At 32.0% G+C, this 72,089-nt stretch overlaps 4 protein-coding genes across 6 annotated transcripts; 2 read left to right on the top strand and 2 right to left on the bottom strand.

The window, feature by feature from the left end:
- Window positions 1-14,107: 14,107 nt before the first annotated feature.
- LOC107495303 (uncharacterized) lies at window positions 14,108-17,603 on the top strand. The gene is made up of 4 exons (XM_016116412.3): window positions 14,108-14,299; window positions 15,113-16,188; window positions 17,014-17,050; window positions 17,133-17,603. The coding sequence occupies exons 2-3, from the start codon at window positions 15,302-15,304 to the stop codon at window positions 17,048-17,050; spliced, it is 924 nt and encodes a 307-aa protein (XP_015971898.1). The 5' UTR covers window positions 14,108-14,299; window positions 15,113-15,301; the 3' UTR covers window positions 17,133-17,603.
- Window positions 17,604-19,276: 1,673 nt separating this feature from the next.
- LOC107495302 (probable UDP-3-O-acyl-N-acetylglucosamine deacetylase 1, mitochondrial) lies at window positions 19,277-23,197 on the bottom strand. 3 transcript variants are annotated; one of them, XM_016116410.3, is made up of 7 exons: window positions 23,074-23,197; window positions 22,622-22,930; window positions 22,199-22,408; window positions 21,905-22,006; window positions 20,612-20,676; window positions 19,625-19,769; window positions 19,277-19,399 (listed from the first exon to the last, which is right to left on the bottom strand). In XM_016116410.3, exons 1-7 carry the CDS (start codon window positions 23,122-23,124, stop codon window positions 19,349-19,351), a joined length of 933 nt encoding a protein of 310 aa, XP_015971896.1. In that variant the 5' UTR covers window positions 23,125-23,197; the 3' UTR covers window positions 19,277-19,348. The 3 variants fall into 3 exon arrangements, with proteins under 3 accessions (XP_015971896.1, XP_020980986.1, XP_015971897.1); XM_021125327.2 differs by having other exon boundaries at window positions 19,625-19,763; XM_016116411.3 differs by having other exon boundaries at window positions 22,199-22,405.
- A 284-nt stretch (window positions 23,198-23,481) lies between these two features.
- Window positions 23,482-26,888, top strand: LOC107495306 (mediator of RNA polymerase II transcription subunit 6). Its single transcript, XM_016116413.3, has 6 exons — window positions 23,482-23,644; window positions 23,825-24,109; window positions 24,484-24,658; window positions 25,037-25,106; window positions 25,635-25,744; window positions 26,303-26,888. The coding sequence occupies exons 2-6, from the start codon at window positions 23,859-23,861 to the stop codon at window positions 26,465-26,467; spliced, it is 771 nt and encodes a 256-aa protein (XP_015971899.1). The 5' UTR covers window positions 23,482-23,644; window positions 23,825-23,858; the 3' UTR covers window positions 26,468-26,888.
- A 2,380-nt stretch (window positions 26,889-29,268) lies between these two features.
- Window positions 29,269-32,225, bottom strand: LOC107495353 (cytoplasmic 60S subunit biogenesis factor REI1 homolog 1). The gene is made up of 5 exons (XM_016116480.3): window positions 31,851-32,225; window positions 30,321-30,899; window positions 30,070-30,239; window positions 29,751-29,963; window positions 29,269-29,634 (listed from the first exon to the last, which is right to left on the bottom strand). Exons 1-5 carry the CDS (start codon window positions 31,953-31,955, stop codon window positions 29,475-29,477), a joined length of 1,227 nt encoding a protein of 408 aa, XP_015971966.1. The 5' UTR covers window positions 31,956-32,225; the 3' UTR covers window positions 29,269-29,474.
- Between the last annotated feature and the right edge of the window lie 39,864 nt (window positions 32,226-72,089).

The following is a 72,089-nucleotide window of genomic DNA, read 5'->3' as shown; positions in this document are numbered from 1 at the left end:
TATAATAGAAATATATGTAAATTATGGTGCAAAATTACTAATGATAATAATTAGAAATTAATAGTGTCTAACTAAATTTATAATTTACACGTACATTGAATTCATATTCCTATATTTATTATATCTTACCGTTATAATAATACAATAAATTTACAATCTTAATAATTAATTTATTAATTTCTATAAATAACTCATTAAATGTAATAAACATCCATATTACAAATGTCATAATAATATTATTAATCTTAATAAATTTTACGTTACAAATATTCAAAATCCATACTATTTGAACTATTTATAAGTCTCTTATCCCTATTTTCTTTTCGAATTACACAACATCTCAAACTTATTCAATGAAGCATCATTCTTTGGACAATATCACCAAATAAATCGACAATTGGTTTATCAAAATTTTTGTAGTTCGTCTATGAAAAACATTAACACCCACAAATGAACCTCTTTGCTTAAAAATAATTATATTAGATGACAATTTACAAAACAAATATATTTATTGTATTTTTAAATTGAATTTACGAACAAAATACTTTAATTATTTTTGCTTTTTATACTTTTTATATTATTTTATAATACTTTATATATAATTGTAATTTAATATTGTTAAAATTATACTTTTTTCAATTTTGTGTCTCTGTCCATCAATGTCTTGTCCTGTCTTGTTCTCAGTTTCTTAGTTTCTTGTTTTGTCCTGTTCTCAGAAACAAACGCAGCAGAGATTAAGGAGAAAGAAAATCATACAAATTCAAGATACATCTTCGAAAAAAAGAAGAAAGCAACAACTCAAACAACAACCAATATAAAAAAGGAGGACGAGCGCCACATAAAAAGACTAAGTCCATAAACTAAAACAAATGCAAAAATCAAACTACCAAATAAAAATGTTACTTTGTATAACTCCATCATTCAAATCTTTTGTACTATAAATTATTTTAAATAAAATACTTTTTAAACTTAACTTTAGTTTATACATATTTAATTTAATTCTACAAAATATAACAATTTTTAATATTTATTATATATTATCATTAATTTACTATCCCGCACATCAGTCTTATTCTAGTTTATAATGGTTATCGTTGTTGATTTTTTTTCCCATTTTTTCAGCCTTTTTTCTTGTTGGTTTTGGTGGATTCCCATGTACCATTATATTTCATTATTTCTGATTAAGATTTTAGGAATGTGTGGGCGTGTGGCTTTGGCAAGATTCAGGTACGCAATCAAGTGTGTAAAATCAATGCTAGCTTCCCGTCTAATATGCAAGTTATTCACATAATGCTTGTCATATTTCCTGTGATGTGTACCACTACCACCACCCAAGTATGGCGGCAGAAAATAGTATCCTACGTAGGTCTTTTTTATATTTTTATTTTTAAGAAAATTGAAACTTAAAAGCACAGCCATATTATTTTAGTTGACGACCAAGCGGTGGGACAAAATTACGAGAAAGACAGGGTAAGTCGCATCTTGGTGTCTCATTGCACTGTATGTTGTTGCTCTTGACTTCTTTGCATTCACACTTCACACCGAGTCACTGACACAATAATTTTTGGTGAAGTGTTAATTTCACTCTCTTTTTTATGATGTCACTCTAAAGAATTTTTTTATATTGTATGTTTGTATAAATTTATTAAAAAAAGATGACATTATCAAAATAGAAGTGGTAATATCCATTTCCTAATTTTTACTTCTACTACTACAAGTGCTTGTTCAACTATGTTTGGAAACATGGTATTATGATAGACATGATTTTACCTACATGATATATCTGGATTGGTAATTTTTATTTCTTCCATTGATTGTAATGATGTTTGAACTTAAGATTTTGTGCTTAATGAGATTTGAATTGAGGGTCTTATATGTGTTAATCAAATCTCTTACCAACGAACCACTCGTACTATCAGGATGTTTAGAAATCTCTTATATTGAATTCAATTCTAGTATTTAAAACAAAAACAATTAAATTAGTTTAGATAAAATTTAATTTAATTCCATGATTGTTTTTTCTTAAAATCAATTCCAACCTAAATATATTCGATTTAGAATTCTACTTTATTAGAATTTTATTTAAAATTTAAAATATTTATAATATTTTTATAATTTAATTACTTCTTTTTAATTTTTTTTCACTCATTTTCTTTCAACGTCTTTTACCTTTTAACTCATTCTTTTTTTTTCATCACCTTTATTTTGTTTCTTTTCTTTTAACTCACTTAATATAATATATACCTATTTTTTTAAAATCTACCGTGTAGATCTAAAAAAATATTTACACGTATAAATTTTATGTATTTAACTTAGATTAATGACACTAAATGTTTGCCAGTCTATTATGTCTAAATATTTTAATGAAGTTGTGTCAATCATAATACTGGCAAAAGTGGCATGATTTTGTTCTATTTTAATATATTAATTAGTTGCTATAATTTGTTGTTAATAACTATTTTTTTTTTACTTATTATGTTATTAGACTATTCAACAAATTGGTTTTTAATAGTTCATGTTTGTTTTTTGTTGTTGATTTGTCTTTAAAATCAACCATGAAGAACTATTTAATTTTTTTAATTAATACAATATTTTTAAATTTAATATTTTTAGACTAATCCTATTTTTGTTTTTCTTAAAAAAAGTTAACACATTTTAGTTGAAAAAAATTTTAGTTAAAAAAGAATAAAGTTGTTCACTATAAAACTTTAATTTATTTGATAAATATTTCAAACACTGAATTTAATTTAATTCTATAGTTTTATTAATTTATTCTAATTACTAGAATTCAATTCAATTTTAACTGAAATTTAATTCTTAATAAAATTTAATTTAATTTTATACCATTAAAAGTTTTTAAACAGATAAAGATAAATGTATTTTTCGATTTCTAACCATTTGTTTGAACAATAAAATGCGCTTTTATAATTCAAAATTTTTTAATTTGTTCATCTAACTAATTGGTCTAAGCGGCCATTTAACCAGTTGCTAATCAGTAATCTGCTAATGCTAATGTGTTGGGTAATAGGTATGGATGTCACATGGTGTCACCTGGGAATAGTTTTGAAAAATAGGTACTGAAATAAGCTCTTTAAGAGATTTTCTCTTTTACATAATGTTTCGCTCCTATTATTAATAGTTAATAATAAAAAAATGGTATATAAATCAACAAATTATTAATTTGTATACGGCGTTAGACGCGCTTTCACGTTTAGCGATTTCTTTGATGAAAACACTTGCGCTAAAGGCTTTAGTATTTTCACTATTAGATGCATTTTCCTGTTTAGTATTTTCCATGTAAAAGGTGCTATCCCCTTTAAGGTGCCATCATAATAAATAGTTTGAAAAAGGTGTTATTTTGGTCTAAATTTAACATTTGTTAAGGCTTTTATTTATTAATAGCATAGAAAATAATACTATTACTTTTAATATATAAATATTAAACTCTTATACCTGAGATTTTCTTTTTTTTTTCCGCCGATAATCTTAAGATATAAATATTAAGTTATTTTCAATCGTTTAAAAATTTTGAATTTCAGCTCTCCAACACAATTATTTCAAGAGACAGAATTTGTGGCCCAAATATAGGCTTATCTTTGAGTACACCTTAAGGAACATTGTATTTTTGTTAATTAAATAAATTTTAATTATTAATTTATTATATTTTTATATTAATAGTTTAAATTTATAATTTAAGATTTAGAATATTTTATTTTATATTTTATATTTTTATTTGTAGTAACAAGTTAAATTTTAGGAATAAGTTCTTTATATTTTTTTAGAGTGCATTAAGGGGCTCAATTTTATGGAAATGGAAGGCATATGTGTGCTATTCTTTAATATGGATTCATGGAGACTAAACATAAATGTGGGACAGCTTTTTGGCAGTGTGAGGTAGAAGAACTCGGATCGTGCGAGTTTTTTGGTTTTAAACTTTTCCATAACAAATCACATGGTTCGATTTGTATGGTAAGAGAAATTAAATTTCGAAAAGTTTAAATCGAACCCTCCGTGTTGCTTGAGTTGGGTTTTTTAATATAAAATGGAACATCAAATCGTATGGTCCAAGTTGCATGTTGAGAATTTGAATTTGGGAAGATTAAACTCGGACCCTCCGTTTTGCTTGAGCTTGGCAATTTTTTATATGAACTGGAACATGAAATCGCATGATCCGATTTCATTTTTTAATATTTTTTTAATCAAGTTAACCTAGTCGAAGGGTCCGAGTTGATTATAGAGACCTATATAATAGAGTGTAGTGAACTGGTGGTAGCTTACCCGCGTCTTCTTCCCCTTCTTCAACGACTGCTTCTTCTGTTTCTTCTTTCTGGGTTTTTTCATTGCTTGTTTTGAACCAGAAAATTTAGTAGCTAAGGTTATGCTCCTTTTTTGGTGATTGAGAGAAATGAGTGACAAAGTGTTACTAAAAGTGTATTGTTTTGGTCAGATATTGTTACAAACGTCTGAAGGAGTAAAATTTATTTGTGAAAATCTGCTAGATGTTGTTATTTCTTTTATCATCTCATTTGAAGAGCTCAAAGGTGTGATATGTGAAAAGATTGATTCCGAGAGGGCAAGAAAAATATCATGTATTCTATACAGATATCCCATACCGGTGTTTGGTGGATTCGTCCAATTTCAAACCAAGTATGTGACGGACGAAGCGAGCATGCAAGAGATGTTTTTAATGTATATTGAAAACCGGGTTCAGATCCCGTTCATCGAGTTGTATGTTGAGTTTGAACAATCTGAGACCGACCGGAATATTCTGTGGGAAGATTATAATAGTGACAGTGAAGAAGAGTTCGAAGCAACTACGAATTTGTTGGTCCAGATGGAGATGAAGATCAAGGTGACAAAACTATGGCTCCAGATGTGACAGAGGTGGCAAATGCACTCGCAAACGAAGTGCCATTTGAGGAGCCATCATTCATGCGAGTTTTGGACTTCGAAGCCATGCATGTTTCGAAGTTTCCAGAATATATGACTGTAGGTACGTAATTTGTCGTATTAGTTTTTTAGTTAGTTATTGATTTAGTTATGAATAAATTAGTATTTATTAACCATTATTTAATCATGCGTTGATATCATAGTTGTCCGGGTCGAAACGGTGATCGAACGGTTCAGGTGACTGGGTCACTGGTTCAATTACTGGGTTGGTTGAACCAGTTGACCTGGTCATATGTAAATAAAAAATAAAAAATAGTAAGAAGTTTAAAAAATAAACTTCAAAATATATGTGTTTACTAACATTTTAAAAATATCAAGTTATTTTAAACCAATATGGAACATGAACAATAAATATTTTATTATTTTTACTGTTATATACTACAAGTATTTATTAAAAAATAATATTAAAATTCTCTACAATATGATTATTAAAAAATACGTGAGTTTGTAATTATTATTCGCACTGGTTCGATGCCTTGTACGGTTCATTTAAAGAACCAGACCGGTTAGGGTCCAGCTCATTGGGTTTGACGGTCGAATCGGCCGGTCCGATCCCATTTTTACATCTGATGCTGATGTTCTTATTTTGTTTAGAGTGACATAATAACATGATGTAAGGTTTGGATTTATATAATACTTGATGCAGTGAATATTGATTTACCTTTATTATCGGTTTTGAAATATCTGTGTATTAATTTAATTTTTTCTATGGGGGTTGTCCCGCCAGAAATTCCTATTGTCGCAGATGGTGAATTTGCCGTTGGTATGGAGTTCAGTTCCAGGGAAGCTGTTATTAAAGCGATAGTTTGATCAGCAGGAAGTACTGTTGGGTTATAAGGAGGTATAATGATAGTCACACCTGTACCAGAGCCATCATTTCACAGGATCATTCGAAGCTGGATTCTATCACAATTGCAGAAGCAATAAAGCCATTGGTTGAGACTGACCCCTCCTTAAAGGTAAAATCGGTTATAGCAGAAGTACAATCGAAGTTCAACTACACCATTAGTTATCGGAAAGCATGGTTGGCTAAGCAAAGGGCAGTAGAAAAAATATTTGGAAGTTGAAAAGCATCGTACGAAGCGTTGCCTATATGGTTTGAGGCCATGTGTCATAAGGAGCCATCAGCTGTTGTCCATTTTGAGACTATGCCTGCATATCAAGGTGATGACTTGGTGGGTGATATTCGGGTATTGCATCGAGTATTTTTGAGTTATTACCCCTGCATCAGGGCATTCAGACATTGTAAGCCAGTTGTCCAGGTGGATGAGACTCATTTGTACGGAAAGTATAAGGGTTGTCTACTAGTCGCAGTTTCACAGGATGGCAACAACAATATTGTCCCAATTGCATTTGCTATTGTCGAGGGAGAGACTTCTGATGCATGACACTTTTTCCTTAGTAACCTGCATCAACATGTTGTCACTCGGGATGGTGTGGGACTAATATCCGACCGACACGAATCCATCAATGCAGATGTGGAACGCAGTAATGGAGCTTAGTCACCTCCTAGAGCTTTTCATATATTTTGCATCAGGCATATAGAGTCAAATTTTCTGAAAAAGTTCAAGGCACCGTACCTGCAAAAATTGGTCGTCAATATTGGTAACCTTTAAGTAAATTTAAGTAAGTTATTAACAGAGTGACCTTCAAAAGTTGTGTTAACCTCTGTTTTTTTTTCTTTTTTATGTTGTTATTGTCCAGGATATCCGAGGATGGTGCGGGAGTACGAAGTGCGTTACCAGTGTTTACGGGAACGGGACAATGCGTATACAAACTAGTTAAACCGAATTCCTCGCGAACAGTACGCATTGGCATTTGATGGTGGCTACCGATGGGGTCACATGACGACGAATCTAGTGGAATGCATCAATTCAGTATTGAAGGGTGCACGCAATCTCTCCATTACTGCTCTTGTGAAGGCAACATTCTACAAGCATAACGAGTTATTCACCTGAAAAAGAGTGGAGGCGGAAGCCCGGATTAATTCTGGCCATGTGTTTTCTGATGTCGTGACATCAAAGTTGCATGCAAGCCAACTTGCATCAGGAAACATTCAGGTTAGTTGCTTTGACCCGCAAAATGAGGTATTTGAGGTGCGTGAGATGCCAAGTGGACTGGAGTTTGCAGTCGACCTACGTGGCCTTCGATGTGACTGTGTTGAGTTCCAGGTGGACCGGATCCCCTGTAGACATGTGTTCGCATGTTGTGCCAGCCAGCAATTAGATTGGCAAGTGTATGTGCATGATGTGTATAAGATGGACCAAGTTCGACAGGTGTACCGAACAAGGTTTAGGTCACTAGGTAATCCTACTACATGGCCTGCTTACAACGGACCTTGGTTCGCACCGAATTCGTACCTGACATGTGTCACGAAAGGTCGCCCCAGGATGACGCGCTTATTGAATGAGATGGACACGCGAATGTTACGTCGTCCTAGGCGCTATAGGCTATGTGGGGCTGAGGGACACAGTCATAGCAGATGTCGTCAGTCAACTGGTGCAAATGCCGACAGAGATGCTCAATAGATTCACAGTCTAAGATGATATTATATATGTAGCATTATATAGTATGGCATGAGCTGTCCATTTGAGTTAACAACGTATGATATATGTAACATTGTATAATATGACATGAATTCTCATATTGAGTTAACATGACCTGATATATGTAGCATTATAAATTATGACAATCTAGTATTATAAGATATCTGTAGCATTATATAATATGACATCAATTGTCCAAATGAGTTAATTTGATATGATATCTGTAGCAATATATTAAGTTCATTAATACATAAATACTCTAAACATACAACGTAATCTTACCATAGTCCAGGTCATTAATACATAATATCCAACACATACAAAGAACTCTAAATATAGTCCACATGTTTAATACGTAAATAAGTTTATTACACCACAACTACTTTCTCATTGCCCACTTTACATCATTCACAAAGTTCTTGCATTTCTTGGTGGCCTTTTTGAAGACAGATGAAGTGTAGTGATTAGCGCTACGACGTGGCGGATCAATTCTCAGATTGTAACCTTTGGCTTTGTCATTCGGGGTGCGTGCCTGACCTGTATACAATTTAATAAAAACAATTAAATATAGCACATTAGGTAATCAAACCAACATAGATACCACATATCATTTAGGAAAAACCAAACAGAGATACCATTTATGAACACAAAATAAATAACTAATCGAACATGTAAAGCAAAATACACAACATAATACCATCATTACGGGATTCTTTGTCCTCATCGAACTCCTCTATTTCATCCTCCTCATCATCGTCCTCGTCATTCGGGTTATCTACTAGATACGCATCGGTCTCTTGCTCGAGTGTGTTAGCATTTTCTTCAATGAGTCCCATGGAAATACGGTTAGGATTTTGACTATTAAGAACTCCGTGTCCACCATCACTCCTACTAGAGTCAACAGATACGAACCCTCCAGAAGCCACCGATGAGGTATGGCACGGATGCCTCACATCCAACGAATACCTACCTGACATGAACTCAGTCTGATGGCCATATTGTGATTGTCCTGCAACTCCAGCCATGAATCCAAGCAACTGGCTAAAAGAACCTCCTTCTCATGGGTCAAACTGTGACATATCCCAATATTGTTGATGCATTAGAAATGATGGGGTGAACTGTGTCTGAGGTACATATTGGCTTGAGGACTGAGGTTGTTCTTGTGGAAGCGGATTTGGAGGTGATATCTGCGGCAAATGTGGCTCCTATTCTTCATTGTCATCATCCATATCCTGACTACCCTCATCGATATCCTGATTACCCTCATCCATATCCTGATTACCCTCATCATTCTCTTGACCCACAAGATTCGACAAGTTCAAGCGGTCTCCAAATTTTAATCGGTACCAGTACATGTAAGTATCTAATGGATGCTGTGAAGGCATGTGAAGCTCAGAAAGAACGTGGTTATACCTGTTTGTCCAATGCATCACCCAAAATGAATGACTCGGTGCCGTGGCCCAGTTAATATTTTTAGGATCAGTCAGGACTTCTCCATGCGCCTTGTCTAGATTTCGCTCCTGATGAGGTACTCCCTGAACCAAACCGAAGTTCGGTAGCATGCCACTCAATACATTCGAATGACACCAACGGCACTGTAGCGCTCTAGACAACTGACTGCATGTAGATTTCAGCAGGAATTATATTCGGATCCACGCGATCCACATCATAAGCAACCCACACAAACTGAAAAAAATAAAGGAAACTCATGATTACAACCCACAATACCAATAACAATAACAATGCTTCATAATTTTGTCCCAGACCCTAAACCCGAAACTAATACTTCTTTAATTAAAACACACTTGGCCTTCCTGAAGTTCATCAAAGACCTTCCTAAAGTGAGCTAGATTCAGATATCTATATCGTCGGTCATCACGCTCCCAGTTACGCCACCTAATATGATATATTCAATTAGCTCAACTGAATCCTAAATATCAAGATACGGATACATTGTAACATAATATTATCTGTTTGCTAGCGAAAAACTGCAGGGTTCCCTAGGAAGCGGCGATAGATATAGCAGTCGGATCCAAGCCCAACCGAGCAGAAGTGTTAGTGGACTATCGATTTTCTTACAGTCAAACCGAGATGCCCTGCATAACGTCTTGTAGAGGTGTGCTAGGCATGCCGATCTCCAACTGTACTGTCCAATACTGCCAAAATCACGAAGTAAGGGTAGAAACTTCCAGTGCATACCTGCCCCAGATTTATCCCCAAACAAGATCCTCCCGATCAGCAACATAATGTGGCACCTCACATACCTCTGTATATTGATTTCATCAGTCAACTCTAAATTTTCTTTTAGATCCCGCAATCAGGTCAGTTTTATGCAGCTACCTCTATAGTCCGACTTACGCGGTGCAACTCTAAATTTAAGCAAACACTCCTCCTCCAAGGTTTCAAAACTACTCATTGTCATCCCTGTTACTGGAAGACCGTCCGTCAGGAAACCAAAAATTAGAGCCACATCTTCAAGAGTCACGGCACATTCACCAATGGGAAGGTGAAACGTATGTGTGTCTGGGTGCCAACGTTCGATTAGAGCATTCACCAGTGCTTTCTGACATTGAACTACCCCAATCTGAGATGCATGATAAAAACCAGTAAGTCGTAAATGCTCCTCCACCCTATCATTGTACCGATCCGGAGGAACTGGATGGTCACATGTCAACATTCTTAATTTCTACAAAAAATATAACAAATTATTAGTCAACTCGTTAATAATTACTAACTTACTATCATAAATTATTTTACTCAATCCTTATAAAACTAATTATTCTAACTTCTAACATTATTCATAACTAATTACTAATAAAAGTAATTACTAATACATATATTCCTAATCAAAATTCTCAACAATATTACAACAAGAATAATATCTAATATTAATTACTCATTTACTATCATTTAAACATTTTTTCCTCAATTATAAAAAATATTAATAAATCAGTATATGCCATCATTCATTTTCTAACAACATTAATAACAATTAACTTGCTAATAATGATAATTACAATTAAAAAAATTTAAATATTCTCTAATAAAACCTAATGTGCTTTAACAAAAATAATACTATTAATCATTCAGTACTAACAATTTCTCACAATAACAATAACATTTAACTTCATCCATAACAGTTATAGTTAATAATTTTAAAAGGATTTAAAAAAATTAACGTTCTTTTCCAACATAATTATAATAAAAAATAATTAAAAAATAATAAAAAATTACATTCTTTATAAAAAAATCCCTATCATTCTGTTTACATTTTAAAATTCAAAAACTCACAAGAATAATAATAACTAATTTTCTAATAATAATATTATAATTAAAAATTAGTAAAAAAATTTCAAAAAAATCTAACAAATATTCAAAAATACTAATAATCATTCTATTTATGTTTCTAAATTGCATTTCTAACAACAATCATAATAATAATTAAATTTCTAATAATAATAATTATAAACATAAAAGATTTTAAAAATTCAAAAACAAAACTTATATAATCAGGATGACTGAGATAATGAATAATATAAAATTCAGCAATATCTTTAATTTTATGTTTTTTGGCATGATTTTTTTTCTTCCAACATGCAAAGCTTCACTCAGAAACGGAGAAAGGAAGAAGAAAAAGGTGGGAGTGAAGTTGAAAGTGAAATCTGAAAGTGATTGTAATAGAATGGTGAGAGAGGGTTGCATGGGTCTTTGTTTGGTTTCAGGGCACTGTTCGGAGAGAAACTGGTGTGCGACGCGTGTCTAGGCTGCATCAAATCGGATCATGCGTTTGGTGAAACGCAACTCGGACGGTCTGTGTGGGGAACGGAAACTCACAGGGTCCGAGTTGTGGTTCCACTGATACCATAAAATTGTGAAGCACCTCCCTCCCCCATATCAGAGTCCAACACCACTCATGCATCCATATGCAAATTAAAAAGCGGCATTAAGGTGCACTGTAATTCTATAAGAAAAAGTACTATTTTGTTCATCAATGTTTGAGGGATACTGTGAAAAACAAATTTTTTTTATGTGTGTTCAATATTATCCTACCGTTAAATTGATACGACTAGTGACATAAATGTTACTAGTTAAGTTCTATCTATTTTCATGTGTTAAAAAAATAACTAAAATTTTATTGTAATATTTCTTTTCTCCGATCTTTTTTTTTTTACAAAATCTCAAATTCTAACAATCAATTATCAACCTCTAAAATAAAAAAAAACTTTTATATCGGCGATCATTATTGACTCTTCAATATGCAAATTATTTGTGTCAAATTTAACGGTGGGACTATATTAAACTCGCTTGAAACTTTTTTAAAATTGAAATAAGACGTTTGAAAATTTTTAAGATTAAAATAAAACGTTTAAAATATTAAGTACCAAATTAGAATTTAATTCAAATGTTGGAAACAAAAAATAATACTTTATCTACACCATAATATATCTTTTTCTTTAAATAATTGTTATTTTAAAGTTTTGTTATATTATTATTAATATACTATAATTTTAAAATACTTGATATCTTAAAATTTAAGAAATATGAATAAGCATAATATTTTATATTATTGCATGGACAATTAATCCATCTTAAAATTCATATTAATAGAGCTAATTTAAAAATGAAAAGCAGGTTGAGGGGTTGGCTACTGAATGTAGACTTTTGAGTCACGTAATGAACTTTCACAAACTTGATGCTTTTATTCCACAAAAGTTATCTTTGAATACATTATATATTTATATTTATTTATTTTTATAAGTGTAGTAAATATAATTATTTGTTAAAATTTAGAGATACTTATCCTATTTTATGATTTACTATATATTTATATGTCTATGTTTAAATTAGTTAAAAGTTTAAATATTTTTTAATTTTTTTAAAAATTTAATTATCCTATTTTGCAGTGTATTACTGACACGATAAGAATCGTTTTATATCTTGAAATAATTTTTTGATATATCATTAACTAATGTAATACATAAATAAAATTTGTTAACAGATAAAAATATTAACAAAAAAAAATAAAATATCTAACAAAATTAATCGCTAAGAATCACAATGTCATTTTTTAATCGATAAAAAACAAAATAAGAGTTAACAAAATAATTAAAAGCGAAAATGAAAGTTTACTCTTTTATATAAAAAAGAAACTACTACCAAAAAGTTGACTCAATCTATTTGACATTAGCTATCATGTGAATAGTCAACATAAACAAATAAATTGACCACATTCTTTTTAATAGACAGAAAATAGACTATAAAATCTATAACATAAATATAATCTAGTTCAAAAAGCAATATTTAATCAAACTAACTTAGATTCATTCAGCCAATAATTCAGTTATTTGTTCAAGTAAATTTTAAAATTTTAAATATTATCTTATGTATGCATTTAAATTCTTAAACAGAATTTTAATTGAAATAAATAGTCTTTAATTTACAGAAAAAAATGTAAAAAATAAAAAAGTAATATTTAAACAAACAAAATATTTATAATTTTTTTGTATACAAAAAAAAATTAAAGCAAGCCGATAAATTAACCACTCAATCATTTTAAGTTGGTTATCTAATGTTATATTTTAATTTATGTGAATTGTTATGACATTCACTCTAATAAAGATGTTAAAATATTTTTTTATAAAGATACTTGTATTAAAAGTATGATTTATTTATTAAATTTAATTTTGATGTACTGTCAGTGTAAAATAGTTTTATACATGCATCTAATTACGTAATGCTATATCAACAAGAATAATTATCCTTCATATTGACTGCGTGAATGATCATAAAAAAGAATGGATATGATTGTATGATTGTGTAAAATATTTTATCGTGCATTAAAATTAAATTCTTATTTATTTAGCCACACTTTAAATAATATAACACTTTTATAATATATCAAAATCAAATCTTATAATTCATCATCTAATAATAAAAAATATCTTTATACAAAGACAATTATAAAATTTTTATTCAAGTATTTACCAAATAATCATATATGACAAATTCATTTAATTTTGGGTAAAATACTATTTGATCCTAATGTTTAGAATAAATCATATTTTAATCTCTCACCTTTATTCTCTTTTAGCAAATTCAAATATTTTTTTTTTCTTCAAACTTTTCTTAAAGAATTAATAGTGTAAAAAAAATAATAATAATAAGGTAAAATTTAATTTTGTTGAGAAGATAAAAATAAAAAAATAAAAAATATATTTTTAACAAAAATATTATTAATAATATATTAATTTTATTAATTATTAATAAAAAACTTAATAATAAAATAATATTAATATTTTTTTAAAATAAAAATAAAATAATTAAAATATTAAAAACTAAAATAAAATTCACCAAAAATATTAAAAACCAAAACAGAATTTAAAGGTTTGTGTCTAACCTTATCAATAAAGCCGTATTTTATTTCCACAATTGATTTTAGAGTGAAAACTCAGGTGAAGTTGATGCTTGAGTTTTCACCTTAGTTTGGGAGGGCGAAAGCCACGCACAACAACAAAGGGCAAAAGCGTCATTTCCTTTCAGTGTACGAGTCTACGAGGACCTTCATTGCTGCCTTCATCATTTTATCTTTCCCTTTTTCAAATAACAAAAAAGAAAAAAAGAAAAAGAAAAAAAAAAGTATAAAGTTCAACAATTGCACTTGGCAAAGAAGAACATCAACAACGGAACACAGAGAGAGAAAGAGACTCCTCAAAGCTTCACAGAGATCGCAACGAACAACACAACACTCCGTACGAGCTTTCCCTATTCTCTGTCATCACTCATCAGTTCTTCAGTTCAAGAAGGTCACTTTACTTTTTCTTTTTGACATGCTTTTTATTTTCCTTTTTTTTAAATTTTATTTTAATGTACTTGATCACCTCTGTTTCAGAATTTGTTTCTTTTTTTTCGTCTTATTAATTGTTTTGGGTGTTAATTAGTTTATATGATCGGTCCTGTTCAATTTATGTGTACCTACCGTCCCCATATTTGTTCGGTAGGGATACCTTTTTAATTTTGGATTGGTCAACTTGGTCACCCATTTTTAATACAACAAATGAAAATTGGATTTTTTTTTGGTTGTTAGAGTCGATTGTTATTATGTGATTGGTCGATATTTTATTTGAATTAACGATTTTCGTGATATGGTAAACTGTGTGTATTAGTGTCAATTTTATTTTGGTGTGCTGAGCTTTATGCTATTTAGGTGTAGGCATGTGTTGCTGAAATTTCAGATTTAGTTTATGGTTGATTTGGAGTTTGAAACTTTGAATCATGGACCCTCTAAATGGCTCTGTTCTATGTCTTGTTTGTTGTGTGTGTGTGTACAAGCCTGTTTATTCGTTAATCAACATTTATCTGGTCACATATTGATTAAATTCGCGCTGAATAACCGAAGAACTTGAAGCCTCGCATATCTGTCACTTCAGAATAGAAGTTTTTTTCTTGTTGACAATTTACATTTCACATTATGCGTTTTGAAAGTTTTGAAAGCCTTACTTCAGTGGAGTGATTTTGTTAAAATGCGGTGTTGTTGATATGGTTCTAGGTGTTTCTTGCAGTTATTTGTGTTCTTGTTTCAGATGTCTCTAACCTAGAGCTTATTTCTTGAATGCCAGGCTTGTTCTAAAACCGATACCAGGGACACAATTTGCTTGATATAGCACCAAGTTTTCATCAACGTTGGTGTTGAGACTCTTGAGAGTAAGGAGCAATCCATGTGCTAGAACATACACAATTTTTGTATAAAGCAGACTGTTCATGGTTTCGGTCATTTTGATAGCATAGTCCAATCTTGGTGAAACAGCATGGAGGATATTGAGTTGTTAGATATCAGTTGGGAGGACGTTGTCTGTCCCATATGCTTAGATTTCCCTCATAATAGTGTGCTCCTTCAGTGTTCATCTTATGAAAAAGGATGTCGTCCTTTTCTATGTGACACGAACCATCTGCACTCTAATTGTTTGGATCGTTTCAAAAGTGCCTGTGGTATGTCATCATCTCCAGCACTTGATGAAACTTCTGTAGAAAGTAATGTTCCAGTGGTGCCGGATGCTGCCATAGAAAATAATGAGCAAGTGGCACCGGATGGTCGATGCAAGCTGAGTTGTCCATTGTGTAGGGGTGAGGTTTCTGGGTGGATTGTTGTTGACAAGGCTCGTTCGCATCTTGATGAGAAGAAGCGTTGCTGTGATGAGGTGAAATGTAAATTCATGGGAAGTTACTTGGAGTTACAGCAACATGCTCAACTTGAACATCCTCATGCCCGTCCGTCAAAAATAGATCCCGCTCGACAGCTTGATTGGGAGAATTTCCAACAGTCCTCTGAGATTATAGATGTTTTGAGCACTATTCATTCAGAAACCCCGAGGGGCGTGGTTTTGGGAGATTATGTGATTGAATACGGGGATGATGATTCTAGAGATGAGTTTGAGGACTTCCCCGGAGATGATGGCAATTGGTGGACCTCTTGTATATTGTATCAAGTCTTTGACAACTTCAGAAGTTCAAGAAATAGAAGGAGGGCAAGAGTAGGTGATACCAGAAGGAGTAATCGCCGTTTAAGTTATGATACTTCAAATTCAGATGAAGGTTCTGTTGTATCCTTGGAGTACAATGACTATGGGCTAGATGAGATTGATGATGATTTTGTTAGTACAAGGGGCCCCTCAAGGGGTAACCGTGGTTACGGCAGGTAATAAACTTGTCTTCCTTTAAATCGACTGTTGCTTTTTGCTATATTGCAGTGTAACTGTACTTTATCTTTATGTGATGTGTCTTAACTTTCTGATTTATTGAGGTATGATCATTTCATTACAGTACTCTATGCACAAGATTATATTATGGTGTGATGAAAGGATGCAGGACTAGAACTGAAATATTCCTTTTTGAACATTCTGAACTTGTTCCCTTGTTTTTACTGTTCAAGGACACCATCATATATTTATTATTATGAACTTGTAATCGTTCTTTTTTTAAAAGAATATAGTACCTTTTGATGATAATAATATAACTCACATTTTAAGTGGATATTGTTTCATTTGCAATTTGCATTACTGGCAAAGATAATATTTTATTTCATGTATTGATGTTTTGATGTTATGTCGTGTCGATGAAAGTAAATGTGATCTCATTGGTGAGGATCATTTCATGTGCAAATTGTGCGTGCAGATTTTCACCAATGATTTTTCACATTAACACGATACGGTCAATTCTGAAAATGTATGCCTTAATTGGTCTTGTACGGTCATCTCGAGAGGATACTTTAATTTATCTAACTCATTTTTTAGCAACCTGATTTGTCGCGGTTTTCTTCAAGTTACTATTGTATACTCAACTGTGTGTTGTTGTACTTTGAGATACGATATGCTCTGTTTACTTTATTCTTTTTTTTTCTTTTTTTATTTCCGACTATTGTTTTTAATGTTTTGAGGTTTCATATATCTGATTGCCCGGCACCGGCACCATTTTGCATCGATTCAATATAAGATAAATAATATATAATTGTGTCCTTTGCCAGATCGCATAGGCGCCGATCACGCTTCTTTGATAATTAGGTATGTGCTTGTTTCCGCATAATGTTTCGTCTTCCATTTTGTCATTTTGCAAAATTCCTGATGAACTTTCTGCTAACTGTAGACTTCCTTCTGGCTTGAAAGAACGCAATAATGGTGATAAGGAGCCTTTTTGATCCATTCCCTTTAAAGTTAGTTATGAAATTAAGGGAAATGGAAGTAGTGGCAGGGGGCATGGTGAGCAATAACAATTATTATGTGTTAAAACCATGCAAAGATTTACTTTTTAGATCATCCTTTTGCACTTTGCACTGAGATGTGCTAAGTTGGGAAACTTCTATGAATTTGACAGTTCCATTTTGTCACATATTCAAAAAGTTTCTTTTATGCTTTTAGCTTTGAAGTCACATTTGTTTGCTGAATCTAAGTGGAACACAGTTTGCTAGCTAGTGATTAGGCTACAATTCTGCCTCTTAACTACAATTTTTTATTTTACTTTACCTCTTATTTGTATATATTCTCAATTGATTGTGGATGAACTTGTGGTATGTTAGAATGACCCCCTCTATGGGAGGCATGTTATGTTTTATGTCAATGTCAATGAATAGAAATATGAAAAATGATCATTAATGTGTCTGAAAAACCATCTTATCCCAAAATATTATATACATTAATTAAGTTTAGATAGTGTGAATTACGATTGATGCAAGTTTGGGCTAAATATTGTATTAAGAGAATCTTTAAACCTATTATTAGGAGTATATACCTCTTATTTTCTTTCAAAAAATAATTAGGAGATTACGTCATTACTCCACTTAGTAATACATGTTTCCACTGAGTAATATATGTTTTAGACATTATTGCGTGCGGAGAAATGTTTCCCTCCTCCGAGAGCAAGCCTTAGCATCTGCAGATACCACTAAATATTATTCACGTCAATGCCTTGTGGGTCCCTCGATTTTTTTTAAGCTATTTTTTGAAAATAATTTGTAAATGAAATTAACTATGATTAGTAACTCAATTAAATGGATGCGCACAATATCGACACTGCTAGTGCTGGCCATAGTTAGGATTTAAACCTTAAACTATAATTCCATCTTATTCGCAAGTTGAAAATATTAAATTTCTAATTCTATCCATATTTTAAAGTTTTACATCCGATTTTATTCAATATGACCTCAATAAATTAAAATTTTTAATCCAACATAATATTTAATTATTCATGTTTATATTCTAATCTAAAAACATAAAATCAGATTTAATAAAAATAAAGACCTACCCAAAAAAATGGCTTTTTTTGTACTCACTTGACTTCTTGAGCTCGGGCACGACACGAATAGTCCGACCTTGTTTATTTAAATAAGTAACTACCTCTCTTAAATATCTTCTACTATTTACATCTCATGTAGAAGGTAGATCTCAACAAATTCTTAAGATAAATAGAGCAGTTATCGAAGTGGAACCACTCTAAAGGGTGGTTCTCTACTCTACTATAAATATACAGACACTTTTCAAGTATATTCGAGTCAAAATCTACAAAAAACCTACTTATACCACTCCCCACCTCCTCACGAAAAACTCGGATGACAACACCTTGGCTGGACACAAGTCGGATGCTTGTACCACTCCCCACTTCACGCTGCATCAGAAAGTCTCAACTTCATGTTCAGGCCCAAATCACCTTTCAGATAAACTTCGAAACAATTATTTCTTAGAATATTTTTTGGTTAATAAATAAAAAATTTTTTAATATATATTTTGTTATTTTTTGTATTCTTTATTTATTATATATTTTTTATTAATATTTTATTATTCTAATTAGTAAAAGTGTTATAAAACTTTGACTTTTAAAAATATTAAAAACATTCCGAGGAACTTTTAAAATTTTTAAAATCTTTCATATTGAGATATTTTAAATTTTTTGAAAATTGTTTTGTACTTTATTCTTGAAAACTGAGTTGAGGACAACTCAGTTAATAACAATGTGTGCAAGTTAATATTTCACGTCTGCAGTCACCTGTAACAACTAATAAAGGAGAACTATATTGTCTAACAAAATAAATGTTAGCGACTGTTTTGTGTATTTTAAAATTTGAGAGACCAAAGTATCCAATTTTAAAAACTTAGGTACTGATTTAGTAATTACTCAAAGCCTGCTCACGTGAATTGTTTCCCTATAAAAAACATGCATTCCGAGAGGGAGGCCATGTGCCTTCCCAGCTAGGATGTCTTCATCTCCATTTGCTTCCCCGCAACTCAATTTGGAAAACCACTTTAACAAGTTCGCCTGAACCTGCAACTGGCTCGTGTTTAATCATGGCTGCGCACTAGCTTTTGAAATCACTCACCCATTAACTGGCGTGCCAAACCAGCATGCAAAGCATGGCCACCCTGCACCAAGGTTATGAGTCAATTGCATTAAAAATCATGCTGATTGAGGCATAATCCGATCTGGGAATCAAATTTTGGAGCATGCAACTTCTTTTGCATTGAGATAAAGTGGCACTTCTATATTTCAAGAAGAAGGGTGCAGTTCTAGCGACACACAGTATTAAGCAAAGTGACAGAGATCCAACGAAAGCAAGGAAATAGAACCAAAGGCTCATATGGCCATACCTTGTAAGCTACAATGTGTGCCACTGGAAGTCCTTGATTCCCAAACTGAGCAAAAAGTGAAAGATCACCAATAAGATCTAAGACCTTGTGGCGGCATGGTTCATCATTAAAACGCAGAGGTGGGTTCAACCAACCTTTACTGGTACTACAGAAGAAAACCAGAGTTATACAGTAATACAGAAGTAAATACATGATGAGTGCATAACTTTGTAAAAGATCACCAGATACCAAACGAATCTATGTAGGTGGGCATCAGGGAGGGACTTACGTCAAACAACATTCAGGGGCTAATGCGAATGTGTGATATCACTTTATTTCTAAACTTATTTGATGCTGAATATCTTTCAAAGACTAGATTTATGTCATGCAAATCTCTCAAGGAATAAATTGCATATTACTTTAAATTGTGTCCATACTCATAGTATTTGAATTCATTGTATAGGCTATCGATATCCTGCAATTGTAATCATATCCTATATTTATGGTAATTGAAATATATGCATTAGTTAAATGACCCCTACTTGTTTAAGCGTCTATTATGCTGTTCTAAACAGATGAAAATCTTGAAGTGTCCATCCCATTTTACATCATAACTTTCCATCTCTAACCTCCCTTACCACGAGTCAAGTATATTTACATCATCTTTAAAAGACAGGGTTGGTACAATAAGATGATTACCTAGACTGGTCAGTTACACAAATAGCAAATTATCCGTTGAGACTTGAGAGTGAGTTTTTTTATTAAAAAGAACGCTAAAGACCAACTCTCTTATAGTGAGAATCCTTTTTACACTGCAGAATAGGACAAAAAATTTTAGCTGTAAGTACGTGCCAAAGTATGTGTTTATTTTATCCAACGTATGTGCAAAAGTGTTGCTACTAAGATTTTTACCATGGTTTATTCCCAGAGCTATTAAATAGGTTCACTAGCTATCATATATTTGATCATCATTAACAGTAATAATGTATACTCGTAGCAGGGTTTTACCAGCATACAATGGCATTTTCCAGAGAACCCCCCTTGATTAGTCCAACATTGCGCATTTGCTCAATCTGCAAGATATTTTAAAAGTGTGAACCACATCATGTCGAACACATGGGAATAAATATATAGAAGAAAAAAAAAGTGTTAGGTACTAAGTTAATTATAGTCAGGGGTTTAATTGTTGCTACGGATAATTTGAAAAGTTAGGCATGCAAGACACAGATGAATGTTTGTGTAACTTTGTCTACCTGGCAAGTTAGCATGAGGGAGATGATAGATTGTTATTTCTGTTTGAAGGAGAATTAAGTAGGCCAAGGGGTGAGAACTGTGGGGGAGCACCTTAGAAAATTGGAAAAACAAGATAAGACTAGGAGACAACTGAGTCTCTTGAATACTCAGCAAGACTGTTCATCCTTTTTTTTTCCTTATCAATTATTATCAACACACTCAAAGGAGGAGATCACAACTCCACTGGTAGAGATCATTCCTAGCACTAATATTCATATTTTGCTACCTTTCTTCACACTATTTTGATCACTAGTAGAGATTAAATCTTAGTGCTATTATTCATATTCTGCTACCTTCCTTCACACTATTAGATCTTAGTTCTCACACAATTACACCTAAAAAAATTACTGCAAAAAACTGATGCAATTCCATAAAACATACGGGTCTCGTATATATGTAATTTGTGCCTATAAAACCAGGTAACATATTCCCCATGTGCCCGCAAGTTTCGTTGCAAAACACAATAGTAACTTGTTTGCAGCAAAAGACAAAAATAACATCATACCCTTCCTAAACACTAAACTCTTAGTGCACGTGATATTACCCACACCTAAGCATAGACAAAATGATACTCAGGATGAATTATTTCCACAAGAAAAGAGTTTGCTACATTTCCAACAAGGTAAAGTTGACTATATGAATCAAGAAAAGTCATACCATTAACATCTAAATCTCTTGTGGTTTTATTATAGTTTTTCTAGGTCTCTGTATTCCCTGTATTCCCCTCACACTACTTTTCATTTAATTTATATATCTGGCTAAATTTAACAATGTCATGATGGCTGTGATGGGTACTCATTGTAGATCTTAATCAAATGCATCAAGTACAAATCTGGATGAAGTGTAATTGAACCCATGTAGTAGATAAGGCATAATTCTTGTATATTTAGTGATAAAATATAAGTGACAAATCACAAATGACATATCAACTCTCAAATGATTCTCCACTAAATGACACATTGCAACACAAAGGCAATAACTAGATCAGAAATAGAAAATCGTACTAACCTCCTCATAAATACAGAAAGTTCTTGCCAAAGCGATCTGTCTGGTATAAAACAAATTGTCCACAGATGGTGTAGAAAACCACTGGGAGCCTATAGCTGGTGCCTACAAGAAGGAAGTGTACTTGCTTATTACTCAATGCTAAGCATCTATGAATAGATAAAATCTGCAGTTGTGAGTTGTGACCTTACATTCAACATCAATTGAATTTAAAATATCAGCATACTAGTAATAGTATTCTAATACTCTTTGGGAACAAAAGAATATTCTCAATCCAATGTATCAATCATTCTTTACCTGTAGAAAGCTGATGCCATAACTTATCTTAACCACGTTTGAAGGAAATGCAGAAACAAAAGAATCATCCCTCCAAACATACACCGGTTCATTCACATGTGCTGCCATTTTCTCACAATGTTTGCCATCCCGGGTTGTTGCCACCTTTAAACCAACTTCATCCACTGCTTCAACCCATTCTCTTGCTGATCCATCAAATATAGGAATCTGCTAAAAAAGAAAATCAATAATACAATTACAATCAGAATAGACTAGGGATATTTTTCTGCACCAAACGGAGATAATGTTTTTCTAATCTCTACGTGAGTATGGAGAGACTATGCCATTTGAGCTATAGCTCATTGGCTTTTAAATTATATTATTGAAATATATAAAAGTTTTACAATTCATGAAACAATTGAATACACAGTTCAAAAATGTTACCTCAGCATCACGCTCTTCAGCATCCAAATTCTCAATCTCAATTCTGCAATTATCAACTCCAGCAGCCTCCAATGCAGAAAGTAAGTGCTCTACGGTTCGAACACGGAAACCATTTTTACAGAGAGTCGTACAGAGAGGCGACACCTGAACAAAATCAATAGATGCCGGAATCAAATTGCTCCGATAATCAAAGTACCTTCCTTCGCCGGCGAACCCAGGGCACAATCGCACTGTCGAACCCTTTCCTGAATGCAAAGCCTTGCCCCTCCGCTCTATGCAATTCGCTAGGGTTTGCTGAAGCCTGCCGGTCTGCGATTCATGGACGTTTTCACTTCAATTGAATAGAAACAAAAAAGGAGAACAACGATTTTCTCTATTTGGTTTCTGGGAAAATTTAAGCAAGTGATTTTCATCAGAATAATATAAAGCTTTCTGAAAAGAAAATTACGAACAGATTTCCATGAGACCAATTTGGACGATCTGAAGGAGTTGAAAGCAGTCATTGTCACTTGTCAACGCTACGTTAATGTGAGTAGGCCCAGCCTTGGGATTTTGAATAAAACATCTTAAATGGTGAAAACTCAGGTGATTATAAATTTATAATAAAATTATAATAAAATTTAAATGGTCAAATTGTTAAATTTAGCATAAATTTTAGAATTTATTTATTTAAGAGTACATATTAAATTTATAAATTAAATTTTTTTATTAAAAATATAAAACATTTAAATTTTAAATGTATTTATTTATATGTATTAAAAAAATTTTTAAATTTTTCTAATAATAGGAGTTAAATGAAAATTCTAATTAATAGGTCATTACTCTCGTAGCTAACTCTTAATTGCTTTTATGATAGAACACAGAACAAGGTTGAGACAGAGCGCTGCTTTGTCATCAACTTCTCAGTCCTTCATCTTCAACACTTTTAAGTCTCTCTCTCTTTCTCTCTCTCCTCTGCCAGTGGCACACTGCGCTACCATCCGGCCACTCACCGCTGCCCCCCTCCTCTCTGCTTCTCCGTCGGTATGCCATTATTTTTTTTCAAAAGAAACAAGTTGTTGACTTTATAGGTTGTTTGTGTTATAAATTTTGAGATTATCTTGCTTTCCATATTGATTCTAGATTTCTGTAGATGATTGCCTATTATATTTGTGATTTTTTAAAAAATTATTTGTTATTGATAATTGAAAACAACACTTTTAGGAGTAGGAGCAGCTCGTTTTACATAAAACCTAAGATGGCGACACCGCCACCGATGGGGCCACCGGGAAATCCAGTGTTTGACGGAGGACCGCCACCGCCGCCGCCAACTCCAGGGACCGACATGACTGGAATATGCTTCAGAGACCAGCTTTGGCTTAACACCTACCCATTGGATCGGAACCTGGTGTTTGATTACTTTGCTTTGTCCCCCTTTTATGATTGGGGCTGCAACAATGAGCAGCTTCGAATGCGTTCCGTCCACCCCCTCGACATCTCACAACTATCGTAAGTCGCCAACCATCTCAAACTCCTTTTTGTGTATGCCATTGTTGCGTTGTATCTGCATTTTGGGTTAGTTTGGTGTTGACTGATTTGTCAAAATATGTGGAAATTGTGGAATTGATTGGTCGATAAATTAGGAGGTTTGGGAAGATGAAATTTCTAGAGCTGGAAATTTGTAGTATTTGGAGTTTGGTTTCTGTTAAGAAGTGTGCAAAGGAGAAAGCTTTCGGTTGAAAATTTCTGTAGGTTATTGAGGAAACCAAGTTGTTGGGAAATCTGAATTTTGTTTAGGCTAAGCGGTGCTACTGCAAATTAGTAAATTGCATCAAATGATTTAAGGTGTGAAGTAGATGTCTAAACCAGGTTTTATTCTTCAGGAAGATGACAGGGATAGAGTATATGCTCAGTGAAGTTTTGGAACCCCACCTTTTTGTAATTCGCAAACAAAAGAGAGATAGCCCTGAGAAAGTTACTCCGATGCTGGCATACTACATCTTGGATGGTTCAATTTACCAGGCACCACAACTATGCAATGTTTTTGCTGCTCGAATTGTAAGTTCTTGCTGGATTTACATTTTCGTTTTTGGCTGTTTTGGGGTAATTTTCTAACTTCAAAACAATTGATTTGCACTGAATAGCTTGCATGATATGAGATGGGGACTTTAGATTGTGAAAATCAGAAAAAGTTTCAGTTGTGAAATTTTGCTCATTGTTTCCCCATATGAAATCTGGATTAGGTTCATATTGTTCAAAGTCTTGATGAATATCATTTTAAATTCCAGCTGACACTATAGAAAAAAATAATTTACTAGTCGTTGGTGCATAAAAATTAAAAGCTTTCCCCTATACAGTTTCTGTAATCTATTATCTTTTCTTTTACATTGGGAGAGAAGGTGTTATTCAAAACTGGTTTTGTGATTGATCTTGCAGGGAAGGGCACTCTATTATATACAGAAAGCCTTTACTACAGCTGCCTCAAAGCTGGAGAAGATAGGACATGGTAAGAGAGATCGTTGTTTTTTGTTTCTTAAAGACGAAACTTTTTTCTTTTCTGGTGAAGAATGATTTTGTAGCTACAAAAACTATACAAAAAAACCTGGAACACAAAGAGATCCACTTCTCAATAGCAGAAAAGAAAACTGGAAAATCTATCAATAAAGCAAACTTTCCAACTGCTCGACAAATTTGAGAGGGAAAATACAAGTGATCATGATGGAGGCTGGATATCTAATTTTTTACCACAAACTTGTTTGTCCATAAAATTTTTAACTGAACATGCAACTATGCTACAACCAAATACACCAAATCTTGTAAGGATGAGATATTTTTAACCAGAGTATCTTGACAACAGGGTTTATAAGTGTATTGTAACTAAAACTATACTGCTATAGTAATTAGTCGACTCTAATTATGGGCATAGTTCGTTATTAAACTATGTCATGATCTTGTTGAAGCTTATGACCATAGAACAGTACACTGCTGACTTTCACTCACATTAACTTAATTTTGATTTTTCTTGCTTGATCAGTTGATTCTGAAAATGAGACTGTGGTAACGGAATCAAAGGTTGCTAAGGAGACAATTGACTTGAAGGAAGTTAGGCGCGTGGATCAAATTCTTGCATCCCTGCAGCGCAAGGTAAGTTTAAAAAATATGACTTCCCTATATGTTTAACTTGTTTTGTGAAGGAGAGGAAAATAGGATTAAGGGGAAACGGAAGATTGAATTTTAAAATCCTTGTCTAGAATATCCATTATATTACTCCCCCGATCCAAAATAACCACCACTTCAAAATTTGGTACATGTTTAAACTAATGTATATGGATACAGTGGAAGTAGTTTTGAGAAAATATAAAATGTTTATATCCTGGTTAATGGTTATGCTATCAACAAAATCTGTTGTCTTTTGCCTTTGTGTGTCTAACTTATTGACTGTCACAAAAACTGCTTAAAACATATGGGTCACTAAATATGCTGTTATTCACATTCTTCTTTATTTAGAAGTCTTGCAATTCATGCATCAACGTTGTTACCTTTTGTGGTAAATATACAAGCTTTACTCTAGAAGTTCAGACTTCAGAATATGTTGATAAAATGTGAAGAACTACTACAGTTTTACCACATTCTTCCCAGATTTTTTTTGTTTCTCTCATATGTGATTGTCAGTGTTAAATGGGTATTAACTTCCTGCTGCAGCTACCGCCTGCCCCACCACCACCACCATTTCCAGAAGGATATGCTCCTGCTGCAGCAGGAGAAACTGATAAAGGCCCCGAAGCTCAAGAAGGAGCAGAGTTGCAGGTTCCTCCTGGCGATCCCATTGTTGATCAAGGACCTGCAAAAAGAATGAAATTGATGTAAATGACACACAAATCGCAATATGGAAAAGCTGATCATTCCCTACATTGGCCCTTTCTGGAACATGGTGAACTGTGTTTTATACTTTTATTATTCCTTCATTCCTTGGTCTAAATTATTGGGCCTTCATGAAATTTAGTAATGTAGTAACCATCAACTAGGCTCATTGTAAGATAGAATAATATCATTCATTTTTTGAATTATTGACAATGCATTAATAGGTAGTTTTAGTGCATGTCCTTCAGAATTTGGACATTCAGTCTATTGGTTAAATGAGATAACAAACTAACAATGCACTACCATCAGTTGATAAATTAAAAAAAGGATAAATGACATTGAACCTTTTCATTGCCTGATTTGTCAGTTCTACTTTAATTAGTGTTGTGTTTATAGGAGAGATTGGCGTTGTATTTCACAAAATATACGATAAGTTGGTGTCATATTTTTACAAAATGCAGGGTATTCTGTGTAAATACTATTTAAATTATAGTTAATTTATAATTTTACACATTGATGAGAGATATATCGTCTGTAATCTCGTCTAAATTATGATAATCAGTGTAATTTAGCCTACCTATGTGTTTGGTTGAAGGGTTAAATATCCGATAAGCTAACTTCCACATGTGAGACTTAAGTATAACATTGTTGAGTATGACTCTGACCATCTGATGCCAATATTGCAATGATCAATGACCTAATAAATATCCAAAATAGCTTCTGAAATTTGCATCATAAATTTGAATTGATCCACTACGGACTCTCACATTTTGAACTGAAATGGCACATTAAGTTATCATGGTGTATGAATGAAAACTACGTTGTTTGGTGGCAACAGAAATGACTTAAATGGCACCACGAAGAGAGTAACAACGATGATCTCACTGCTCGAAGAGATTGTAATTTGACTTGTAAATGTAATAAAAGTTAACGCGAATTACGGGTCAAAATTTGAAGATCTAATTAGGTCAAATAAAATTTTAGGAATCAATTTGACATATGATGCAAATTTAAGGAAGCAATGTAGATATTTATTCATCAATGAGCGAAGAAATTTAGAGAAGCATTTGGCTTCAACTAGAAATACATATCTGGATACAAGACTGATTGCCTAGTTCCAAAAAGCTTAAGCGTAGAATAAGGATTTCAGTTTTGGAATACCTCTTAGACACGTTGCTAAGATCCTAATTGATGATGAGCAAAGGACTTCTTTGCCCATTCAGTGAGTTAATACTCAAAATAACCCTAAAATTTGACTTCCGGTGCAATTTAGCCCTTAAACTTTTAACTGACTCAAATTGTACCATGAAATTTTGATCCGTGCTTCAATTTGACCCTTCCGACGTTTTCCGTCACTAAAAAGCTGACTTGGCAATTTTAAATGACACGTGGCACTATAACGGTTAGATGACATGGCTGAATTTTCCAAGACATTAATTTAACCCCTCACAATTTGACCATAAAACCTAGCACAGTCTTAATTTCCCAAAATCGTAGTAGTTAATGTGTGTCCTAAGTACACATGATAAATTTATTGTTATTAAAAAAATTTAAATATTTTTATTTAATAAATATAAAATAAATACATGAAAAATTTAAATTTTTCATATTTTCAATAAAAAATTTATTAATTTATAAACTTAACATGTCTCCTTAAGACACAAAATAGATCAACTTTTATTTTTATTAGTGACAAATAATTTTTATATTTAACATACTATTTATACATTTGTTCTAAAATTTTAAAAAAATCTTTGAAGAATTATTTAATAATCATATAAAAAACTAAAATTTGATCTCTTGCAAAATGGAAGAGGGAGAACCTTTCAATTTCATTTTGTGGGAACCTTTCACAAAGTAGACGTGCATTTTATTTTGGTGACGGACATGTGCATTTTGATATCTCTTTTTCATTATGCGTATTTTAGGAATTAAATATTTTAAATATTTATTAAAATGAAAAAGCCGAATATCATGTTATGAAGTACCATTAACATGAAAGACGAAACATCGTGGGTTGAATGAGGTACTACTCTAGGAGAACTCTACTACACAATTGCGAATAGAAGTAAGGTTCATGACTTCCCTGCTGGAAGTTGCGCTACAATTGGCATTGGAGGACACTTAGTGGAGGTGAATTTGGCACCATCTCCAGGAAATATGGCCTAGCAATTGATAATGTGATCGATGCACATATAATCAATGTTAATGGAGGCGATACTGAACAGAAGAATAATAGGGAAAAATCTGTTTTGGGTCATAAGAAGTGGAGGAAGTCAAGCTTTGGTGTCATCACAGCATGGAAGATCAAACTTGTCCAAGTTCCATCAACAGTTACTATCTTTGGGGTTTCAAAGAATCTTGATGATGGTGGTTTTAAGATTTTCACCAAGTGACAAACTGTTGCTCCAAAGCTTTCTGCAGAACTCTTTCTACGATTTAGAAAATTGAAACTGCACTAGATTTTATGTTCAAACTGTGAGGGATTAAATTGATACCTTGAAAAATTTAACCATATTATCTAAGCGCTATAGTACCACGTATCATTTAAAATTGCCAAGTCAGTTTTTCGATAACAGAAAACGTCGAAAAAGCCAAATTGAGACACGAGTCAATTTTAGGGTACAATTTGAGTCAATTAAAAATTTAAAGGCTAAATTGCTTAGGGAGTTAAATTTCAGGAGCTATTTTGAATATTAACTCCCGTTCAGTTTGTAGATAAAATTTCTCTCTTTTGGATTTCTGCCCTGTTCCAATACCCTAAAAAAACCTACACTATTTCAATCTGAAGCAAATAACACCCTCTCTGATGGAAAATATGGCATTCCATTATAACAAAAATCAACTGACAAAAAATCTGCCTTCGGGGTTATCTCCCCCAAAACTTAGTGGATGTTGAAGGGGTCAAGATATGTAAACTTACTTCAAAACGAACATTATAGGCTCCTTAATAACTTTCTAATTCAAAACATAGCATAAATTTCAAACAGAAGCGGGTAATAAACAAAGGGGACTAATATGGAACATTCTTTGGTAAGTTCCTTATAACATTGTTCTTCATTCCTATCTTGGTGCGCATATTCTCCACACCAGACTTGTTCATTTGCTTCAGTACTTTCATCCTCACCATTTGTTCTCTTGATTGAACCGTAGCCAAGCCCATGCCTCTATACCTGGAAATAAATAAGAACAAAAAAAAAAGGGATCCCAATTACCACATGATTCTCTATTTTCTTTTGTCAAACACCAAATGTTTTTACAAATATTAAAGACAAGGTTGGGAAATAACCTTGAAGCCAATGCAGCAGTAATGGCCATACTATTTGCAGATGAAGGTCGAGGTTTCTGACGATAATAACGCAGAAATTCCCGGGAACCAAGAGTTGTGGTTGATGTTCCACGATCAGTTTTCTTGGTGATTATGAGCTCACCACCGCCAAGTTCTACATTGTTAACTGCATCGCCGGATACAACCAGCTGCTTGCCTTGCTCGTCCACATAACTGGAGGAAAAATAAGAGTAATGGTTCGTGAGTGGATGTTGTGTTATCAATTCTGTTGCAGTAGTTCATACAATTTCAAAGGAAAAACCGTCAAAACTGAACTAACCTGCTGCTATAATCATAGAATTCTTCTAACTCCACTTCTTCCTCGTCATCACCATCACCATAATGCACTTTACAGTGACTTTTAGCTTCCATATGCTTCCTCACTGCTTCCAAGCTGCTGAAAGGATAACATCGGTCGTTGCAGTAGAGACACATATAGTCCCTTTTGACCTGAAAAATAGAACAGCATGGTGAAATTAGGATCAGGAGGTTTTAATTATAAAAAACGTTGAAGTAGGGCAAAAATTATACCTTAAGCCCAAGATAAGTTAGAAGGCCTTTAGCATCCTTCAAATATTCAACATCTGGAATGAAGAATCCATGGTGCTTGTGCATGTGAACCATGCAGCTTTCAATTGTATTGTGCTCTTTATCACACATAAAGCAACATGATGGATCCAACTCCTCAAAACTATCATCATCTTCGTCCATATCAGCATTACCGTCATGATCATTCATGTCCAAATCAGTGATAGACTTTGCAGCATCATGAACCAAATCATCTTCAGGATCAACCTCCTCCCATTCATCTTCACTTTCTTCATTGTCAGACTTGTCTACCTCTCTTCTCGGGGAAGGCCTATTTGCCACACGGCGTGGAAGTGGCTTGACTATCGCCTTCTCATCTGATTGGCTAGTTCCTTCGGATGCTCGCATAATATGACCACGTGATTTAAGGTGCTCGGCATGAGCCTTAGAACTTTTATACGCCTTCCCGCAAAGACCACAGCTATAGAGCATAGGGGTTTCATTAGACTTATCTTTCTCTTGAGCAAGAGCAGATTGTCTAGCCAGAAACAGAGCTTCTGTCACCCCAGGGACCCCAGCCACCTATTTTCCACAAAAGAAAAGGGAAATTTACCATTATATAATGTAAATATAAATATAAATTCCGCGAATAAATCAACCACCCCCCTTTTCTTTTCCTTCTTCCTACAAGATAGAAGTAAATAAACTTCTTCAAAGTGGATAGATTATAGATACCAACCCCCTCAAGAAAAAGAGGGGATAAAACCTCTCTATTTCCTTTTATTTCTCATTACCACTTTCTGTTCCACTCTTTGATCAATGTATCACTATATCTTAATACATTTGTATCTAATATATCAATCCAGGAATGCACTAAAAAAGGTGAATGCGATAAAAAGGAACGATGAGAGGAAAAACAAACAAGAAAGAAAGAATACTATCAATAGTTCAATACCAAACATTACGAGTTTAAAGCTCCCACACTCCACGAAAAACGATTTCCAACAGTATTAAAACCTCCCTATACCACTATATTCTCAGCACAAGCACCAATTGAACATTGTCCTTAAGGCACTCTCAAATGCAACAGAAGAAAACACCAGTGCAAATCAAACAAAACATTTGTTTCCTCAATGATGTTATTTTATCCTAGCAATTGAACCAACCCTAACAGTGAACACATTTGATTACTTCTCACCGACCTAAGCAAAAGCAATAACAAACCCTTATAGTAATATAAATTTTCCCGGTAAAAGACGAAACTCAAGTGAGAAATTGAAAAGATAAAGACCAAAACAACATAACACAATGATTAAAATTTTCCCGGATTGAACAACCAAAATCCAGAATATATAGTTAGCTAAAAAATAAAAATTAGGGTTTAATAAAATGAGTAAACAAAGTCGAACTTGGTAACACTGGACATCATAAAAAAAAAAATTAAGATAAACGGTTTTCTAAACTGATGATTAAAAAATTTAACTGGTTTTCCAAAGAATCAAAAATAAAAAATGAAAAAAAAAAGATTCAAACCTTGCGTTTGAGGTTGTAGCGATGCCACTCAGACTTGTAATGAAGCTTTTGCTCTGTATCGTCATTGAATTCCTTGTTGCAAGCGTTGCACGTTAATCCCGGCATCGTTTCGAAAGTTGAATGATTTTCAGTTAAGTTCGATTGGGTTGGTTTGTTCGAAGAAGAAGAAGAAAGGATTGAATTTGGTTGGAAGCGAAAAAAAGTGAAAAGTGAAATGAAAAAAAAAAAGGAATAGAGAGAGAGAGAGATTTATTTATTTTAAAGCACGCCGTGAGGGTTCGTTTTGTTGTCGGCGAAATGGAATGAATCAATGAAAAAGGAAAACGGTGAAGAAAGGGTACTCGCTTGTGCTTGCGCAATAGCTTCTGTCACAATTCTTCTTTTTTTTTTAGATAAATAGTTTTGGTCGTCTGAAACTGGATATAAATATTTTTGGTCGTCTGAAACGGGATCTGGGCCTGTTCTTCTTGTTCTTTGACCCGCTTCTACTTTTGGACTAGGCATATTTTTGTTTGGAGTTATGAATCTTTGTTCTAAATGCAATAGCTTTTAGCCCAATTTTGTGTTTCTGTAAGTTTTGATGCATGGATAATGTCCAGCCCAAAAAATGCATGGGTAATTTTGATTTAGATAAATAAATGTACATAATTAACCCAACTTGAATTGATCTAATATTTAGTTTATTTGTTCGTTTAAGTAAATGTCGGGTGGTTCGAATCATCCATGCTGCATGTAACAACTCAAGCTAACGAAATATTTAAATAGAATTTCAATCTGTGACGGATTAGTTCTTGACCTATCAGATTGATAAACTATAATTAGGCCTTAGCCTATTTCCTTTTTATTATTATTTTTCTTATTTTTGAGAAAATAAATATTAAAAAATTAACAAAATATCATTTATAAAAAGACATCTTAAATCAATAATTTCATTATATCATATATAAAAAAGATTGAAAAACAAATATACCTTAAGATATTGGTACTTTTAATTTTGTTCAATCATGTTTTATGAAGCTAAAACAATCAATTAGCATATCTGATTAAATTTTGAAACAAATATAATAAGTAAATTGCTTCATCTTCTGACGTTTTCTAGTGTCAACCTAATAAAAATATTTATATACATGTTATTTTTAAAAAATTAAACTAATTAACCTTAATGAATAAATTTCCAAATAATTTCGATTCTTTTTTAAAAAATGACATTCTTTTAAACTTTTATTAATTGTTATTCTCTCTTCCTTCTTTCCTTTTTTTTTCCAACTCTATTTCAGCAGTCACTACCGCCAACACCACGTCCACCACTAAAACACACATCAATTCATGTATATTTTCACTATTTTGGCTTCTCATGTCAACTTTTTTTTTTTAAATTATTCATCTCTGCCTATCAGCGAAACTAAATCTCAAATAAAGAGGGGGCTTAATTAAAACCTAAAACCTGGTTTGAATGAAAACTTACTCCTATTTACTTTTACAAATTTAATTTTGATGCACTAACAATATAAAATACACAATCGTAGAATTACATCCGTCTTTTTAGATGATCATCACATAATCAATAAAAATAATAGTTATTTTTGATAATATGACGTTATGTGATTTGATACACGTATAAAACTATTTTATATTAACAGTGATCAAAATTAAATTATTGCTTTCATATAAAAGTTATATTTTTTTAAAAAAAAATAACTTTTTAAAAAAGAGTATACAAAAATACAAATATATAAAAAGTAAATTTTTGGACAAAAAATCACATCCAAACGCACCCTTACCTTGCGGTACCCATTTAATTTGTGGCTCGGATGGTGAGTGACAAATTGACAATGTATCTTGTTTCCATGTTACTATAATATTGTCAATGCTATTAGACAATTGTTTGATAAAGACTAAAGCATTACTTTGGTTCATTGAGTCATACATATACATACTATTACTATTACTAGGAAAAGAGGGGCATGCAATTTTTATTCTTTACTTAGGGTCCCAACTAAGGATGTCATGTCCTTTCGGATCCTATCATACATAAAATGTGGACCAATTTTAAGAGAAATTCCATTTTATGTAATGGTTAAATAAATATAATCGAGAGTATTATACATGTATTTATCAGAGTGTGTATATTTATGATGGAATTTTTTTTCTTGTGTAATCATATTTTTTCTTCTTAAAATATTTTTATTTATCTAATAAAATATCATAAATAGTTTCTGTCATATCTAAAATTTAAATATGAGATTACTAGTCAAGAAACGAAAGTATTTATTATTTTTAATTTTTTTGTGACGTAATGGTGTTTGGTAATATTTTTGTGCTTTTTTTTTTTTGAAATCTTATATGTAATTATTTTTATGTGAAGTTAATAGTTAATAATCATTAAATGATGATTTAGTCAAATTTATCAAATTATCTAACAATTTTTAAATATCAACTTTAAACTGCAGGTAAATTTTCACTTTTTTTTTTTTCTTTCGATTATAGTATGCTTGATTTCTTGTACTTTCACTATTGACACTGCTAAACTTTGGGGCAACTTTCATCATCTTTCTTTGACTTGAGATAGAAGGCTTTAATAATATATTAATAGAAAGAAATTCACTATAAAATTTTTGTTATTTTGTGATAGTTTTTTTTAGATTATGGCAGTTTCAAACTTCCATAAAAAGGCTTATAGTAATTTTTAAACTCCTAAAATTTGAAATGTCACAAATTTATTTGTGACGATTTTATAAAATTCCAGAATATCATTTAATGGCGGTTTGTTGTTTGTTCAGTAGAAATTTTAAATTAATTTATGTGACAATTTTTTCATCATTTTGTAGCGATTTAAAATTTTCACAAACTGAATTTTTTTAATTAAAAAAATGGTTATTTACGTGGGTTTTAAACACTCCCACAAAACCTGTAAATATTGAATAGTTAACTATTTTTATAAGAACATGATAATGAATTTAAATAATAACAAAGAAACACATTATAACATTTTACAAGAATAATATATCAAAAATAATCTTTATGCAAGAATACGTCAACTAAAATTTGTTTAGAAACACATAAAATTGAATCAAGTTAGCAATACAAAAAAAATAATTAACTATTTGTGTGTAAAAAAATTGTATGGTGAGCTGCAGCAACAAGAAGCCCTAAATGCATGCTATCACTCGACAACACTGAGGAAGGCACCACAGTTTGGGGTCGACTAGCGCGTCAGATGCCAAGAAGTAACTGGTTCTTATCATTCCTATTAAAGAAAGTAGGCTTAAGTTAAAAACATGAATATTCTCAAAATAGTTGAAAAGAATTAATTATTTGCCAAATAAAGAGCATAGAATCACAAGCAACAAGCCTTTTAGTACTAACAAAAACACTCCATCCGATTATGAGTAGATGCCTTTTAGGCTGGCTTGCATAAATAGAAAGAATTTTAATCTGATCTCATTTTCAGTCCCCAACACTGATTCAATGTTGGTTTTACAACTCACCCCAAAAGATATGTTTGAATTTCCATTCATTACCATGCGAATCCCTTGCAATCAACTCTTGAGCAAGAGGCTGTTAAGAGAAATCTAACTAATATATTTCATAAAATGTGTTTGAACTCAATTCAATAAAACTGTCAAATGCCTAAGGACTGACAATAGTCCTGAGTTCACTATGAAATCATTCTATACATTCAAAAGCATTGTACATCACACTTCATGTGTTGAAATTTCACAGCAAAATCGCATAGTAGAAAAAAAAATACCAACACATTTTACGGGTGGCTAGAGCATTGCTATTCCACTCATCTTTTGAACACATCATTAATGAATTTACACATTCTACATATACTATTGAAGAATCTCAAAATCTTGCATCACATGCATCAAATCAAAATACTCAACTAATTGAACTAAAAAAATCAACAAGAATTAAAAGGTTACTAACCTATCTCAAGGACTACCATTGTAAAGTGAACAATACAGCTTCTAGCTCTACTAATTCTCTTTGTAGGTATCTAATTTCTTAATCTAAAATACAAAGCCTTTTCTTTGGTTGTTGCTACAAATGTTGTACCTAGTAATTATGAGGAAGCTATTGCTCACCCTTGCTGGAGAGAGGCTATAAAAAGTGAACTTGAGACTCTGAAGAAAAATCGAACTTGGCAAATCACAAGCCTCCCTCATGGCAAGAGAGCCATAGGCTACAAAGCTAAGTAGGTATTCAGGATTAAATCCTAATGCAACCATCAAAAGATACAAAGCCAAATTAGTGACCAAGGGTTTCATACGAATTGAAGGTGTAGACTTCATTGACACATTCAGTCTGGTGGTTAGAATGTCAAATTTGATAATGGTTTTAGCCTTGACAGCAACAAAATAGTGGCACATCAAGCAATTAGATGTGAATACTGCTTTCTTGCATGGAGATCTACCTGAAGAATTCTATATGAAATTTTCACTTGGGCTTCAACAATCTAAATTGGCAGCAAACTCAGTGTGTAATAAGCTACAGAAATTGCTTTATGGCCTACGTCAAGCTAGTAGGCAATAGAATTTTAAATTCACTGAAATGTTGAACTCAGCTGGTTTCTCTAAATCAGAATTAGATCACTCTATGTACACCAAAATCACAAGTCAGGGGGTTACAATCATCATGGTTTACGTAGATGACTTGGTCTTAACAGGAAATGACCTTGCTGAAATTGACTCGATCAAGAAATTGCTTGATCAAAAATTCAAAATTAAAGACTTAGGTGACTTGAAGTACTTCTTAGGCATGGAAGTGAAAGTGACGCGCTCGTCAAAAGGAATTTACCTTTGTCAACGCAAATATCTCTAAACATTCTCAAGGATTTCTATTTCTTAGAGTGCAAGCCAGTTAGCACTCCAATGGATTACACTTGTGCATCAAAATTGTCAAGGAAAAGTGGCACTGCTTGGGAAAATTGAACACAATACAGATAACTAGTTGGTAGGCTCTTGTATCTAACCAACACGAGACCAGATTTGGCTTATGCTACGGGAACACTCAATCAATGCATCGATTGCACAACAGATGTACACATGCAAGCTACTCATAGGGTGCTGAGGTATTTGACCCTTGGTTGGTCTGTTCTTTGTGGCTGACAATGACCTTAAGCTCATGGGGTTCTCAAATGCAGACTGGGCGACATGTGCAAATTTCAGAAAATTCATTACTAGTCATTGCTTCTATATTCGAAAGTCACTCATTAGTTGAAAAAGTAAAAAAGAAAGTACTATTGCGAGATCATCTTCAGAAGTTAAGTATAGAGCTTTGGCTCTTGCAACATGCCAGACTCAATAGTTAATGGTTATCCTACATTATGAATGACATGGGTACACTGCTCATAGAGCCCATCACACTCTTCTGCGACAACAAGTCTGCTATCTACATTGTCACTAATTCTATCTTTCATAAAAAAGTCAAACATATCGAGGTAGATTGTCACACTACTCGAAACCAACACCTCTCAGGTCTCACACATCTCATGTCAATTTCCTCATCAAACCAATTGGCAAATTTCCTTACTAAATCTTCAGTACCTAGTACTTTTTCAAGCAATATTTTCAAACTAGGCCTCTTAGATATTCATAGTCTTAGTTTGAAGGAGGCTGTAACCTGAGTTCATGGACTTAGAGAGCTAAAATTATTAGTTGGTTAGTTGTTGCTGTTAGTATTAATTAGTTAGGATTGCCAGTTGACAAAGTTAATTAGGCAAAATTAAATTAGTTAGTTATTAGCTCAAAATGCAGTTAGTTAGTTAGTTAGTTGTTACTATTGCTCTTGAGTAATTATATAAGACAGGCATGTAATGCAAAAAATAATAATGAATGAATTACGATCTTCATCTTCTCCAATTCTCTCTTTCTCTAATTAACATTTCCAATTACACTAAGCTTTTTCATTTGTTCTTCTCCCTTGTTTCATCTCCTTCATTTTCTTCTCTAAATTCTTCACCTTTCCCTCTCGAACCCATTCAATAAAGATTGATGAGAGCTTGATTCTCTCTAAATGTATAATTTTCAAATATATGTTATTATTTCTTAATGAGGTAAATACTAAATTGGTACCCGAAAGATTCTGACGCTGACAAAATGGTACCTAATTTTTGTTATTGACAAAATAATCCCTAAAAAATTTTAAAATTTGACGAGCGTACCCCCGAGCTCGTCAGAGCACATCTCCGGCGACCATGCTGCTGACATGGTCACCGTATTTTGCTGAGATTGTAGCATTCCTAGATTAATTACTTAGATGTAATTAATAATTAAATTAAATCAATAATAAATGAAAATTCTCCAACCCTAATCCTCCCTTCCCCATCCCCAATACACTCTCACTCTCTCACTCTGGAACGGGCCAAAACGGCGCCTCAACTTCTTACTCTCACAGAGCTGTATAGTCGCTGTCTTGTCGCGTCGTCCCTACACCATCTCACTTCTCTCCGTGCGGTCAAGCAAAAGAATAGGACACACAACAGCATCGACACCTCACTCATCGGCCTCGTCTCCGTGCTTCTCGCCAGTAGCTGTGCCTCGTCTCCCCGTCGTCAATCACTGCTCGCAACAGCTCGCTGCTCACCTCTATTGTGTTTAGGGTTTGGTACTAGACATAGAAGGATCCTTCTGGGTTTGGTACTTTCTTAATAATGAAATAGGAAATGTGGCTAGACGAGAGATCTTTACCTTTAGTTGTAAAGCTTATAAACATATTTTCAAGTTTTCATTGCCATCATAATAGAAACTAAGAGGAGAACCTTTTACACAGATATTTAGCCATTCTCATCTGGAATAGGATTCTTAGTAGTTTGTTACTGGTAATTTTTAGTGTATGTGTGAGAATGAGAAAGGGGAGAGTGCATTGGGAGGGGGAAAGGGGGAGAGTGCATTGGGAAGGGGGAGGGGAGCGATTAGAGTTGGGGAGGGTTTTTGCCATCTCAGTGAAATACAGTGACCATATTAGCAGCGTGCTTGCTGGAGATGTGCTCCGGCTCCAGCAAGCTCGAGGGTACGTTTGTCAAATTTTAAAACCTTTCAGGGATTATTTTGTCAATAACAAAAGTCAAGTACCATTTTGTCAGTGTCATAATCTTTCGAATACAGATTTGATATTTACCTCTTTCTTAATCCACTAATATATAATAATGATATGTTTCTTATAATTGAGGAATAAAGGCTGGACCGAAAGCATGCAAAAATTTATTATTATTATTATTGCAAATTTTTTGGGGATTAAAGATTATAAAATTGTCTTAGCTTCTTTTGTTTTTGTTATATTTACTTAAAGAAAAGTAGTAGACGAAATAAAACAACTTGTGTTGTTGTGGTTGTCGCCATCAATATATTCCATCAACGCCATGAAAAATGGCACTGACTCGAATTGGGTAACAAGGTTTATGTCACAAAAAAGGTGAAAATACTAAAGAATGGTTTAACTTGAAAGTTGCAGCAACCGAAAAGACACAAATATTGAAAACGGTACAAATTTACAAAAGAAGTGGTTATAACACTGTATCATTGGACTTACACTTTTAGTGGCCCATTCCCATTGAAACCTATTGTACCCATGCATATTCCAGTTTACACTAAATGTTAAAAATGACACAACTTTAATTATTTAAAAATAAAAAATTTAGTACTATCTAAAAATTAACTTGTTATTAAATATAAATTAAAAAATAAGATAAACAAAAAATATATCTTAAATTCTAAACTTTTAATATGAACCATTACTATAAAATATAATAAATAAAGAATTAAAATTTATTTAATTAATAAAAAATATTAAATATAACACTTTTTATTTAAGAAAGAAGGTTTAAGGATGAGCTTTTATATACACTGTCTATTATATTTATGTAAAAAACCATTTTCATTTTTATAGCATGTTTAAAATATGTATTAATTAGTTTATATATTCTCTTATTAATAATAATAATAATAATAATAATAATGATGTATATTGCAATAGTATGGAAAGGTTGTGTGGTTGATATAGAAACAAGAAAAGTTGGATTACTTCCAAAGGGAATCAAAGGACGTGGACTATATATATTTATAGTTGTATCACTTCTTTCTTTAATTCGTGCCCTTCATCACAATCACATGCACAAACACACATACATACATAGGACCAAAAAATATTGTAAAGTCCTTTTCTTATTTCCACGACAAATGAGATTTATAATCATTTTAGATGGCAATAGGAGAGGCCTTTGTGAAGGCGTAGCTTAATAATTCTTCACCATCATCATCATCATGCATAATTCATATCCCACTAAGTGTGTATGTGCAAAAGGCCAATGCAAACAGGACTTACCAAATCCTCTACATTGCTTTATGAGCTTTAGTGGGCTTTTTTAGCCTCTTTAGTGGGATTTTGTGGATTGCCATATTTCAAATTATGACATTCTTGACTCATACACTCGTCGCTTAACCCACATGCCTAAGATGTAGATTCCTTCTCGATTCAATAATGGACATCTAATCTTGTTATTACTAAGAATCTCATTAACTCCACTTCATTGATCCATGTTTCATAAACGCAGTGAAGTCTATGTTTAGTTTGACATAAATATAACGAGCCTAATTAAACAACTTGAGTTGTCTGACTGATCAAATCACTTATCCAATTAAGTAAGTATCGAGAATTTGAATCTTATATCTTATATATGCTTGACTTGTTTGGTGGACAAAAAAAAATTTAAAGAACATAAAAGGTGTGTTCTAAATAGTTAAGAAATCATTATAATTTGGATAATATATATATTTTCATTGAGTTTTCAAAAAATAAAAAATAGCTTAATATATATTTTTTTTATTAGCATAACATTGTCATATCATATGTTGTCCAACTTAAGAATATAATTGAAAAGTGAAAACATAATAAAATATGGGATAAATTCAAATAAAATGTAAATGTTAACAATAAAAATAATATTTATTATTTTTTTAAATAAAAATAGTATTGATAACACTCTTAAAATATATATTTATCATTTTTATTGAGACTCATTTTAATATACAGTAATTTTTTTATTAAATGAATAAAATATTATGTGATAAACATTTTTTGGGATAATTTTGTTTTTTTTTTGTTATTGTCTTATATATTACTATCAAATAAGTTTAAAAAAAAAAGAGATACTTTTCTATCTGTCTCCACTATCTATGTCCGTCTATGTTTATTTCTATCCTTACCCTGTTTTAAACAAATTTTTAAATGATTTTTTTTTTTTTGTTTTCAAAATTGGAATACAAATTTTTTATTGTAAATAATGAACAAAAGGCATGTCCTATCTTGACAAATCCCATAAAAATGCTAATAAGATGTAGATTCTTGCATGATGAATAACAAAAGGGGACGTTCTCATCACAAGCAAGGAGAAATGAAAATAATAATAATAATGGTCCACATCTTAATGGTGATGGAGCTGTTTGTAACTATAAGATAATGGTATCTTGTGACAACTTCACATGATGGGACTAAATCCATGTCCACGAGACTCCTCTCCTTTCTTTTTCTAGTATCTGTTCTATGTGCATCTATCATCATGGATCATGGAAAAAGAGCTAACTTCTTTAAGACATCATGAAGGGCCTATCTACTAACTTTCATCTTCTCATCTTTTCTTTTTTCAAATATATTTATGCATGTCTCTGTTATTTTAAAGAAGGCAGTTAACTAACTTGAGTTAGTCAAGTAGTGAGTTCATTCGTCTGTTTAAGTAAGTGTTGGGAGTTTGAATCTTTAACAACTCATTGTCTAACGGCAGATCTCAGATTTGCAACGAATTAGTTCTTAGCCTCTCGCGCTAAGACTTAAGAGATACTGTTAGAAATAAGAGACTAAACTGGAGAAAGAATTTGTGTGTTATTGAGTGTATTCATTTTGTCTATTCAAATTGTCTAGAATGATACAATATAAAAGAGTATTTATAGGTACTAAGAGAATCGTAATAATAAAGACGTAATCTCTTATAATAAATATTCAGATATACTAAAAATAATACTAATTGATCCTAATTATATTCTAATAGATATGATGGATAAAAAAAATCTGTTTATTCTTGTTATTAGTATAATAATCCCTACACATATATTTAAAAATAGAATTTGACTTCCATTTGAAACGGAAGTTAGACGAACAAGTGTTATTAATAATACAAAAAATTGAAAAATCTAACTATATATATGCCAGGTACATTAAATGATGAAAATCTTAGTGATCACATATAGCATGATCATGTGAATTGGAAATATATATACGAATACGTAGAACCTGATATATTTTTGTATATGTTTGTTATCTAAAATTGATATATGTCTCGTGTGTTTGTGCTAATCAGTCTTGTGATTACTCCTTTTCACGAAGTTCATCATCCAAATTTTCTTTTGGGCTTTTCTGAGAAAGAAACTTCATCCACTCTTCCCGTGATAAATCTACTAACTTTCTTTGCTTAAACAGTTGAATTGATTGCCACCAAAAACAAAGAAAAACCCCTTAAGCTTCTAAAAAGTCAGGATTCGAACCCTGAAATGTGTATGGAGGTGTTTTGGCCAGCGTTCATGACTCTCAGAAATCTTCAATTTGAATGTAATTATGAAAAAAAAAAAAGTATTGAGAGCCAATACTAAAAACTAATATTGTAGCAAATATTTAATATAAAAAATATTTAAAATTTTTAAAATAAAAACATCTGAAATATAATTAAAAAAATATTTAAAATTTATATTCAACAAAAATTTATTTTGGAGGATTTTATAATGAATTTATTTGACAATTTATTATAATATTAACTGAAATTAGTTGTTACAGTATTAGTTGCTTAATATTATTCTTTAGTTATTTCTACCTGCAATTATATTCAAAAGATGTAAATACTTTATATGTAAATTATTAAAAGTATCTAAAAAATTATATTATTGATAAAAATAATTTTTAAATATATGAAAGACAATAAATTTATAAAAAATTTAAAACCAAAATAATCAAATATTATATTTTTTAAAAAATATAGTAGAGATCAGATTTTTATTTTTTTAAACATAAAGTTATCTTTGTTACATTTTAGTTTTTTTTAAAAGCTTGTTTGTTATTCGTATCTTTTAAAATTATTTTGGTCGACAATTTTGGATATTATTTAATGTTTTACCTAATTGAACTTCTTAAAAATATTAAATGGTTATCTTCGTGGCAAAGGAATCTCTTAACTTTTTTTACATAATTTTTTTTCAGCCATATTACATGTACAAATATTTTTGTAATCAAGTTTAATTAAGATAACACAAGTTAATAAAAAAAAACATGTGTAAACGTTATCACTTTTTCATTTTTTGTGCTTTTATTGCACAAAAACTTTTTTAGAGGGCACATAAATGTATTGATATAGCACAAATATTTTTGTACATCTCACAAAATTTTTTGCACATAACACACTTATCGATAAAATATAAAAAATTTTATACCTAACATAAAAATATTTGCACACAACACAAAAATTTTTGTATATATATAAATTTATGTTGTAAATATATTTCGTTAATCGAATAAGTCAATATTCTAAATATGTGATCTTTTAAAAAATTTCTTTGTTATACATCAAGATTTATGTATTGCACACCAAATTTTATGTACTATGCATATTTTGTTAATTGAGTGTCAATATTTTGGGCATGAAGTCTTTTAAAAATTTTTGTATTAGGACACCAAATTTTTTTATTATGCACCAAAATTTCTGTGTCGTATGTGCATCAGAATTTATGTATTGTGCGTATTTTGTTGGTTAAGTGTTAATGTTCTAAGCATGTGGTCCTCTTAAATTTTTTAATGTATACTAAAATTTATGCATTGTGCATTAAAATTTATGTGCTCTAGTTTTTTAAACATATATAAGAGGAGAAGAATACTAATGTGAGGAGGAAAAAAAAATAAAGAAAAGAAATTAAAAACAACAACAACAAAACGATAGTGGTGGCGACAGCAATGGCAATGACAGCAACAACAATATTAAAAAAAGCGCACAAAAAAAAGAAGAACAAGACGACAGCGATAAAGAAGGAGGAGGAGGAGAAAGGAGCAGCAAGAAGAAAGAAGTACCCACGATTTAGTTAAAAATTTAGTTTAAAAAATATTTAGATACTTATTTTTATTTTTTTCAAGTATAATTTTTACTATTTAATATATTTTTTTACATAATTTATTTTGGTCTCATTTACAAAAAATATAATAAGAGATGATATTTGATAAAATAATTAAGAGAATATATTCTATCACTAAATATTGAAAAAAAAGATTAGACGACACAAATAAAAAATTAATGTTATTAGTATATGCAAAATTTTAAGTGTATCTAAAATACTAGTATTTCAATAATTTTAACTATTAATTTTAATTATAAAAAATATATATAATATATATTAATTAAAACTAATAGTTAAAATCATAAAATGTTAGTATTCCATATACATTTAAAAAATTTTCATCGGTATATACTCCTGTTATTATTTTAGAAACGGTTTAATTTTAAAGAGAAAATAATTTCTTATAATGTACCATTTTGTTTTGAGTAACATATCAGAGGTATTTTAAGACTGAAAGAGGTATTAATGGATAATTTAGATATACATAAAAATAATAATATTTTTATAATTTAAGTATAAATACGATACTCCAAAAGTATTCTTATGTATATTTTTACTAAGATAGAAAATAATGCATTCTAATTTGTTAGGATGGTAAATTATTCATTTTAAGATAGGAAATATTTGATATAGTTTCATATCAAAAGTTGTATATATATGTGTTTATGACTAAGAAAAAAACAGGTTAAATTTTCTGCATGGTATCAGAGCATACTCTAGTACTGACAAACACAAAAGGAACCTAGGCTGCATAACCATGGCAGCAGAATAAGGAAAGAACTCTGTAAATGTACCAGAGACTTCAGGAAATGTAATCACGCAAGTGCAGCTGCGTGGAGAAAATTATGAAGAATGGGCTAGAGCCGTGAAAATATCACTTCGGACTCGGAGAAAATGGGGATTCATCGATGGAACAGAACCAGAACAAGGTGCATCATCTGATCTTGAAGATTGGTGGACAGTCCAATCCATGATTGTATCATGGATCTTGAACATGATCGAACTAAGCCTACGGTCGACCGTTGCGTATGTAGAGAACGCACGGACACTGTGGGAAGATATCAAAGAGCGGACTACGAATACAACAACTGAAGTCAGATTTGACGAGATGTAAGCAGGAAGGAATGACCATGACGGCGTATTGTGGGAAATTGAAAGTACTGTGGGGTGAATTAGCACAGTGCGAGCAAATTCCCAAATGCACGTGTGGTGGATGTAAGTGCGGGATTGGATCTCAACTTGAGAAGCGAAAGGAAGAAGAGCGGGTCCACCAATTTTTGATGGGCCTAGATGATGCGAGTTACGGAATAGTGCGGTCAAATATTCTGGCAACCGATCTTTTGCCATCGCTGAATCGTGTGTACGCAATGCTAGTCCATGAGAAGAGAGTGAAGACGATGGTTAAGGCATCAGAAGAGAGGTGATTGGTTTTGGGACTCGCAATGTAGGCAGGGAATAGGACAAAAGGACGAGGAGATCCTAGCCAAAAATCAACAATATGCTCTCACTGTGGCAAAAATGAGCATGATGTTAAAGGATGCTTTCAGATTCTAGGATATCCAAAATGGTGGGGTGATCGACCAAAGAATGAAGGAAGAGACAGTAGCAAAGGCTACGGATGACAAGGCACGTGTACTCGAGGAATTCCAGTGCGTGCACATATGGCACACACTGATGGAAGTGGTAGGCATGCTACCAACATGGAAGACACGAGACATGAGATGTTAGGATTACCAGTGAACAATGGCAAGTATTGGTAGATATGATAAAAAAGAAAAAACCAAAAGACTCCGAGAAAATGACTGGTAAGAGAATTTTTTATTTATGGATCATTGACAGAGGAGCTTCCAACCACGTGACTGGAACCCTGAAAAATTTATGTGAAAAGAAAACTATACGCAAGTGTCCTGTGTCCAGTAGATTTACAGGATGGAGAGCATGTGATAGCGTGCAAGCAAGGAATAGTGATACTTGAAGGAGGACTTGAATTGAAAAATGTTCTCTATGTACCTTAATTAAAATGCAACTTACTCTCAGTTTCTCAATTAACAGATGAAGAACACTATCTAGTATAATTCACTGATAAATTTTGTGTCATACAGGACCGCACTTCGAGGACACTGATTAGAGCGGGTGAGCGAAAGGATGAGCTCTATTGGTATCGTGGGGCACACAAGATTCAAACTTGTCATACTAGAACAAAGAATCAACTAGCACTTTGACATAAGAGACTAGGGAATCCATCACTTCAAATTGTGCAAATGCTCCGTAATGTAAGTGAAAAATATACAACCAATGAGATTTATGAAATTTGTGAAAAATCTAAGTAAACAAAAGATAAGTTTTCTTTGAGTGACTATCAAGCTTCCAATATTTTTTATTTAATCCATTGTGACTTGTGGGGACCCTATAGAACTCCCTCCTCATATGGTGCTTCGTATTTTTTAACTATTGTGGATGATTGTTCACGAGCGGTTTGGATATATTTGTTGAAAGAAAAGGTTGAGGTATCAATCCCATTGAAAAAATTTTCACTTTGGTTGAACGCCAATATAACAAATATGTTAAAATGGTGCGATCTAATAATGGAACGAAATTCATGTGTTTAAAACAATACTTCCTACAACAAGGCATTGTTCACCAATCGTCATGTGTTAATACACCTCAAAAAATGGACGAGTGGAGTGCAAACATCGACATATTCTCAATGTTGCTAGATCATTACATTTTCAAGGCAATCTTCCTATCCAGTTTTGGGGAGAATGTGTCTTAACTACTGGCTACTTAATTAATCGTATGCTATCCTCAGTATTAAAAGGCAAGACTCCGTATGAGATTTTCTATGGAACAATTCCAAGTTATGAGCACTTGCGGATTTTTGGCTCTTTGTGTTATGCTCAAAATCAGAATAGGAAACGGGACAAATTTGCCAGTCGTAGCCGAAAATGTGTGTTTGTCGGGTATCCTTTTGGACAAAAAGGATGGAAACCATTTGACTTGAAAAAAGAAGTTTTCTTTGTTTCTCATGACGTTCATTTTGTTGAAGATGTGTTTCCCTTTAAAGCAGATCAGGTTTTGGAACTAAGGATTGAAGATATTGGATCTCATGTGATAGAAATAATTGTTGAAGAAGACACACACAACGAGACCAATACTCGACACTTGAATGCCTGTGTTGGGGACTCCCTTATTGAAGAACCTATTGACTAACAAGGGGGACATGAGCTCAATGAAGAGATTGAAGAGTACATCGCTGACAATGCATCGGAACCAAGTGTAGTAGAAACAACACCGATTTCTGATCTACCACTAGTCACGATGGGCGTTCCACTTGGTCGGGTTCACCGCATGAAGACACCCTCGTCAGGTTGCATGATTTTGTCTCTGCTGCTACGATACCAATAGGCCATACCGACCAACCTCCCTCTCTATCAAAATCCTCAGGTGTGTCCTATCCTATACAAAATTTTGTGAATTATAATTCCTTTTACAAACAACACCACAGTTTTCTTGCCTCTCTCCAGACAGAACAGGAGTCTTTATTTTTCTCTCAAGCAGTTAGAGATGAGCGTTAGCACGAAGCGATGTCCCAAAAAATTCGTATACTTCAACTCAATGACACTTGGAAGCTCACAACCCTTCCTCTAGGAAAGAAAGCACATGGGTGTAAGTGGGTTTATAAAATTAAATATAACTCTGACGGGACAATAGAGAGGTTCAAAGCAAGACTGGTCATTTCGGAAAATAATCAAGTGAAAGGCTTGGATTACAATGGAACGTTTTCTCCAGTGGTAAAGATGGTAACAATTCGCACAACACTTGTAATGGCAGCAACCCAGGATTGGAAACCCCACCAAATGGATATCCACAATGCATTTCTTTATGGAGAACTTGATGAGGACGTTTACATGAAGCTTCTCCTAGTTTTCAAGTGTCTCAACAAGGACTGGTTTGTAAATTTAAAAAATCTCTCTACGGACTATGACAAGCTCCACGATGCTAGTTTGGAAAAATTTCATCTACTCTCCTTCGATATGGTTTCAAGCAATCTCCAAAGGACCATTCCTTGTTTAGCCTTCGCTTCAATAGCGTGCAATTGATAGTTTTAGTATATGTTGATGACCTTGTAATTGCAGGAAATGATGGTATTGCAATTCAATGTTTCAAAGAGTATTTACACACATGTTTTCACATGAAAGATTTAGGCCAACTGAAATACTTTTTGGGAGTTAAGGTTGCCAAATCTCCGACTAGAATCTTTCTGTGCTAAAGAAAATATGCTTTGGACATAATCACCGAAACATGACTTCTAAGTGCTAAGCCTGTAGCAACACCGTGCGAAAAGAATCATCGACTGGGGTCAGCTACAGGTTCTCTTTTATCCGATCCTAGCATATATTGTCGACTTGTTGGAAGACTGATTTATTTGTGTTTTACTCGGCCTTATCTGGCCTACAGTGTTCACATGTTGTCCCAGTTCATGCAAAATTCACACATCGCAAGCTGCTTTGCGTGTTGTGCGCTATTTAATGGGACATCGATAAGGAATTCTTCTCCCACGAGAGAATGATTTGCAACTCTATGGATGGTGTGACTCCGAGGACTAGTTGTTCACTCACTCGCAAGTCAATCACAGGCTGGTTCATCCAGCTTGGTAACTCACCAATATCTTAGAAGACTCAGAAACAATAGACAGTGTCTGCCTCCTCTCTGCTGAGGCTGAATATCGTTCAATGGCTCAGACAACAAAAGAATTGAAGTGAATTAAAGATATACTCTCCTCCCTCATCATACCCCATTCGTCTCTATTGTGACAGTCAAGCAGCTCTTCACATTGCTAAAAATTAAATTTTTCATGAGTGTCATCTTGTTCAAGATGAGATCTGATGAGATCGTGCACCAACGCCTCCTTTCATCTTATGTTCCCACTCAAACTTAGTTGGCTGACCTTTTTACTAAAACTTTTGGTGCCAAAAAGTTTAAAGTAATATTGGTCAAAGTTGGATATTAAAGACTTGCATGCTCCAAATAAGTATTAATGAATAATTTAGATATAAATAGAAATATTATATTAATAATATTTCTATAATTTAAGTATAAATACGGTACTTCAAGAGTATTCTTATCTAAATCTTTACTAGAATAAAAAAAAAAAATAAATTGTATTTTTTACGTGCGGTCAGATTTTTAAAAACCCATTGTTATAGGTAGGATAAACCAATTTTTTGGTCATTTTAAGATAGATTAAACTCTTCAAACAGTAAATGGGACAAGTTCACAAAGCGACATCAAAATAATTAAGCTAGTAATAAGTTCTTGAACATTTTAAAATGAACATAAAAAAATCTTTAGCCATCGTCTTCAAATAATGCAACTAATTAAGTAGCATTCACCTATATCTACTAACTACCACAGAATCAAAGTACACCCGTCGTAATCACCTACTACATCATCTACACCTTACAAGTACGGATTTTTTTAATGAATTGCCGTATGCACTACTTGCATCTTTTATTAACTAACATGGTCGCTGCATGCTAAAAATTAATTATTAAATTAGTTATTTGTTAAAATATAAAATATATATTAAAATAAATTAAATAATATATATTCATATATAGTATATAATAGTTAATTAATTTTTAATGCATATATAATATTTTTTTATTTTTATATTTAATTATGTTTTGATAAAATAAAAAAGGTAAATAAAAAATAATTTTTCAAACTTACTCGGAAAGAATCAAATATGACAATATATGTTAGTGTATGTTTTTAACCGTATTCTTGACTTATGTTTTGAAATGAAGTTATATACAATTGATTATTAAATAAAAAAAAAACTAGAATGCTTTATATAATCAAAAGAGACATAAATAAGATTCAAAGTGTTAGTTTGTATTTTAATATTAAGATATAGTTATAACGTATGTAATTTATTTTATATATCCCTAAATCTAACAAAAATCGAAAATTAGTATATTTGTATATTTTATATCATATCTTGCAGGGAAGGGGCAGTGCCACGTAAATTTTAACTTTTTTTTTATAAATTATATATAAATTTTAGTTTATTTTTTTTTTAATTTTAATTTTAATCTTTTTATATTAAAAAAATAAAACTTTAGTTCCTCCCTAAATTTTATGCTAGCTCCGCTTCCGATATCTTGTATTTACATTAGTGTCAATATTTTATAGCTATCAATTTAATTAAGAGTAAATATTTTTTACGATATTTGGTCATTTATACAAAAGACATAATATTTTTTTATAATTTAAAAATTCATAATCAATCTTTAACCACCCAAGTAACAAGTCTAAACTGTCTTTCTAATAAGGAGTTATTTGGTGATGTGTTATTAGGAGTTGCTTAAACTACTAACAAGACCTGCTTAAATCTATTATTTAAATAGTTGATGATAAATTAATAAGATTATTGTAAATTAATAGTGAATTATTTCTAAATTTATAAACTTTAATAATATTATTATAAAAAATAGTAATTACATTCATTTTAATTAATTAATTAATTAAATAAGACTATAATAAGAACTAAACTTAATTTTTTTTAATGAAAAAAAAATAGATATTTTGAATTTTTTATTTAATGCAAAAGTTGATGTGAAATGATTTTTTATGACAAATGAATTATAAATAAAAATTAGAATAAATTTTCTACTAGCTAGACATAATCTAAGAAAAAATATAAAGCTTCACTAGTGTAACTATCCCTATATAATGAGAGAAGATCATCACTATAGGATTGGCCAGAAACTCGTTAATCTTGTCAAAGGATATTAATCTTCCCTAATCAAGGATTAAGTTCCATTGCTTCACGTTTGTTGCTGCTAGCCTCTAGGATCCATTTTGATTTATTGTTGTTGTCAACTTCAATTTCTCTTTTTTACACATGAAATTGCTTGTGGATACACCAACCACACGCTTTTAGAGGATTCATTTTCAAGTCATATTTTCTCGTTATGTTGAAAACTTGTTCTAAATTTTGCAAATGAATTTATTTCAACCACCGTTGTTGACCATAATGTCTTCGATATAAACATACATTATTTTCCCAATTGAATCATAGAAAATAGTATATAGTCATGGCTCTCTATAAGTAGCATAAACATTTTTCTGTCTTTTTTCCTTCATATTTTTAAGTTGAAGGCATTACAGTTCATTCATAAGTGGTAGTTGCACTTGGACATTGGTTATTTTTCGCACCATCAAAAAAAAAAAAATTTTTTTTCATAGCTAGAGGTTGCATCTTCAAGCAAGTATGTCAGCGATAGGCATTATATTCATGCTTAGTGGTCACAAAATTCAAATTTATAAAATCAATAATAATAGTCTAGGTCACATTTCGAATTGTGGTCATATGCAGGAAAAGGCTACACAGGAAACCGTCGCTAACTCCTACAATGGGCACCATTTTGCAATTAAGAATAACCTTTTCTCAAATGCCACCCTTTTATATGATTAAAATGTCACGTTTATGAAGAGAGGCCTAAGAGTTTATTTCTCTAACCATTGTTTCACTCCTAACCATTTAAAGTTTAATTAATCTGTTAGTTGTTATAATTTTATCAAATTTATAATTAGATCTTTAGTTATATATTTTTTTTAAATAGGTTTTTTTTATACTATTTTTAATTTTATAATTAGATCATATTAATGTAAAACGGTTAAAATTGTTGGAATGTTAAAAAATATATCTAATTGGATTTTTGATTGTAAGTACTTTTAATTTGAAAAAAAATATCCTGTCAACTTTAATATTTTTTATATTATCAAAGATTTAATTATAAAATTAAAAACAGTGAAGAGACCTAATTAAAAGAGAATAAAATATAAAAATCTAATTACAAATTTAATGAAATTATAAAGATTAATAAAATAATTAAAGTAAAATTTAATTATTTCAAGTTTTCAGCTCTACAAATAAAATACCTTTTTGCTTACTATGCATGTATCTCTTTTATTGTTTTATTTCTTTTGCAACTCTTTTTTTCGGGTCAACTTATTACACTTGAGCCATTTCTGGCCATTGCCCTATTCCAAATGAGTGAGACCAAAGGAAATTTGTGGCATAGCAGTATAAGAATCAAATTAAAGGACCACTTTCCTAAGCATATATATAAGTTATTAAGTGACAAACGCAAAATAGTTATTCAACAAAAGTGAACCATCTTATTACCATATATAATTAGATTTGCCACTTTTATTCAATCTCACCCACTACTTGGTTCAACTCTATTTGCACAATTTTTGCTCTATAATCACAAACACCACAATTTTTTTTCCTCTCTCTTTTGAATCATAAATGGAAAATAAGCATTGTCACAGTTGAATAGGAAAGACCACTAACAAGAAAAATAAAAGCCTCTTATTGACGTATGGTAACTTAATGTAATTAATTGCAATTTGGTATAAGAAAGATATGTACTCCAACTTTTAAAGTGATGAAGATTTTTTCACCTTGGAATCTTGGTTAATCAAACTACTTATTTGATGATGAAACTAAGGTGAATTTAATTAAAGCACCGAAAATTTAGGGGTTAATTGGTTTGCATATTTTTATTTTTGATAAAAATAAAAATAAAGTATAAAAATATAATTGATTAAATATTTTAAAAATATTTTTAATGAAAATGTTTTAATAAAAAAAACACAATAAAGTTAAAAACAAATATTTTTATGTTTTAGTATTTTCAATTTTAACTTTTGAAAATATTTCTAACCCATAACACAGCATTTTTAATTTTGAGATAAAGATTGGAACTTCTATTACACCTTTTTATAAGTTTTTTTTCAACGTATCACTCATCAGTGTACTTCCATGATAGTTATTCTCCTTCTTTCTTTATCATCAATTTTTAATGTCAACTCCTCTCTTCTTTGCATGTTTTGTTATCAGGTATCTATTTTTTACTTTCAACTTATACTGATATTTCTTTAAAAAGATGAAGTATCTTGTCAATTTTTTTATTCAATTTAACCCTTTTGATCTTTTTATTTTATGCTTGGTTCTTGTATCTTTAATGGTAAATAATAGATTAACTACAACAATTTTTTAAATCGACAATCAATTAAAAAGTATCGATAAATAAACATTAAAAGAATAAATGAAAACTTCACAAAAATATTGACAAAAAAAGTTGGCTTTTTAGTTTTAAACTTTTATTTGTTAACTTTAATATTTATTTATTCATTATTTTATTAATAAATTATTTGTTAAAAAAATATGTTTATATCAACAAATTTTAATATTAATGAATTGATTTGTTAGGTACAAATCTAAAGAGTCAGTAACAAAATATTAGAATAGAATTAATTTTAGTTGTAATTTTATTTATTTATTTTAATTGATATTTTTTATAGAAAATATAAAACTAACCACATATATATATAAAATACCAAATTTTTTAAAATAGCATAATAAAATAATGATTTATTTCATATTCATATGGTATAAAAGTTAATAATTATTTTTATTATTTTTTATATTTAAAAATATTTTTTTTACAAATCAATCGGTGCTTAGTTTCAAATTTTCATGAATGCATGATCTCATTTTCATATAATTACCTACGTGGTCCACTTAGTTCACTCTTAGATTTTTAGACAAGATAATATGTTTTACTTTAAAATCACAATTGATTAGTATCACGTTAGTTGAGGTATCTTGATAAGTGAGACATATATAAAATTTGAAAATTTCTGTATTTAAAATAAAATTTAAATCATCAGTATTTTATTTGAAAGAGAATAAACTATTTTTTTTACTTAGTCACACTTAAATTAAAAATTATCTTATTATAATAGAAAATTTTATTATTATTTATTTTTTAAACAAAAATATTACTAATATCACATATATTGATGTAATTAATGCAATTTTTTTATTAAAAAATATCATTTTTAATGCATTTACAATATATTTATTAAACCAAATATCAACTTAACTATCCAGTACTATGATAGTACTGTCAAAACTTAAATGATCATGGCATGGTTGACAAATGACACAAAAATTTGTGAGAGGTGAAAACTAGAAAAGTAGTAGAGATAATATTCAATTTAGTTTCTAAAATTTAAAGTTGGATTTATTTTACCTTTTAAAATTTTAATGAATTTAAATTAAATTTCAAAATTTAATTTATAATCGTAACTCATATTAAATTTTGAGTTAATATCTGTTAATAACGTGTAAATTTATTATATTAATTTGCTGTAATTTAGATTCTATGTGATCAAAATTTATTATTGCTTTTAGAATTGCAAAATTTTTAAACTGAACTTGTTATTCATTGTATTTATAGAAATGTTCAAACGTCAATTAAATTTTTAAAAGGTCTAATAAATCTTAATCACATAGAATCTAAGCGAAAAATTCAAATTTTAGCAAGTTAGTTTGAAAATTAACATATTATTTATGAAAATTAATTCAAGAACTATCATAAATTACTACTATAAATTTTAAGAGCCAAATTGAATCAATTATAATTTTAAAAATTAATTTAAATCTAACCTCAAATTTTAAATATTAAATTGAATATTAACTCGTACATCAATAATTCCAAAAAAATTAGTTAACAAGAATAAAAACTTGTTAATAAGTAATAACTAGTACGATTGAAAAGAAATAGACCAAATGAAAAAACCATTGACCAAAATTTCTTATAATTTATTATCATGTGGACCCAAAAATTGGATGTAAATGTGATGGAAAATGCTATGCTATGGTATGCGGACAGTCACACATTGACTTTGCTTCTGATCACGAGTTTATTGTACCTTGGGAGGATCAATTGATTCTCTTTTCTTTTGTTTCTTATAATCTGCAACTCTTTTCTTAACCTTACCTCTGAATCTTTTTTGGTCCACCTATTTTGATTTGTTCTTAGATCTTTAATACCAAACTTCACAGATCTTCTTTCTTCTTTTCTCTTGGAAATTACACACTATTTTTTTTTTCATTTTTAATAATACATTTTAATACAAATTACCTTTATATTTGGTTACTGCATTAAAAATTAGGACGCTACCATGATCCAAAACAATAAAAAAAAATGCAGAAAAAGAGAGAATAGTACTCACAATTAAAAAGCAAGGTCTCAACATTTACATGGGAGTTTATTACAATTAAAACAAAAATAAAGACGACTAAATATTTGATACTATACATATTCCCATAGTACTCACAATTCTTACTTTCAAAATCCGGAACTTTCAGTGACTTACTAAGGATTAAATCTTGTGATATTCATAGACAAAACATAAATCTCATAAGTTCTAGTATTATCTTCAAAGGTTGAAATTGTAGACCTCCTATTATAAGTACACAATGACACAAAAAAAATAAAGACAATGACATTGATAAAACACTTTTTGATTTGGTAAAGTTTTTTAAAGATATTTAATTTATGTTTTTAAAAAGCAAATAAAGACTTCGAATCAATTTAAGTAAATAACTTAATTAAACTTAAAAAAAAGCTTAAAATATAATGACTTTGGATTAATTTATATTAAAAATAGTTTATAAATAAATTATTTTGGATTGGTCGAATGGTCAGATCACTCGTCTGTTTAAGTAAGTATCGGGAGTTAAAATTTCGTTAGCTAGCAGATCTTTACACGGAGTTCAGTTCCATGATAGATTAATTCTTGTCTTGTCAGAGTTGGAGAATACCATCAGCAACAAAAAAATATTTTAATAAATAAAAGTGATAAAATAGTTTATAAGAAGAGTTTAAAAGCTCTTAAATAAGTTTTCAAGAAATTAAAAACATATTTAAAAAACTGTGCCAGATAACATTAATATAATTTTTTATAAGTCAAGAATTCAAAAAAAAATAGGTATTGAAATTTCCCAAACGGATTCTTTGTACAAATCACGACATTCTCATTTTGTAATATATTTTTATTTTATTAAACCAATTTTAAAATTTATTATTCGTATTGTTCATAAAAATTATTATCTACCTTACAAAGTCCTTTACAAAATATTAAAAGAATGAACACTAGTTTTATTATGTAGAGGCCTAACAATTTTTAGATTATCAAAAGCATATAAACTATATTAAACAATCCTCGAAATAGTATTTTCGAGGATATTTGTAATTTTACCAAACAATAAAAAAGATAAAATTAAAAAATATCTAAATAGAATTGAGAAAATGCTGATATTGTTTTGCTAAAGTGAAAAATGTAAAAGATTTTAAAGATAAAAGATTAATTGAACTATAATTAGTAAGATAAGAATGTCTAATCTTTTGGATTGAAATATCTAAGTCATTAGCAAGATAGAGCTGATTTGGACGAGTATGGGTGTGTTTGACAAATTTATTAGAGAGGATAAAAGTGTTTTTAAATTTTTTGAATATTTTTTTTATGTTTGATAACTTTTTTTGTCTGACTTGAAGTAAGAAATTGTAGTTTTTACTTAATGTGTGTTTAGGTTTTTTTGTTGTGACCAACGTGTGTTTACTGTTTAGGTTTGTTGCTGGTTATTATTGGTTTTAATAATTTTTTTTATAACTTTTTTTTATCATTTTTAATACTTTCTTTTGTATTTTAATTTTTTATTAATTTTTTTATTATAATTTTGTTATAATATAAATTATTGATTTTATTAAAAAGGACAAAGTAAATAAAAAAAAGTAATCATACATAACATAACAATAGATTCATAAGTAATAAAATTTTATCGTCCAAAATAATACTAAATAAAAGAGTAATGAAAATATTAAAACAATTATAAAATATTTTTTTGTTTGATATTGTAAAATTTATTATTGTTATTCTTGTGCACTGTTTATTATTCTAATTTTTTTAAAATATGTATAAATTTTTTATAATTGTTTCTATTAGAAATAATAAATTAAATAAAAAATTAATTATAAATAATAATAAAAATATAACTAGTAAAAAGTTAGAACCTAAAATAATAATAAAAATAAAATTATTGAAAGTACTTAAAAATAGTACTAAAATATGTTATTAGTAAGATGATGACTAGCACCAGGATCAAGACACCATAAATGATCACTCAAGACAAAAGGTGCGGCAAGGTATGATTGTAGTTGATGGAATGAAGCAAAAGGTGAGGATGGTTGATTTCCAATTGACACTATAAGAAAAATGCTAAGTACCGTTGGATTTAGCGTCGCAGAGTAGTTGCGGTTATAATGGCGGATTTATCGATGAGTTAGGTGTCAAATTCGTCAGGTCAAATTATTTCCGGTGGATTTATGATTCTGACGGTAAAGTCGCCAGTAATAATTGAAGGAAAAACAAGAAAAAAATTGGCGTATCGCAGAAAAAATCTGACGGTAAATCCATTTAGTGAAAGACTTTGTTTTGGCGACCCGTAATACATTACTGTCAAATTTTTCTGACGATAAAATCGACGGTAACTGTGCCATAAATTTAAAGCACGAATCCTATTCCCTCTCATTAGAATTTGTCTCTCTCTCTAACCCTCTCGCCTGCCCCTCTCTCTACCCCTTTCATATACCCGGCATCCCCTCCTCTCCGGGAGCCACTCCTTGTCATTTTCGTCGCTACCATTGTAGTTGTTGGATTCTGAACGAGCTACTACTGCTACTGTTGCTGCTGTGAACACTGCTGCTTATGCCGCTGTCTATATCGCTGTTTTTACTGTCGTCTACGCCGCTTCTTTTTCTCAGCTCTGGTGCTCTACTTCAGATAATGCTTCTAAACTTAGGATTTTCTAAAATTCTGATTTGTTGATATAATTTATTTGCTGTTTTGAGACTTCTGATTATTGTTGATTATTTAGTTATGAACTTAGGGTACTGAACTTGTTTTGAACTTAGGATTTTCTAAAATTTTGAACTTAAGGTACTGAACTAATTTTAATTTCAATTTTGGTTAGAACATGTTTTATTTGTGTTCCTTATTTAGTTCTAAACTTAGGATATTGAACTTGTTTTGAACTTAGGATTTTTTAAAATGTTGAACTTAGGTTACTGAATTTGTTTAATTTCAATTTTAGTTAGAACATATTCTGATTTGTGTTTCTTATTTACTTTTTATTTGTTCTGATTCTAATTAAAACATGTTTTTATTATTGTTGATTTGTTTTGAACTAGTTATTATAATTTATAAGGTTGATTTGTTGTTCTAAATGTCTGATTATTGTTACTTTGTGTTGATTATTATTGATTTGTTCTCTTTGTTTGGTTTAGATTAAAGACTCGGATAAAAAGTCACATTAATTTTTAACATGTTTAAGAGTGAAAATGAGAGTAAATTAAAAAAAATCAAATATGAGATCATTTTTAAATGATTTATAGATGATTTTTTATTTGCATACGGATAAAATTATACTTGTAGTAATATATATTACTAAATATTTGTGAAGTTGGAATGTGCATTTACCTGTTTTGTCTTATTTGATTTCAACAGATAATATATTTCTTTAACTAAGTTTAACGTAGTTTATTTTGATTAAGCATTTTGAATAATGTTGGAAATATGTTTAGTACATTTTTAATTAGTATGCTCTTTGCAGATATGACGACAGGTAGAGGTATTGCGGATCAGCCTAGTAGACGTGGTCGTAGTCGTAGTCATGGTAGAGGGAGAGTTTCTGCCGGTACCCCTAAAAATTCTGGATACTCTCCCTCTAATCCGACTACCCTGTTGATGTCACAGGTTATAGGTGCATCGGAACAGCTGTTCATCATGGTGTCTAACCCCAACTACGTCCCTGCATCTACGATGACGATGCCGCCTCCATCCGCTCAGCATCCCACTGTCTCGACGAGGTCGCCTCCAACGACGGACACTGCGGCACCGGAATCCTCTCATAGAAGCCAGCCAGTCGATGCCCCTCCAACACCTTTCGTCGTACGGTTGACGATCTAGCCTGATAGCGGAACGACATAAGTACTATTTTAAGTCTTTATATGCTAAAAATGCTTGATATATCCTGATTATTGATTCAAGTACACCCACACTGAAGAAAAACAAAGAGAGATTTGCTGATCAGCTGTCTGTGAATCATTATGTGAGTAAACATCGGATCTTTTGATATAAAATTTTCAATTAACTGTACAGATGTCGTCCTAATCATAATAACGTGTTACACAAGAGTCCTACATGCAGAGACTGGAAGCCGCAACTCATTAATCTCAGCAAAGTGGGGAGGACGTCAGTGGCTCTGCTGCTTCAGTTGTCGATTCCGATGCGGTTTGTTGCGAGACCGCCTCAGCGCCGTACAAGAATAACGTACGGGTTGGGGTCGTTCTTTGCCAGCAGCCTCCGCACCTCCACATTGAGGCCATCGTCCACCTCTACCACCAGTCAAGCCGTTGATCTCGGGAAAGGCATTGATTTGAGGTTGTAAGTGTAGGAGTTCACCTGGAGGCTTCATGAACAGGCTTAGAAGCTGACCGAGACTTGGGAGAGATATCAGGAGATCCTCACATGCATGACGGACACGGATGACCTTTGGCTGGAGTGGAGGGAGCAGTTGGAGCGACTTCAGTGGATAGAGCAACAGATGACGCTGTACTAGGCTCAGATGTGCGCCGGTGGTAGCGGCATTGTTGGTGGCAGCGGTGCTGCTAGTAGGACACAGACATCACCATCTTCTCTGTCACCTCAGCAGGACCACGGGAATGACGACGACGACGACTACCAGGATCTTTAGTGATTAGGCCTTTGTTTTACTGTTTCATTGCATTTGATTTATTTGAATTTTAATTTATTTGAATATTTGATATTTAATATTACATAATTGATTTCTATTATTTATAATTTGACCACAAATTATGTGAAAAATAAATTAAAAAAATATTTTAAAAAATTGTCACAATATTTAAAAAAAAATTGACATTACCATCTGAAGGGCATAATCCAACGGTAATAATGTGAAAAACAAGATATTGTAGTGCCAATGTTACTTTCAGAAAAATTCGTCAGTAACTAAATAATTTTTTGGGTAGGTAATCTATTGCAGAATTATCGTCAGACAAAAAAAACTGATGGTAACTAGTTAGGGGCGAGTTTTATACTGTCGGTAATTAACTTATCATTGGATTTTATTCATTTTTTTACAGTAATTTCGACACTACTCAACATTTTTCTTGTAGTGTAAAAAAGATGGTAAGGATAAACCAGAAGAAGAATTACTTTCATAATTGTGATCAAACCTGAAGAAACATTATAAAATAGTGTGATTAGGACGATTACAAATTTAATAGAATTGGCAATTGCCAAGTTGTCAGGAGCTTCTTCCTCATCTGAAGAACTACCACTGAGTTCCTCTTCGTCCTCAAAACCTTGACCAAGATTTCTTGAGTTCGAGAAAAAAGACTAAGCAAGATTGGCTTGAGCAAGAGAGAGTGAGGCTTGTTTGAATTTTTTTCAATTGTGTCCCCATGAGAGAGAAGAAAATTCTCAACCTCACTAATGCTGAATAATTTGGTTTTGCCTGAACAAATGTGATATAGCTTGAAAATTCTTTTTCACATATGGCTTCGACGTTATCATCATTGCTAAGATCATAACTAATAGCGATGAGAGAATAGGTTTAATTATTCTGTTAATCCCTATAATTTTACGAAATTTTTAATTAGGTTTTTATTTTTTTTTAATTGAGTCTTTGCACCAATTTTTTTTAATTGGGTCTCTATATTTTTTTTCCTTTTATTTAGGTCCCTATACTAATTTTTTTTTTTTAGTTGGGTCCCTATAAAATTAAGCCAATTACTACTAAAAGGGACTTAATTGAAAAAAAAATAGTACAGGGACCCAATTAAAAAGAAAAAAAGTATAGAGACCTAATTGAAAATTTTACGAAACTATAGGGACCAACAGAGTAATTAAACCGAAAAAATATACCAAATTCTTGATTTGGGACAAATAATGCGATTGATATTTTTTGTTCTTGATGAATTTCAATTAATTTTGAAGTTGTTTGATATTGAACATTATAGTTTTGGCAAGGTAATTCTGCAACTGCTGCCAAATTTCCAAAGCACTTGAACAATGAATAATGCGATTTTTGAAGGAGGGATTGACAAAGGCAAGGATCCACGAGCTTAAGTTGTAGTCTTGTTACATTCGTTCAGAAAGATGAAGAAGATGGTTGAAAGTATAATACCCACACTTAATTGGCTCTAAGATCACTCATTCATATAAATAACGCTATCATATTTTTAATCTTTCAAACTCACCAACACTCATAATAATAAGAAGGGGTTAAGTATTATTTTCGTCCTTAATGTTTTGGGTCAAAATCAAAATCGTCTCCGACTTTTTTTCGTTATTAAAATCATCCTCAACGTTAAAAAATGCTTTAAAATATCCTTTCTCGAATTCTTGGAACAAAATATCCTCATCATCATAAAAAAAAAAGAAAACACGGGAGGGGGCAAGGGAGAGGGGAGAAGGGAAAAGGGGAAGGGCGAGGGGGCAGGGGAGAAGGGAAATATCCTAAGCTTATATTAGTTTTGGTTGCTTGAGGACAAGCAACAGTTTAAGTTTGGTACGGTGATGCGTGAGCATCTTGTCTATCTTTTCCTAATGAATTTGTACTTAAATTGTTGAGTTTAATTAAGAATTAATTATATTTTAGCCACTATAGATGCTATTTTGAGTTTTGGACAATTTTATTTATTTTAGGTAGCATTTGACGGAATTTGACGGAATTTCTGCAGCACAAGAATCAAAGGAGATAGCGGCGAGAAGCGACGCGCAAGCGTGCCTGATGCGTGCGCGTGATTTGGAGGTATCCACGGCGACGCGTGCGCGTGACTGACGCGTACGCGTGATTTGAAGATTTGCTCAGCGACGCGTACGCGTGACCAACGCGTCCGCGTGACTTGCGAAGAAGACCAGCGACGCGTACACGTGACATGCGCCACGTGCAGAAAACGCAGAAAACGTTGATGTGTGATTTCTGGGCCCCATTTTAGCACCCAAGTTAGGCGCAGATCCAGTGAAGACAAGTGGTCCCCACGTTACAAGACGCAAAGTAGTTAGTTAATTCTGATTTAAATTCAAATTTGATTTTAAAATAGGAAAAGATATTATCTTAATTTTAAAATATTAGATTTTAAATTAATTAGGATTAGTTATAAAAAGGGAGACTTCTCTTCTATTAGGTACATTACATTAGGGGGATTCCATTAGGGAACTCCATACAAATTTACATCTCACATTCCATGAGCAACTAATCCTCCATTGTTAAGGTTAGGAGCTCTGTCTATTTGTATGGATTGATTTTATTGCTTTTTCTATTTTAGTTTATGTTTTGGATTTTTATTTAAGGATTGTTTTCGCTCTTTATTTTATGAATTTGGGTGGAACGGAAGTATGACCATCTTTCTATTTGAGTTCTTGTAAAATTTGGAAAAGCTCTTTACTTGAACAACAGCTTGAAAACAATTTTTCCTAAATTTTAATTATCTGGAATTAACGGGATACGTGACATATAATCCTTTTATTTTTTGGTAATTAGAGTTTCTGTGGCATATAAACTGGAATTTGATCATGTAGCTTCTAATTGGAATTAATTGACCAAGGAATTCGCAGTTAATGAATTTTAGAGGAGACTAGAAAGGTCTAAGGAATTAGGGTCTAGTCACATATAGTTTGCCATAAATTAAATCCTACATAATTAAAATAGTTAGTAAGAAAAGTAAATCCGGAAAAATAGATAATTCTGAAACCTTAACTGTTTTCTTCATATTTTATTCCCAATTTATTTATCTGTCTGTCTTTGATATTTTGAATTTACACTTAAATCTTTTGAACATCTCAAAACCAATTTCTGCTTGCCTAACTAAACCAATCAATCAATCATTGTTGCTTGATCCATCAATTCTCGTGGGATCGACCCTTACTCACGTAAGGTATTACTTGGTACGACCTGGTGCACTTGCCTGTAAATTTGTGGGTTGTAAAATACCGCATCAAGTTTTTGACGCCGTTACCGAAAATTGACTGTGATTGACAACTATTAGTTGTTTGATTACTTAGATTAGGCGTTTTATTTTTAATTTTATTTAAAATTTGCTTTAAATATTTTTGAAAAAAAATTAATAAAATTTTTAATTTTAATTTTTCTTATTTCACTATTTATTTATTTTTTTCCTTTTTTCCGTTTTTGTTTTTCGCCTTCGTTTCCCTGTTTTCTTTTTTTTTTATTATTTTACTTCTTTTTAATTTTTTTCCTTTCTCTAAAAAAATATTAGTACTAATATTTTTTTAAATTTCTGAAATTAAGTTTGGTGTTCCTTAGTTGTTTTTATTTTTTTTAGTTTAAATCTCCTTTATATTCTTTCTTCTTTGCTTGGTTGTCAACCACATGGTGCGTTTAATCCTGTTTGGTGTTTTATGCTAAGGAAAAATAATGGAAAAAGATCACGTGGGTTACTACTTACACCCAAGTAGTGATTCATACTATGGTGGATGGAGGAACTATCCAAATTTTGGTTGGCAAAGTCAAAACCAAAGAAACTTCAATGCTCCATATTTCAACTACCAAGAACCATCATCTTTCTACCCATGTCAAGAGCCACCATCAGATATTGAAGCTTCTCACAGAAGAAGAATCCCAATAATGATCCGTATTCTAAGACATACAATCAGGGGTGGAGAAATCACCCAAATTTTGGGTGGAGAGACCAACCTCAGAGACCTCAGAATTTCAACAATAATTCTCAGGACAGTTTTCAATAGAACAATTACAATAACTGCCAATTTTAGTCTCAACAGCAACAATTAACTCAGCAGGCAAACTCTAAATCCCAAGAAGATCCTAATTGGGAGATGATGATGAGTTTTATGCAGGAAACCAGAGCCTCCATTAGAAACTTAGAAATACAAATGGGCCAAATGAGCAAGCAATTACTTGAGAGATCTGCAAGTACATTTTCAAGTGATATAGTGGTGAACCCAAGAGAAGACTGCACGGTTATTCAGTTGAGCGGTGGTAAAGTAGTTGGCTCTGAGACCAAGGTCAATGAAGAGTTAGTTGAACAAGAAAGCTACCAAGAGGAAGAGATGAAAATTGAGGAAGCTTGCAAAGAGATAGAAGAATTCAAAGGAGAGCACAAGGGAGTGGAGCTTGCAAGACCACTTCCAAAGTCATCACCATCCAATACAACATTTAAGTGGGTAAAATTCCTATCCTTAACCTGTACTTTCCCACTTGAATATGGGCTACTAGAGACGGATGGTCAACTTAGAGCTCTTTGTGGCATTAAGAGTAAGAGGAAGATGGTTAGTGGCAAGAGATGTCAAGCAAGGTTCAGTATGATTGCATGCTCCAAATTAAAGTGCAAGGATTGGTGTAGAGCTAATTTGAATGGGTCTAGAAAGTTGTTTGGATGTCTCTGTGAGAATTCAGATTGCTTGCCACCCGGTGGGAACAATGGTGATCCACAAGAAGACGGGTGTAAAAGTAAGGTTTGGGACCCTGGAATTCATTTCCACAATCAACACTCATGGGGCCCTGTCACTTGCTTCAACTTGCTCAAAGGCGTTATGCGCCTAGTTTGGGATTCCAGTAGCCATTGGAATTACAAATATTGGTGGAGATTCCTAGATCAGTACAAGCACAAGCCACCATGACAAGGAGCTCACCACATGTCCAACTTAAGGACTTTAACTAAAAGTGCTTGGTGGGAGACAACCCACCGTGGTATGATCATTCCTTTTCATTCTTAGTTATTTTTTCGTAGTAGTAGTTTTCTCACTTATTTGATTTTTATTGAGTTCTTACTAATTTTCTGATCATGCAGCTATTTTAGAACAGGAACCGGATATTAAAAAAAAGAGAAAGAAAAGAGCACACGACGCGCAAGCGTTGCTGATGCGTACGCGTCAGAGGGATGTGTGTGAAAAATAAATTTGACAAAGAGTTGCGCAGGAGTGGCGCTAGAATGGAGCCTTTCGCACAAACGATCCCACGCGTTCGCGTCGTTTGTGATTTTTGCCATTCACGCGAGCGTGTCACCGACGCGAATGCGTGACCTGCAAATTCAACGCAAAAGAGTATTTGGGCAAATTCAACGTAATTTGATCATGTAGCTTCTAATTGGAATTAATTGACCAAGGAATTCGCAGTTAATGAATTTTAGAGGAGACTAGAAAGGTCTAAGGAATTAGGGTCTAGTCACATATAGTTTGCCATAAATTAAATCCTACATAATTAAAATAGTTAGTAAGAAAAGTAAATCCGGAAAAATAGATAACTCTGAAACATTAACTGTTTTCTCCATATTTTATTTCCAATTTATTTATCTGCCTGTCTTTGATATTCTGAATTTACACTTAAACATTTTGAACATCTCAAAACCAATTTCTGCTTGCCTAACTAAGCCAGTCAATCAATCATTGTTGCTTGATCCATCAATCCTCGTGGGATCGACCCTTACTCACGTAAGGTATTACTTGGTACGACCCGGTGCACTTGCCGGTAAGTTTGTGAGTTGTAAAATACCGCATCAGACGACGGCGGTGAAGCTTGGAGTCACCGTCGTTGTGGCCGTCGTCGTTGGGGATTGCAAGGGACAGAAGAGACCCGAGCCACTGCCACCGCCTCTGCTGCGCCGCCTCATCTGCATCACTTTTTGCTTCTGCATCTTGTTTCTGCTTTCTTGCTTTCCTTCTTTCTTGTTTCTGCTTTCTAGCTTTCTATTTCTGCTTCTTGGTTTAGTGTTGTTGCTGTTATTTGGTGTTCTTGGTGTTGGTGTTGGTGGTGGGGTTGGTGTTGGTGTTGGTGTTGGTGCTGGTGGTGGTTGTGGTGGTAATGTTGGTGACAGTGGAGGTGGTGGGGTGAGGAAGGTGAAGAGGAGAATGATGATGATGAGGGTATTTTGGTCCAAGAATTTGGGAAAGGATGATTTTAAAGTATTTTTGAACATTGAGGATAATTTTAATAAAGAGAAAAGGTCGGGGACGATTTTGATTTTGACCCAAAACGTTAGGAATGAAAACAATACTTAACCCTAATAAGAAGAGAATTTCTAATATTTCAAAACATATTCATTCATTTATGAAACACACACAATACACAAAGCATATGTACCTTTATATAGGCAATGCTTCCTACTAAAATAATAATTTATGAACCACAAATTAATTTTGTAATGGCCACCATTTCATGAGTTGGCTTCATGAATCTTCCTTCAACTTGTGCTAGAAATTAAACACAACTTGCATTCATGTAGTTTTCATAATCTTCTAATTTAGGTTGTTTGGCTTTCAATTTCAATTCAATTTGATTTTGAATTTTTTCAATGTTGTAGTATATTGTAGTTGTACTACTCTCTTGAATATTCTTTAAAAATCTTCTATCTTCCAATATGTTAGCTTCTAGCAAAATCAAACAAATTGATGATTATTGTATTCAACTCAAACTTTGCTTCTTTAATTCTTTGACCATTTTGACTTCAACACTTTTCATGAAGATTCTAATAATGCAAATTGATTTATAATTAATAACATTGCCTCCCTTAAATCAAGCTTGCAGAATTAATTATTTTAAGCATCTTTTTCATCTTGTAAAATAACTCTGTCTTCAACGGTTTTGTAAATATATCTGCAACTTGTTCTTCAATTGGACAATACTCGATCACAACTTCTTTCTCAATTACCAACTCTCTGATTTTATGAACCCAAATATCAATATGCTTTGACTTTTTATGGAATACTGAATTTTTGTAAAGTGCAATAGCAGACTTGTTATCGCAAAATATTGTTGTTGGAGTACTTTGTTTCTCATTCAATTCCTCAAGAATTCTTCTTAGCCAAACTGCTTGCGTTGCACAACTTGTTGCTGCTATATATTCTGCTTCTGCTGTAGAGAGAGCAACTACTGGTTGTTTCTTTGAAGACCATGAAATTGCACCAGAACCAAGATAAAATACAAACCCTGAAGTACTTTTTCTTGTTTCTATATCTCCAGCCCAACCACTACCCGTGTAACCAACAAGATTTACTTCATTAGTATTTTTATAATAAATACAACCATTTAAAGTACCTTTGATATATCGAAGAATTCTTTTTGTCGCTTGCAAATGGGTGGTATAAGGCTCCTCCATAAATTTGCTAAACAAACTAACTCCAAATACAATATCTGGTCTGGTTGTAGTTAAGTATCTCAGACTTTCAATTAAGCTTTTGTAATATGTAGGATTTACTGCTCTTCCTTTATCCTCTCTCAGTAACTTGAACTTCTCTTCGACTGGAGTAGGAACTAGCTTTGAATGTTCCATTTGAAATTTCTTCAAAATATCATTTGCATATTTCTTCTGAGAAATGAAAATTCCATCATCTCTTTGAACCACTTCAATGCCAAAAAGTAAGACATCAAACCCATATCTGTAATTTCAAAGTGCTTTATCATAGCCTCCCTGAATTTTGCAATTATCTTCAAATTATTGCCAGTAAAGATTAAATCATCAACATAAAGACACACGATCAAGATATCTTCAGGTTCAACGAACTTGATATAAAGTGTATGCTCAAATGGACATCTTTTGAAACCATTCTGAGTAAAATAAGAATTAATCTTCTTGTACCACGCTCTTGGTGCTTGCTTTAACCCGTACAAGGCTTTCTTCAACTTGTAAACTTACCTTCTTTTCCAAGAACTTCATATCCTGCAGGTTGCTCAACATATACTTCTTCTTCTAAAGTGCCATTTAGAAATGCAGACTTAACATCCATTTGATATATCTTCCACTTATTTTGAGTCGAGAGTGAAATAATCATACGAATAGTGTCTAATCTTGCAACAGGAGCAAATACTTCAAAATAATCGATACCTGACTTTTGTTTGTATCCCTTAGCAATTAATCTTGCTTTGAAATGATCAACTTCACCACTAGGTTTGTACTTAGTCTTGTAAACCCACTTTACTCCAATTGGATTCTTATCTGCTGGTAAATCTGTCAGCTCCCATGTGCCATTCTTCTCAATGGCATGAATCTCCTCGTCCATTGCTTTCTTCCAATTATTGTCTTTAGAGGCTTCTTTAAATTTCAACGGCTCACAATATGAAAATAGAGCAAAATTTATGATTTCTTCATCGGATGGATCGTTGTCATTTCCAACTTCATAATCTGCTAATCTAGCAGGTGGTATCCGCTCTTTTTGAGGTCTTCTAGATGATTCTGGTTGTTCGGTTGCATCTGGTTGTCTTTCTTCTTCATCATCACATGTATTTGAAATTACCATCGACTACTTTTCTGTCTTTGTGTCCCAGTCCCACATGGCTTTCTCGTCAAACGTCACGTCTCTGCTGATGATTACTTTCATTGTTTCTCGATTGTATAACTTGTATGCTTTTGAGTCTGTGCTATAGCTGATAAAGATACACTTATCGCCTTTGTCATCTAACTTCTTTCTTAATTGATCTGGTACGTGGGCATAAGTTATACACCCAAAGACTCTAAAATGATGAATGGAAGGCCGCTTTCCACTCCAAGCTTCCTCTGGAGTTTTATCATGAACACTCTTCATTGGACACCTGTTTAAAATATGAACTGTCGTTGCGAATGCTTCTGCCAAAAACTCTTTAGGCATTTGTTTTGACTTAAGCATGCATCTGACCATATCCATGATGGTTCTATTCTTTCTTTCAGTAACTCCATTTTGTTGAGGAGTGTATCTAGTTGTTAGTTGGTGTTGAATTTCATGTTGTTTAAAGTAATCTGTTTACACGCAAGATATTCTATTCCTCTGTCTGTTCTGAGAATTTTGATTTTATAGCCACTTTGTTTTTCGACAAATGCCTTGAATGTCTTAAAGACATCACATGCTTATGATTTCTGCTTAAGAAAGTATACCCATGTATATCTACTAAAATTATCAATAAAAGTGATAAAGTATCTACTACCACCATTACTTGGAACTTCTACAAAATAGAGATCTGAATGCATAATTTCAAGTAATCTTCTAGCTCCCTATGACTTTTCTGTAGGGAATGGATCTCTATGTTTCTTTCCTAGTTGACAAATCTTACAAACACACTTGGCAATATGAATCCGTGGTAGATCAGAAACAAGTCCTTTTCTTGGCAGGTAGTTCAGGCCAGAAAAATAAAAATGTCCAAATCGCATATGTCACAGTCAGTTATCATCAAGTATCACAAACTCATGCAAGAGGGATTAACATGTTGAATTTTTACGGAAATATTTTGTTTGAAGTCATCTTTACTTTATCTATGAACCTTCCATTATTATCAAACACAGTACAATATCCATGATAAATTATCATCTTATATCCCTTCTCAGATAATTGTCTCATACTCAGTAAATTGTAACCAAGTTCAGGAGCATAGAAAATATCAGAAATATAACTCAGAGATCCATCTTTCAATCTAATTGGTATGTGCCCTTTTTCTTCAATAAGGATCTTTGTACTATTACCAAACTTCAATAATAGTTTAATTGAATCATCTAGAGAAGAAAATAACTGTTTCCTACCAGACATATGATTACTGCAAGTATTATCTAAGTACCATATATTTTCATCTTCAGCACATGAATTACTTGTAAAAAATAAAGTTTGAGTACCCGGATTATCATTAGTTTTTTTATGCTGATTTTTTGCAACGTGTGCTTGATTGTTATTTACCATTTTGAATTTGTAATATGCTACTTTGTATCCATACTTTCCACAATGAAAGCAGTTAAAATTAGTTTTTTCTTGGTAAAAATTGTCTCGACCTCTTCCTCGATTGACAGGCCTGAAATTTGTTCCACCTCTTCTTTGATAAGGTGGTGTAAAATTATTGTAACTTCCTTGGTTGCAATTACCACGACCTCTACCTCTGAAACTTCCTCTGCCTCTACTTTAAAAATTAAAACTACGACCTCGTCCTTCTTGTGTACGGCTTGATTCTGCAACATTGTTTAAATTCACTCGACTTTTCAAGGCTTCCTCAGTTGATTTTTCTGACTTCTCCAGTATTTTGCTGATGTATCTTTCCATGGTTCTTTGCAACTCTGCAATCATCATGGTGTCCATATCGTGGGACTCTAGTATCGTAGTTACTACATGATCATACTTCATCGGCATGGTGCGTAGAATTTTCTCCACCACTTTGCTATCGGGCATATCTTCTCCATAGACTCTCATCTTATTGACAAGATCTGTAACACGAGTAAAATATTGCTCAACAATTTCTGAGCTAGATATCTCGTACCTTTCATATTCTCATCTCAAAGACTGTAACTTTGCTTTCTGAGCTTTATCTATGCGTTTGTATGATGCCTTCAATGTGTTCCATGCTTCTTTTGCACTTTTAACATTTTCTATTTTTTCAAATACCATATAATCTACTCCTTGATGAATTTAAGATAACGCCAATTGATCTCTCTTCTGTTGGGCAACATCTGCTCCTTTTTGCAAACTCGGTTCAATGAAATTTCACAGGTTCTGGGCTTTTAAATGGGTAGACATCAAAGTCTCCCAATAACTATAATCAAGTTTTCCATCTAACATGGGACCAGGCCACATAATATTGAAAGTGTTTGTCATACTGACTCTATGAATAAACAACTATGTGAGAACTCTCTCACACCTTACAAACTCTCAAACACCAGGTGCTGTATTAACCAGCTCTGATACCAAATGAAAGTATAATACCCACACTTAATTGGCTCTAAGATCACTCATTCATATAAACAACGCTATCATATTTTCAATCTCTCAAACTCACCAACACTCATAATAATGTGAAGAGAATTTCTAATATTTCGAAACATATTCATTCATTTATGGAACACACACAAAACATATGTGCCTTTATATAGGCAATGCTTCCTACTAAAATAATAATTTAAGAACCACAAATCAATATTGGCCACCATTTCATGAGTTAGCTTCATGAATCTTCCTTCAACTTGTGCTAGAAACACAAATTGCATTCATGTCGTTTTCATAATCTTTTAATTTAGGTTGCTTGACTTTCAATTTCAATTCAATTTGATTTTGAATTTCTTTAATGTTGTAGTATATTATAGTTGTACTACTTTCTTGAATATTCTTGAAAAATCTTTAATCTTCCAATATGTTAGCTTCTAGCAAAATCAAACAAATGAATGATTATTATATTTAATTCAAACTTTGTTTCTTTAATTCTTTGATCATTTTGACTTCAACATTTTTCATGAAGATTCTAATGATATAAATTGATTTATAATTAATAACAATGGTTTCTTGGATTACAAGAAACAGAAATAGAAAACAAAGAGCATATATGAGAATCTGAATTGAAAAATAATACAAATATGTTTATTTAATTAAAAAATTAAAATAATAAGAGTACATTTATTGAGCAGCTTTCTTGATAATGATCTCTTAAACAGCTTCAATCTCGTTCATATATATATAGAATTCCTCTCCTCATAAACCGTGGCAGCCTACAAGAGTTTATGAGTTTAAAAAATACTTCATAAACCGTGGCTGACTAAAAGGTTTTTTGCTCATATTATTTCGTACATAAACCGTAATGAACTCCCATAATTTACCTTCAAACTTTTTTCTAGATAAATCGTTGTAGGCTGGTACGGGTTACATGTAATTTAAAAATCGTGGTTAGTTCCCACGGATTACATAATAATAAAAATGTACATGCATATAAGTCTTTTTTAATTGTTAAAATCACGTAAAGATTTCTTATATTTATTTTATTTCAGTACATTGTCCTGAATTGCATGTATTCTATTATTTTATCACACCTTGTTTACGTATTGTTTCAACTTCAAAATAAGCAAAAAACTTACAAAGTTTTATAATCTACTTATTTTCATAGGCATAACCAAACATAAACTTAAATATATGAAAAGTATTTTTTTAATTAAAATTAAGTGCTTTTGTTTTTGTACATAAAGAGAAGCAAATTAAGGTAGCCCTAAAAGTTGAATGAGGAAAATGGTGAGACATAAATGAATGCTCAATCTTTATCACAATAAATTAGATGTGTATCCTTACGAATACCGTACGTACACAAAAATGAAATGTCAAATTGATAGCAATAGCAGCATGCTGTGTCCCACTCACTCCTCCAACGAAGCCTTAGCCACTAATTGCT

The sequence above is a fragment of the Arachis duranensis genome, chromosome 6 (genome assembly GCF_000817695.3).
Source record: "Arachis duranensis cultivar V14167 chromosome 6, aradu.V14167.gnm2.J7QH, whole genome shotgun sequence".
NCBI lineage: Eukaryota > Viridiplantae > Streptophyta > Magnoliopsida > Fabales > Fabaceae > Arachis > Arachis duranensis.
The sequence above is the reverse complement of the archived record's forward strand: the minus strand, read 5'-3'. Positions and strand labels throughout refer to the sequence as shown.

Coding starts and splice junctions, on each gene's coding strand:
- LOC107495353 (XM_016116480.3), bottom strand. CDS start 31,955: ATGCCGGGATTAACGTGCAACGCTTGCAACAAGGAATTCAATGACGAT. Junction 30,900..31,850: donor GCTACAACCTCAAACGCAAG/GTTTGAATCTTT, acceptor TGTGGAAAATAG/GTGGCTGGGGTCCCTGGGGT. Junction 30,240..30,320: donor TAACTTATCTTGGGCTTAAG/GTATAATTTTTG, acceptor TCTATTTTTCAG/GTCAAAAGGGACTATATGTG.
- LOC107495303 (XM_016116412.3), top strand. CDS start 15,302: ATGGAGGATATTGAGTTGTTAGATATCAGTTGGGAGGACGTTGTCTGT. Junction 16,189..17,013: donor GGTAACCGTGGTTACGGCAG/GTAATAAACTTG, acceptor GTCCTTTGCCAG/ATCGCATAGGCGCCGATCAC.
- LOC107495306 (XM_016116413.3), top strand. CDS start 23,859: ATGGCGACACCGCCACCGATGGGGCCACCGGGAAATCCAGTGTTTGAC. Junction 24,110..24,483: donor CTCGACATCTCACAACTATC/GTAAGTCGCCAA, acceptor TTTATTCTTCAG/GAAGATGACAGGGATAGAGT. Junction 24,659..25,036: donor ATGTTTTTGCTGCTCGAATT/GTAAGTTCTTGC, acceptor TTGATCTTGCAG/GGAAGGGCACTCTATTATAT.
- LOC107495302 (XM_016116410.3), bottom strand. CDS start 23,124: ATGACTGCTTTCAACTCCTTCAGATCGTCCAAATTGGTCTCATGGAAA. Junction 22,931..23,073: donor AATTGGTCTCATGGAAATCT/GTTCGTAATTTT, acceptor CATGAATCGCAG/ACCGGCAGGCTTCAGCAAAC. Junction 19,400..19,624: donor CACACATTGTAGCTTACAAG/GTATGGCCATAT, acceptor ACCTTGGTGCAG/GGTGGCCATGCTTTGCATGC.